The 58,253-nt window shown below is 56.5% G+C and overlaps 2 protein-coding genes across 6 annotated transcripts; one reads left to right on the top strand and one right to left on the bottom strand.

Annotated features, from left to right (window-relative positions):
- Positions 1 to 19,148: 19,148 nt before the first annotated feature.
- Positions 19,149 to 45,355, top strand: BCL9L (BCL9 like). 5 transcript variants are annotated; one of them, XM_047690633.1, is made up of 10 exons: positions 19,149 to 19,963; positions 26,356 to 26,414; positions 34,919 to 35,020; positions 36,274 to 36,659; positions 37,331 to 37,450; positions 39,910 to 40,120; positions 40,290 to 40,374; positions 40,458 to 42,750; positions 43,201 to 43,482; positions 43,921 to 45,355. In XM_047690633.1, the coding sequence occupies exons 3-10, from the start codon at positions 34,995 to 34,997 to the stop codon at positions 45,012 to 45,014; spliced, it is 4,497 nt and encodes a 1,498-aa protein (XP_047546589.1). In that variant the 5' UTR covers positions 19,149 to 19,963; positions 26,356 to 26,414; positions 34,919 to 34,994; the 3' UTR covers positions 45,015 to 45,355. The 5 variants fall into 5 exon arrangements, with proteins under 5 accessions (XP_047546589.1, XP_047546588.1, XP_047546592.1 ...); XM_047690632.1 differs by lacking the exon at positions 26,356 to 26,414; XM_047690636.1 differs by lacking the exon at positions 34,919 to 35,020 and having other exon boundaries at positions 19,150 to 19,963.
- Positions 45,356 to 47,215: 1,860 nt separating this feature from the next.
- CXCR5 (C-X-C motif chemokine receptor 5) lies at positions 47,216 to 57,837 on the bottom strand. The gene is made up of 2 exons (XM_047690637.1): positions 57,711 to 57,837; positions 47,216 to 49,956 (listed from the first exon to the last, which is right to left on the bottom strand). The coding sequence occupies exons 1-2, from the start codon at positions 57,765 to 57,767 to the stop codon at positions 48,889 to 48,891; spliced, it is 1,125 nt and encodes a 374-aa protein (XP_047546593.1). The 5' UTR covers positions 57,768 to 57,837; the 3' UTR covers positions 47,216 to 48,888.
- Between the last annotated feature and the right edge of the window lie 416 nt (positions 57,838 to 58,253).

The raw sequence follows: 58,253 nt of genomic DNA, 5'->3' as shown, positions 1-58,253 counted from the left end.
GTCAACAAACATTCATGAAGTACCCAGAGTGTGCCAGGCACCAGGAATACAAAGGCAAAATAAGTTTCTGCCTCCAGGGAGTTCTTGATCTCTCTATTTTGCCTGGACTAAAAGATCAGCTCCTAAAACTGACCTACTCTTGCTGAATTATAGTACTCTGTATCTGTTCCCAAACTGTGGTAGTTCTATAGCCAGAGGCTCGCAGATCAGAACCCAGGTCTGTCTGGTATTTCGGCGGTTCTTATTCTATAATGCAGCTTTTCTGCCTTGCCAGTCCATTAGAAACATGTCCACTGGGGCGCCTGGGTGGCTCAGTTGGCTAAGTGTCTGCCTTCGGCTCAGGTCATGATCCGGGGTCCTGGGATGGAGCTCCCCCTACCCCTGCATTGGGCTCCCTGCTAGTGGTGAACCTGCTTCTTCCTCTCCCTCTACCCCTCCCCATCACTCGTTCTCTCTCTCTCTCAAAATAAATAAATACAATCTTTAAAAAAAAAAAAAAAGAAAAGAAAAAGAACCATGCCCACTTGACTCCATGGGCCTGGGAGCCTCTGATGGGGACTATTGTCTTCCTGTTGATAAGTGGTACCATGTGACTTTAGGTGAGTCATTTTGAAACTCAGTTTTCGCACCTATAAAATGGGAAGACTTGTTCCTTTTCAGTCATCTAGCGAGATGTGACAGGTGTAAAAATGCTTTAAAACAAAGGTGTGGAAGGAATGCTGGAGATCACTGTCACAATTGGCAGGAGCAGACTGGGGGAATCCCGGGGACTTGGACCAAGAAGCAAGATGCAGTGTCGCCGAATGTTGGTCTCATGGGAAGTGGCAGAGCCTCTATCCTTGAGATCTGAGGAAAAGGCTGAAAGATAAAAATTTGTGTCATGCAGGGTTGGAAGAGACCCGGATGCTCCTTTATTTTTTCTAATGTTCCCTATGATGCAATCTCTTACCCCAGATCTTCTTCCAGCTTTGTGACCTTGGCCATGTTACCTCCTTAGGTACTCCGAGCTGCAGTTTCCTCTTCGGTAGAAAGGGTATAAAATCTGTCTCACTGAGATATTACGACCATCACTCAAGCTAATTTATTTAAGAGTACATAGCACGATATCTGGTTCAATAAATATTAATTTAAGTAATTCATCTTATCCTCTCCTTTAACCCTTACTGCAGATGAAAACTAGAGACTCAGAGGCAATAAATGAGATTCCTGAGGTCCCAGAGCTAGTAGCTAATGAGGTGGGATAGAAATTAGAATTTGGGGGCATCTAGGTATCTCAGTTAGTAGAACATACAATTCTTGATCTCAGGGTCATGAGTTTAAGCCCCATATTGTGTGTGGAGCCTTCTTAAAATAAATACAGTAATTAATTTTTTAAAAATCAGGAGTCAGGGGTTCAGTCGGTTAAGTGTCTGCCTTCGGCTCAGGTCATGATCTCAGGGTCATGGGCTCAAGCCCTGCTTTGGGCTCCCTTCTCCGCAGGAAGTCTGCTTCTCCCTCTCTGTCTGCCCCACCCCTTGTTCTCTGTCTGTCTTTCTCTCAAATACATAAATAAAATCTTTAAAAAAAAAAAAAAGAAGAAGAAGAAGAAAAGGAACCCAGACACCAGAATTTGGATTTCCAACTGTGTCATTGATACAGAGGGCAATGGTTGGGCAGGAAAGGTAGGCTGAGGAGGAAAGTGACGAGATATGGGCCAGCTGTACCTTGTACACCAAGCAAGCCCCCGGGGCCCCAGGCACACAGGAACTGCCTGCCCACTCGTGTTTCCATTCAGGAGACATTTGTTGAACAAGTCCTCTGTGGTGGGCGCCATGAGAGATGAGATACGGAGAGGATAAGGAACCACTCCTGCTCTCAAGTTGCTAAGTTTTGGAGAATGAACCAGTTGGAATAAGCAGAAGGGGATATTCCAAAAAGGGAACAGCGTATGAAAAGGCTCAGAGAAGTGAATTATCCCGACACCTTCAGGGAACTGTGAGCAAATATATCTTGGCTAGAAAGAGGGATGCAAAGATGTGCAGGACAAGACCTCCAGCCACCAGCTGGGTCACTGGAGGCTTTGTATCCTATGCTAAGGAGTTTGCTTTTTACCCTGAAGAAGACAGAGAGCCTTTAAAGAGTTTTAATTGTGGAAAGAACATTTTGGGAACAGTGTGGGAAGGGATTGTCAGCGGTAATGGATCAGCATGTTGGGTCAGGGTTAGTCTGTGTGGCCAGCAGAATCCAGCAGAAGCAATGATCACTTCTGAGGCTAGATCAGAGAAGGAATGCACCCTTCTCCTTGCTCTCTCCTGGATTACTCACTCTGGAGGACGTGGGAGCGCTGCTATGGGGAGGTCCATGTGACAAAGGATTGAGGCCTCCTGCCCACATCCAGCATGGAACTGAGGTCTCCAGACAATAGCCGTGAGGATGAGCAAGCCTAGAAGCAGACCTCCAGCCCTAGTCGAGCCTTCAGATGACTGTGGCCCAGGCTGACATCTTTTGCTGCGACTTCACAAGATACTCAGAATAATATTTTTTTACAAGCCTCCAATAGACAACTCACACAGATATCTTGGGAAATTCGATGAAAATGATATTTTCATAGTTGGGTGTATGAGTCTGGGGCACAGAACGGGGAGGGGGTGATAAAGAGAGGGAAAGTGGGCAATGGTTAAAATCATGGTGTGGGGGGGCACCTGGGTGGCTCAGTGGGTTAAGCCTCTGCCTTTGGCTCAGGCCATGATCTCAAGGTCCTGAGATCAAGCTCCGCATCGGGCTCTCTGCATAGTGGGGAGCCTGCTTTCCCCCTCTCTGCCTGCCTCTCTGCCTACTTGTGATCTCTGTCTGTCAAATAAATAAATAAAAATCTTAAAAAAAAAAAAAAGGTAAAGATGCAGAAGGGGAAGGGGTGTGACTGATGTAGAAACTTCTGGAGGAGGGAAAAAAATGGTGTTCAGATCAGAGGTGGAGGTATTAGCCTTTAGCCATAGGAATGACTCTCTCTCTCTCTCAACAGAGAGAAAAGATTGGGCAATAATGCAGAGAAATTGTGGGGGAGAGGGTGGGGGAGAAAGGGGGAGGGAAGGAGCAAATTAAGGTAGTTCCTTCCTGATGACCTCCACTCTCTCTGGGAAGTAGAAAACTCAGTTGGGAGAAGGGTTTGGGGTCTGAGGAAGGATGAGAGTTTGAGTAGCTATTTATGGGGAGAGGAGGACATGGCTACCAAGGGCCTTGAAGAAGACTGTCTGATGGTGGCGGCCCAGCTGAGCTTGGGGACCGCTCATTTTCGGGGGTGCTGGCTGCATTAGTCAGGGTTCTCTGGAGAAACAGAGCAGACAGGATGTGTACAGAGAAAGAGAGATTTATTTTAAGGAATTGGCTCATGTGATTGTGGAGGCTTGGCAAATCCACAATCTGAAGGGGGAGGCAGGCAGGCTGGAGACCCAGGAAAGAGTTGCAGTTGGAGTCCAAAGGTGGTCTGCTGGCTGAATTCCTTCTTTTTAGGGGAGGGGAGAGGAGAGGTCAGTCTTTGTTCTATTAGGGCCTTCAACTGATTGGATGAGGCTCACCATACCATGGGGTAATCTGCCTTACCCAAAGTTCACTGATAGAAATGTTCACCTCCTCTAAAAACCATCTTCACAGAGCCATCCAGAATGATGTTTGACAAAATATTCAAGCATCCTAGCCCAGTCAAATTGACAGATAATACTAATCATCACACTGACCTTGACATTTTGGGAGCTTTTCAAATTACACAACAGCTTGAGTGCAGAGATGATACAACTGTCAGGGCAGACTGACTCAGAGTTCGGGTTTCCAAGGCATAAGAGGTATAGGGTGCCGGGAAGAGTAAGAGGCTGGAGACCAAGATGCAGGCTAGTTATGAGAAGGGTCGAAGGATGGGACGGGAAGGAATGCTGAAGAGTGAGGTCAAGGTCGAATAAAGATGTGAGAAGAGAGGAGGAACAGGGGAGTGTGGCCTGCGACGGGACAGAGAGTGGCGGCCATCCCGGTGGCTGCTGGGGAAAGAAAGCCAAGGTCTTCACCGCAGCTGGATGGAGCACAAATATGTGAGGCCAACAGGATCTGCAGACCCCAGTATCTCCGGGAGCCAGGCAGAGAACAAAAGCAGTAAAACAAGGTGAGTGAAATTGGGGCCAACTGGAGAGAGTACAGGGGCAGAAGCTCTGGTTCAAGGGGAAGCGTTGCCTTGAGGAAAAGGGGGGCCTACTGCGGTTGTGCCTCCTCTTTTTTTTTTTTTTTCAAGAGAGGCCAGACATCTGAATTTGTATGTAACATGGTCTTATTTTCAAATTCTAAACAAACATTTATTATAAAATGCACTTTGTGAGCCAAATGATAAACATCTTTGAGGCCAGCTTCACCCCTGGGGGGCCCCAGATCATGTCATCTGGAACCCAGTGTTAGAACAGGAGTCGGTGGAGGCGCCTGGGTGGCTCAGTTGGTTGGGCATCTGCCTTTGGCTCAGGTCATGATCCTGGAGTCCTGTGAACCAGCCCCACCTTGGGCTCCCTGCTCAGTGGGGAGTCTGCTTCCCCCTCTGCTCCCTGCTCATGCTCTCTCTCACTATCTCTCTCTCTCTCTCAAATAAATTTTAAAAATCTTAAAAAAAAAAAGGGGCGCCTGGGTGGCTCAGTGGGTTAAGCCGCTGCCTTCGGCTCAGGTCATGATCTCAGGGTCCTGGGATCGAGTCCCGCATCGGGCTCTCTGCTCAGCGAGAAGCCTGCTTCCCTCTCTCTCTCTCTCTCTGCCTTCCTCTCCGTCTACTTGTGATCTCTCTCTGTCAAATAAATAAATAAAATCTTTAAAAAAAAAATCTTAAAAAAAAAAAAAGAACAGGAGTAGGTGTTTTGCTAAGAGAGCAAGGAGGAAGACTGAGGTTGAAGGGCTAGAGGCTGGAGGGCTGTTAAGTACCCAGGAGTTCAGTGTCACGCTTGGCCAGAGCCCCAGCAAGGAGGGCTTGTGATGGAAGGGGAGGGAGAGAAGGAACAGACAACAGGCACAGAGAAGGAACCACCTGGCCCCTCAGGTTTTCCAGAGACGGTAAAGAGCCTCTGATAGGGTTGAAGCAGGAAAGTGGCAAAATGCAGTTTGGTTGGAGAAAGATTATTGCAGGAGAAGGTGGAGGCTTGATTGTGGGGTAATTAAGCCTTAGGCCTGAAGGAGAGCTAATCCATCCAAGAAATAATGGTGGCTGAATTAACATGAATTAATTTATTCAATAAATGTTTATTAAATGCCTTTGCACCAGTCACTGCGCTAAGTACTGAGCATTCAGAGGTGAACATGATTGCTCTCCTGGAAATTATGGTATAATGGGAAATACTGGAGTCCGCTCGACTACACTGCAGCGGGAGTTTCGTAGAAAAAGTAATGCTAACAGTTACTTACCGAGTGTTTACCACATGTCAGGCACTGCACTAAGTCTTTCATTTATTTCCTTGCTTAATCCTCATGGCAACCTCTGGAAGGGGGGTGGGTGGTACTGTTACTATCCTCATTGTATTAATGATGAAACTAAGGTCAGAGACATAAAATGACCTGCCAAAGAGGCTCCTCATGGAAGGGGCAACTTCCAAGGACTTGGGCAGTCCTTAGGGCTTCCTGGAGGAAGCAGTAATTAAGTGAAGCTCTGAAAGTTGAGTAGGAGTTCCCAAGGTGAAGGTGGAGGGAGGGAAGTGGGGAGAGGAGAGGTTGTTCTAGGGTAAGGGAGCTGCAAAGTCTCAAAGGACTAAAGGTTTAGAGTATAGAATTTGGGGAAGTCATTGGAGAAGTAGCCAGGACGAGATGAAAAGCTTTGTAAGCCCCTTCAGGGAATTTTTTTTTAAAGAATTTTAATTTTTATCCTAAGGATAAAAAGAAGCTGTTGAAGGGTTTTAAACTGGAGAGTTTCATGATTAAATTTGTATCGTAAAAAGATGGTTTTTGCTGCAGTGGAGAGATGGCGTTGGACGAATAGCTGGGAGATATTTCAGATGTCTCTTGACACACTGCTGAGATAAGATTCCAAGCAAAAAATGACCAAAGAGGGAATTTTGGGGTGATGGTTTGATTGGGAGGTTCTATGGGGCAGGGTGGGGAGCAGAGTGAAGGATGCCTCCAGCCTGTGGATGATAGCACTGTCACTAGCTGGGGGGTGGGGGGCAGGATTTGTGGGGAGGGGTTGGAGAGCTGTCACTTCTGAACTCGCTGAATTGAAGTGCCTGAGGGATACCCAGGAGAGGTGTGTGGAAGGTGGTTGGACGTGTGGTTGGAGCTCAAGAAGCCTGTGGGCTCCCGTGTGGCAGCTTCAGCCTGAGAGAGGAGCGCCGGTCAGTGAGAAGACAAGAGCAAGGACAGAGCCTGGGGGCCACCATCATGGTCAAAGGGAAAGAGGAGACAGCAAGAGAGCCTTCCCTCAAAGGAAGAAGAACCAGGAGGGCGTGGTATCCCAGGTACAGAAGAAGAATGCTCCCAGGGGCCATGCTCCACAGCAAACTGGTTCACAGGAATGGGAGAGATTTGAAACGTGCTCCTTGGCTTGGGCAAGTAAGAGTCACGGAGGTTGCTTCCCTCTGGGAGTGAAGGTGTGTGAGAGAGGGTGCCTGGGCCAGGCAACAGGGTGTTGAAGGACTGACGGTCTGGGTCTGGGGTTCCAAGAAGGGCTAAGAGACCAACAGCCTAGGGAGGACAGGTGTGCAGGGGGAGGGTAGGAAGAGTCTCCTTCCCCCACTCCCTCCACCCCCACAGTTCCTTACCACTCGTACCTCAGGCTGGGTGCCCTTCCCGGTTCTCTGTGGGAACCTATGGTGGGCTCAGGGAAGGAGGGCAGGAGGGGCTTCCTGGGATATTGGTAGAGTGTGGAGAAGGGGTGAATGGAAGCAGAAGTGAGCTGGTCTGGGGCAGCCTTCCCTTCAGGCCTAAGGAGGAAGGAGCTCTATCCCCTCCTCCCCCTCTACTGGGGTGTGGGGCAGGGACCTGGGAGCTCAAGCCCAGCAAACAGGGGATCCAACAGAATCCTGCCCTGCAGGCCCTCTTGGGGTCCAGCCACTGCTGACCCCTCTCCACTTCTGGAGGTCTGTGGCTGGAGCTCGAGCCAGTCCCCAGAGAGAACAGGGAGGTGTCTCAAGGTGGTTGCTAGGAGGAAAAGCAGGGCACAGGGGAAGGTCCCTCCCCCTCCATCCTTCGGAATCCCACCCCCCCCTCTGGCAGGGAGGGGTGGTCTTGGCACAGCTACCCAAGGTCGCAGCCCCCTGAACTCTGCCTTCTCCCATCTCCTTAGGCCCTGTTTGATATGCACATCAGATCCATGTCCTTTACAAAACTGTTATTTGTACAGAAGCCCGAGGGAGGGGGAGGAAGACCGTGTCCCCCCCACAGCCACTCCCACTTGCAGGGACCTGCCCCCAGTCACACTAGCTCACCAGCTCAGAGGCTGCAAAGCCTGAGCGCTCCCCACTCGGCCTTGCTGGAAGTTTCTCCTCAGCTCAGCCGGAAACGCCTGCCTCAGAGCTTCCCCTCACCCAGACCAGCCTCTCCCCCTCAGCCCTTCCTCCTCACTCCCCTAGCCCTGAGCTCAGCGCTCCCCTGCACCTCCCACTTCGCCTAGAGCTCTGCAGGCAGCTGGGCTGTGGCGCATTTGCCTCTCGTGTCCCCAGGCCTCTATCTCCAAGAACAGATCGAGAGCCTTGAACTGGTCTCCCAGGCCCTCCCATCCTGCCCAGCCTGTCCCAAGAGTGCGGGACCGCTGGGCTGCTGGGCGTGGGAAGTGGGGCCGTGGAAGGTAGCAGGCCAGGGACAAGGAGGGCAGTAGTTGGCTTTGAAGGCCAGCTCGGGCTGCTACTTCCCAGCTTGGGTTGGGACCCTGACCTCAGTTTCCTGGCTGCCCACGGAGGCGGTACCCCACCTTGGGGGGGCTGTGGTGAGGCTGTAAGGGTCCAGGCCTGAGGGGCCCAGCACTGTGCCTGACACATAGTAGGTTCTTACCACAAGTCCCCTCCCCTCTCTTCACTGGGGTTGGGGAGGGGGCCTCTGAGGAAGAGGTTGGAGGACAGAAACTAGGCTGGACGGAGAGAGCTGTCTGGGAGCCAGTAAGGCACACTGGGGGTGGGGTACAGATCTGTTCTGTGTCAGCCCAGGGTGGAGAGGAGCGGAGAAAGTGCCAGAGCCCCAGCCCCTCCCAGGCTTCTGTTCTCTCTGCACTCCTCGGACTGGCCTTGGGGAGCCCTCTGGGAAAGGCAGTCCTCAAGACAAGGGGAGGGCTGGGGGGGTGGGCCTGGTGTGGGGACACTGCCTCTGGGTCTTGAACGACCCCCTCCCCACTCCCCCAACTCATAATCCGATTTCTATTCCTACTCCCTCCTCTGGACCCGTCACCATGGCAACCGTTTTCTCAGTTGCACTTCATCAGTTTCTCGGCAAATCTTTTTTTTCTGCCCCCTCCTTCAGTCTCTCTTTTTCTCCTCCATCAGCCTGCATTTCCACATACTCATGGTGATCACTTTGCTCTTTATGGCAGCCCCCCACTTCTCTGTTCTTCTCTGGCTCTCCATTTGTCCCCACCCGCTTCTGTCCAGATCTCTTTTTCATCTCTCCCTTTTCAAGCCCCTGATTGTAGCTACAAGCTAGAGTCCGTTGGCTAGACAGGCACTTGTGTCCTTCTGTTATCAGGCCCAGGAACAGAGAGTCCTGGAGGGGCAGGGTTTGGGTCCCAGTGGGCGCTGGGCTGAGGCCTGTGATGTCAAGGTGAACCGAAGTTCATGTTCATCTGTTCTGCTCTGACCAAGCGGCCTGGAGTGGTATGGAGGGAAAGCCCTCTTGGGCATTTTCTCTTCCAGTCCTAAGTCAAAATCAGGGTGGCTCTGGGGTATCCTGGAGGGTACTACGCTTGGTTGGCTTCCCACCTCATCCTCAGAGACCAGACCCAAGGCCTATACAGCTACCCCCACCAGGTGCTTCCCAAACACCTAACTGTCTCTCAGACTTCGGCTCCCCACAGTTCTACTCAGATCTGTCCACCTGCTCATTGCTGGGATGTCCTACTGTTCCGCCTACTTCTACCACTCTAAACATGAGCCTTCTTCCTTAATCCATCACCTCTCTGGGTGTTTTCCCGTTGCTGTCTCTTCTCTCTGTCATTCTCCACATCATCCAAGATGAATCAATTTCTCCTTCTGGAATATCGTCCACCTCTGCTTCTAGCCCTCTACCATTTTGTAGATGTTGCCCTGGACCAAGCATCCAGCAAGTCAATCTGGGCCTCACTAGAGGCTCACTTCACACTTGGGCTTTTCCTCAGGTCTCTCATAAATGTAGTCTCCCCTCAGAAACCAAACCTGTCCTAAACATGACTTTCTTCTCTTCTCCTTCCTTCTCCTGCTGTTTCTTCTTAATTTATTGAAAGCCTATTAGATATGAGGTTTTTCATATATATCATCTCATTTAATTGCCACAATAATCTATAGAGTAGATATTATCCTGTTCAACAGGAGAAGAAACTGACATCCTGAGTGGTTAAAGTAATTTTTTAAAAAAAGATTTTTTTTTTTTAATTTGATAGACAGAGATCACAAGCAGGCAGAGGGGCAGGCAGAGAGAGAGGAGGAAGCAGGCTCCCCAAGGAGCAGAGAGCCTGATGCGAGGCTCGATCCCAGGACCCTGGGATCATGACCTGAGCTGAAGGCAGAGGCTTTAACCCACTGAGCCACCCAGGCACCCCTGGTTAAAGTAATTTGCTCAAAGTTCTGTGACTAGAAGGCAACAGAGCTATGACTCAAAATTGGATCTGTAGAGTTCCAAAGTCAGTGTTTTGTTTTATTTTTTTGCTATATCAGCCTGCTTCTAGAAGACTCTTGTACTCAAAAACCTTTTGAATTTTCTTATTCTTCCTTTAGGCTTTTGAGGCTCATGATGATATGATACTACCCCACCTATAAAACCAGGTGTCTTCTTGGCTCTCAATGTATATCCACCCAGAGAAAATTTGTGTGTTTTAGGGTTTTTGCCTTCATCTCTGTCTTATTAAACATTTTTATTATTATCTTATATGAAAATACAGTATCATGTTTCACGCATATAAGCCTACAGAGATAGTAAACACTTTGAAGAACAAGAAAAGGATCCCCAAGTCATCTCCACCCATAGAATGTCAGGCCAACTTAACAAGAGGAGATGATCAGAGGTCTATGTAAGACCTCAGCAATGTATAATGGACCAGACATGGTTCAGAAGCAGTTCAGGTGGAGGGAAAAAAAAAAAAAAGGCAGTTCAGGTGGGGAAAAAAAAAAAGCAGCAGCAATTCAGGTGAAAAAGAATCACAGAATCGAGGGGTTTAGTAAGTTCAGTCTAAGTCATCAGCATAATAGGTTGCCAAAGGTAAATTCAATTTTAGGCCATATTAATAGAGATATAGTATTTGGAATAAAGGAGAGGATTGATAGTCCTGCTTTACTCTGAGTTGGAAAGTGTCAGTCATCATGGCAGTGAGTGGCTGTTTAGTGAGCTGGGAACGGTTAGGCTGGAGTGGAGGAGTCAGGACTTATTAAAGCTCAAATTGTGAAGGGGAGGAAGAATTAGACTCACATCATGTGACACACTGCTTACCAGGGGCGTTGATGGTAGGGCCTGGATGGGGATGGTAGGGAACCTGAACCAGGTAGTTGGTCTTTGTTGAGGCCCCTTCCCACCAAGATCTGTGATTCCTCTTGCTTTTGTCCTTTTTGTACCCCTCACCAAACCTTCGTGCTCCCCTGGACCTGAGGTCAGTCTCCTCTTTCTCCACAGGGCTCCCTGAGGATGCCACCTGCACTGATTACATCAAGTCCACATCTTTTCATTATTTAGCATCTTTCATTGTGTTTAACTGTCACTACCATATGAGCTCCTTGAGGGCAGTGAAGCATGATACTGTATTTTCATATAAGATAATAATAAAAATTTTTAACAAGACAAAGAGATGAAGACAAAACCCTAAAACACACAAATGTTCTGGTCAATAGGCGGGATCAAAACTTACTCATCACTGACTGTTCTCAGCCTCCCTCATCTCCCCTCCCCTCACCCCCAAGATAATTTTATCCCTCACCTGTTGTAGGAAATCTTGTCTTGGCCTGCTCAGTTCCAGAGCTTTTGTGATGCAGAACTGGGAGACTAGCAGGTGAGAGACAGGAGGCAGGAGCCAGGCAGCTTTCTTGTGGGTTAGGGAGAATCTGGGTAATGGGTGAAAGAAAAGGAAAATAATGAAGCCTGACAGGCTAAGCCAGTCCGTATGATAAGGGGATGAAAGCGGGCTAAGGGAGGCAGAGGAGCTGCGTGGACTACAGAGGACAGAACCTGGCGGAGAGTGAGTCAGCTGCCGCAAGCTGTAGCAGACAGAAGAGGGAAAGGGAATTTTAACAAGTGGAGCCATAGGTTACGAATTGGATCATCAGGAGATCCAAGTAAACTTTGGTATTCCTTTTTGAAATGATTTTTGGTGGTGGCAAATTATTTGGGTGGTGGGATCCCAGACTATATTCAGGTTTCATATTCTGCCTCTTTCCCGGGTTCCAGCATAGTGCCAGGGCATGGGCACCCCCATGACGCAGGACCCCAGTCCCAGCAGATGGAGTGGACGTGGTCCCAAGGCCATGAGATTCTGCCAAGAAGATTGGAATGTTAGGCTTCTTCTCTTACCTCGGAGGTTTGTCTTGGAAAACCATCTCCTAATCTGGGGCTTCAGGAAGTGCCAAATGCCCAGCAGTTAGAAGCGGTTATGGGTCTTGACAGAGAACATGAGCCCCAGGCAAGTCCATCGGCTTGCTCGAAGTCACAGAGCAGGTCTGAGGTCTGGCTGGGACTGGGACTACGCTGGGCCCAGGGATTTGTCCATAATCCAGGGATGGCATTGTTCAACTGGGCCAGAGAGCCACCTGCCTATGAAGAGAGTCTTGATGAGAGAGAAAAGGGGGAGCCCCAGGAGCCTAGGGCAGCTGAGCCCCCCTCCCTGTGTTCAGAGCCCTGATAAGGAGGCCAAGCCTCCCTTCCCAGATCTCGTGGCCTCGCAGGAAAATGAGCCAGACACAGGAAGAAGTCCGATGGAAAGTTGGAAGCAAGCACTGCAGTGGTGTGGTGGGGAGGGTCTGGACTGGGAACCAGGAGGCCTGTGCACCACCGCCAGCCATCACCCACCAGCCACCATCCTATCACCACACTGGGCCTCAGTTTCCTCACCTGTTAGGTCTATTTTTTTTAATTAATGAATTATTTTATTGGGGGGCAGGGGCAGAGGGAGAGGAAGAGAGCATCTTAAGCAGACTCTGCACTGAGCAGGGAGCTGACACGGGGCTCCATCTCAGGACCCTGAGATCATGCCCTGAGCCCAAAAGCAAAAGGGGGAGGCTTAACCGACTGAGTCACCTAGGTGACCTGACCTGTGAATATTCTCTTAAAAACAAAAGCTCTCGGGACGCCTGGGTGGCTCAGTTGGTTAAGCAGCTGCCTTCGGCTCAGGTCATGATCCCAGCGTCCTGGGATCGAGTCCCACATCGGGCTCCTTGTTTGGCGGGGAGCCTGCTTCTCCCTCTGCCTCTGCCTGCCATTCTGTCTGCCTGTGCTCGCTCGCTCTCCTCTCTCTCTGACAAATAAATAAAATCTTTAAAAAAAAAAAAACAAAAAACAAAAGCTCTCTAATGCCACTTATAAGAGCAAATTAATGCGGTAACTAACGTATCCTGTTGAGTGCTTCATGCTCGCCCCTCCCAGCACAATTTCAGAAAGGCCCCTGCCCCTCAGTTGATGGCAGAAATTAAAATGACCCCAGGAGGGGCACCTGGGTGGCTCAGTGGGTTAAAGCCTCTGCCTTTGGCTCAGGTCATGATCCCAGAGTCCTGGGATTGAGCCCCGCAGGCTCTCTGCTCGGCGGGGAGCCTGCTTCCTCCTCTCTCTCTGCCTGCCTCTCTGTCTACTTGTGATCTCTGTCAAATAAATAAATAAAAATAAATCTTAAAAAAAAAAAAAAAAAAAGACCCCAGGACCCAGAACTGCCAGGCAAAGTGCACAGTGAAGGGTAGGTGACATGTGACTCTGGGCCCCAGCTTCCTGGTAGTCTCTCCAGGACTTCTAAAAGCCACCCTCCTCTCCCCCTCCCCATGCCCACCAGAGCCCCGGAGTGTGTGTTTCTGATCCACTAACCAAGCCTGCTTGTTTGTTATCTTCCGGATAAAGAGCCCAGAAGATAAATTCATCCAATCCTTTTGGTTTACATTTGAAAAAAATAAGGCCCGGAGACAGGGTGTGACCTGGCCAGGGTCACACGTGACTAGGCCAAGGTCACAGACTCTTGACTCTCAGGTGGGTCCTCTTTCTTTTAGGTCTCGGGGAATTTCTTAGCAATGGATTATTGCTGTGGGTGGGGTGAGGGAGTTACCTGGCTGGCTCAGTCAGCAGAACATGCTACTCCTGATTTCGGGGTTGTGGGTTTGGGCCCCATGTTGGGTGTAGAGATTACTTAAAAAATAAAATCTTTATAAAAAGAAAGCAAAGAAATGGATTGTTTGGGAAGACAGCCTTAGAGATCCCTCCTTCCTCCCTCGTAACATCTGGTGAGATTCCTTGCTGGGATCCTGGTCTATCTTTAGGCCTCCAGGGATATGTACTGTCTGCCCAGACAGAACCTTAGGCGCACCTTAGGCAGCCATAAGTCTCAGCTCAGATGTTGCTCCCTGAGTTTGTAGGAAACTTTTCAGGCTCCCAACTCCTGGATAAGGGTCTCTCTCAAGTGCTCCCCAAGGCTTCATGACACTGAATTGAGATCACTTGTTAGCTTGTCTGTCCCCACCTAGACTGCAGGCTCTGAGGGCAAGGACCACATCTGTCTTGTTCACCGACATATACCGACTGTCTGGTCCAGTGCCCGGCGCATAGTAGGTCTTCAAAAATAGTTTTTGGGGGCACCTGGGTGGCTCAGCGGGTTGAAGCCTCTGCCTTCGGCTCAGGTCGTGATCCCAGGGTCCTGGGATCGAGCCCCACATTGGGCTCTCTGCTCAGCAGGGAGCCTGCTTCCCTTCCTCTCTCTGCCTGCCTCTCTGCCTACCTGTGATCTCTGTCTGTCAAATAACTAAATAAAATCTTAAAAAAAAAATAGTTTTTGAATGAAGAAGTAGATGGGGTTGGTCAGAGGAGGATTCCAGGGGGAAAAGGAAAATATTGAGGCAGGTGTCACAGCCTGAAAGGACAGAATTGTCCCTGTTTGGGTGAACTGGCTACGTAAGAAGGAAGCCTTAGATGCTTAACGGGAAATGGGGAGAGGGTGGGAAGTAAGGCAACTGGAAGGAAATACAAAGGAAGGAAGGAAGGAAGTCTGCAAGGGCATAGCCTTCAGTAACCTGGGAGGGCTTCTGGGTGGAGGGGAGGAAGGGTCTCAGCTCTGAGGCGGAGAAAGGGAAGTGGTTTTGATCACCTAAAATCCCTCAAGAGGAGTCCTTTTATGAGGAGAAACCCAGAGGGCAGCTCGGCTGGAGGAGAGGAAAGCTGGAGTGCAGCAGGCTAGCTGGTGGAAGCTTTGAATGCAGGTTTGAATTTGATGCTGGGGTCTGGAGGGAATAGGCGTTCTGGGAAGGCTGGGGGCACAGAAAGAAAGGGGTGAGGAGCAGCTTCCTTCGACTGACCCCCTCTGTTAGGTTGAGACCCTGGGAGGACAGGGTCATGTCTTCTGTTACCCGCCCCCCCCCTCCCCGCCGACTTCCAGGTCCCTGGGCACCTGGGACCCACAAGTAAGAGTCCCCTCAGGCAAAGATCTAGAAGTAGCTGAGACAGCCTGCTGAGTGGGGGTGTTAGAGCAGTCTTCCACCAGTCTTCCCAGAGGAGTCTCTTTACCTCCGGAAGTGCTATTCCTTCGGGAGGAGTACTCCAGCTGTCTCCCAAGTCCTCCACCCATTCCCACCTCAACAGAGCTGGAGCCGTTAACTGCTAAGCCAGTTCTAGCCACCAGGGGGCCCAAAACAGGCAGCCCTAGGTCAGTGTCCCTCCACTCCCCCAACCTACCCCCCTACACCTGAAGGCCAGGATGGGCGGTGCCTCACCTGGCTCTCTCACGGAGTCGGGTAGCCCCGTTAACCCCTTCCTGCCCAGCCTGGGTTACTTCCCTCAGGCGGAGTCATTCGGAGTACTGGAAGGCAAATCTGATGGTGGAGGGGGTGCTGCCCGAGAAAGGGGCTGGGGTGAAGGCGATATCAGCGTTTCCAGTTACTCAGGCGCTCGTCCTAGCCGGAGTTGGCGGAGGCTAGCATTCCCTGCCTCCGTTGGGGAGCTATCTCCGCAGAAAGGCGAAGGCAAAAGAGGCAAGGGTTGTGGTCACCTGCGCTGGGCCTCACAGGGGATACAGAGAATGCTGGGGCAGCCGCAGGAGCCAGACTTCCGGGTTCTTCGCCGCCTTCCGTCTGTCAGGGACCTTGGTAATGACTAGGGTTGGGGGGAGGGTGGTCAGAGACTGGAGGGAGAGACACAGAGGACTGGGGTTGGGGGAGTAAGGACAATTAAGATTTGGCGGCAGAACCGGCCAGATCACGCAGCTCTCAGGTGCCCGGTTTTGTGCGTATCGCCTCGAGTATCGGTCAGCCAGCCTTCCAGGGCTCTGATCAGCCCAAATCCCGAGACTGCATTCCGGGCCACAAGGTGTTAAACAGTGGTGGGAGTGGGGTCCGGAGTCCCTCCCTCCTTCCCTCCCTCCCAGCGTCACCACGTCGGAGTCCAACAGGCTGGCACACAAGGAGTTAAGTCTGCCCGCAATCAGCAAGACTGGAGCCGGGGAGGGGGAGGAGGGGGAGAGGAGGGGGGAGAGAGAAGAAGGGGGAAGCAGACTGCAGGGAGACAGCGCCAGGAACCCCCTCCCCAGGGACCTGGCCCCTGGGCCCCCAGCCCCAAAAGAGGCCCTGCCCTCCCCGGGGTCGCGCTCTCTTCCCCCGCCCAGCCTCCGCCCTCCAGCTTTGTGTCCCCAGGAGGGTGGGCTGCTGGATTTCCAGCCAAGCCTTGGCTGCCTGCTCAGTTTTTCCAAACCCTCCAGTCGGGGAAGGCGGGAGCCCTGTCAGGATAAGAGTCCCTCCCCCACTGCCCCTGCCGGCCCCCTCTCCCAGCCTCCTTTTTCCTGCCCCCGCACCTTTCCCAAACTTCTTTCCCTTTCCGATCCTGGCCCCTGCGCCCCCTATCCCCACCTCTATTGGCTCCCAAGTTCAAAGTTCAGGTTGGAGGGGCCAGGTGGGTCCCATATTCCTGGCGAGGCGCTGGTAGAGCCAAACTCCGCAGGCCGACACTGAGACCTGCTGGGCGCCCGCCCGACTGCCAGCTGGCGCCCGCCCCATCCCGAGACGTGGCCCCAGGTCCACCGGGGAAAGTGGCCCATGGGTCTCCCGCCCCGGAACGGAGGTGGTGCTGGGGGCGCCGGCAGAGCTGGACAGCGGACTCGGCTGCTGGTGCCAGGCCTTGGGGCACGCTTCGAGGAGGGGGCAGAGTGTTCCGAGCGTTGGCACGGTTCTGTCCAGCAGGTCTATTACATAATAATCACCATCTATCAGGAAGCCAGGCAGCTGGAGTGAGTGGGGAAGCCAGGATGCCCGGATCCGCTCCTCCTCCAGGCCTAGGAAGGTGTCTCCACCAAGATGGGGGTGTGGGCGCAGCCCAGAAGTGAAACGATGTGGGGGTCGAGGGGCAAGTGAGGGGCCCTGGGCAGTCTGAAGGCGGCCCCGAAAACCCCGCCCCAGAACTTTGACTGACAGGCTCTGAGCCAATGATTGAAGTCATTGTAGGGCTCAACGTTAACCCTTTCTTGGTTCCTTAGTTGCTTTAGGGGATTAGAGTCCCTTCCCAGGAACTGTTCCTTCAGTCCTGAATCCCTCACACCTGCGAGAGGTTAGGTGAGGAGTCCCAGCTGGAGGATCCTTGCGTCCTAATCGCCTCACGAAGTAATCTCAGATAATCGGCAGCCCTAGCGCCGCGCCCCCTACCCCCTACCCCCGCCTCCAGTCCCAAAGTTAATTGTGTTACATGATGCGGTTGTGTGTGTACGCTCCCGATTCCAGAGCCAGGCCCGCTTGGCACCGGCACACCCACACACTGAGCCACGAACAGACACCCTCACACACCTATACGCATGCCGGCATTTCCACCGTCAGTCGCTGGCACACCTGTGACACTCCTCGTGACACAGTGACACACAGATGCATGGAAACACCCGGTGATTCCTCGAGTTGGCCAGTAGAGGGAGCCGCTCGATTCCAGCAGTGGGCCGCCAGCCCCCTTCTCCTCTCCTCGCTCACACCAGGGTTCCACCCAGAACTCGTGGCTGCTCGGAGCTCAGCTCCGCATCCCAACCTGGACCCTACGCTGGGGGAATGAGTCACAGCCCCACCCAGGGGAGCGAGCCACACGGCTGCTCCACTGGACATGCCGCATGCTCTTGAACTTACTGTGTACCGCATTTTACAGACCTTTTGAAACACAACCATCACTCACTCCTGCAAACACTGTTTTCTGGACCTCCTGTGAACCGGGCATTGTGCCAAATAGATCATAACATGCCCATGTGGTTTGTCATGTATGTAATGGGAAACTGATCCACATAAATGGGGTGGACCCTTCCTCCTAACAAGCGTTCTGTTTGAGAAATAGCCCCCTTCCCTTGTGGGTTATATTATATCCACTGGACCCTGGAAAGAGGAGAAGAAATTAAACCCTTCTTCCATGGGTCAGGAACTATCCTAGGCTCTAGGATCTTTCACACCAGAGCTCAGCTTTTCTGGGCTTCAGTTTTCCGTGGGAATACCTACCTCATGAGATTGTAATGATTCAACCCCTAACCCATCTTGGTGTTTGGTTCAGCAGTTAGGAGGCATTTGAGGAAGTTTTGTTGAACAGATCAAAACATGATCTAGAGATAATGTGTATGAAGATGCTTTGTAAACTGATGCTAGATACACGGGGGGGGGGAGTACTGTGATCTTTTTTTGTGTTTGTCCCCCATCTCCACCTGTGCCTCCTCAGACTTTGCCCAGTGCCCAGCTGCTGGCACTATCAACCCATCAAGTGAGTCCCCCGCTCCCCCAGCAAGTGAATGGAAGCACTACTATGAAACAGAGTGCTTGAGTGCTGTGGGGAATACAAAGGCATAGGAAGCAGAGTTTGGACCCTAAAGGATCTTTTGGAGCAATCAAAAAAAAAAAATATATATATATATATGGAACAAAACACCCATCTCTTTTGGGTGGCATAGATGTAATAGGTAGTCAGAAGGGAGGGTGGTCTATAAGGGTTAGGGCTCTCTGGGGACCCAGGAGGGGCCTGGGAAAAGGCAGTGAAACTGAATACCAGGAGCAAACAGGCTTGTTTGTTTTCTTCATTTCTGAAGCAGTCTTGTTACTGGTTGGTATTAATTTTGGGTGGGAGCAGTAGGATATAGGGAAAGCATACTGGGATAAGGAGTCCCAAATTCTTCTCCTGGGCTTACCACTTTCTAGCTGTATAACCCCGAGGAGGTCCTTAACTACTGTAAGGCTCAGTTTCCCCATCAGTGTAATGGGGCCATAACCTCTTTCTCAAAGGTCAGTGGTAAACACTGACATAACATTTGTGAAACGCTTTTAAAAAGTGCTTTACAATTTCTTTTTCATTGCATCTACCCTCTTATAGGGTCTTGGGTGTGTGTGTGTGTGTGTGTGTGTAACTCCTTTGAGGTTAGGAGTTCTTTGGAGAAGACAAAGATTTTACTTCCACATTTTCTTAGCATCCACTTTGTGCTAAGGACTGAGATGAAAAAATTCAGTCTATGCCCTCAAGGACCTCATGGTCTACTAGGAAAGACAAATGAATAAAGAGATGCTCGGTTTATAATGAATGTGGGTGGGTACAGTGAAAAGGGATCCAGCAGTGTGTGTGTGTGTGTGTGTGTGTGTGTGTGTGTGTGTGTGTGTATTGGGGGTTGAGGGGAGTCCAGGCAACTCCCACCCCTTCCAATCAGTGTAGACTGGAGGGTAGGTTTGTGAAACCTCTCTCCAGCCTGGGATGTTGTCGGCGCGTCTCTTCCCCAGTCCTCAGGAATGGGGAGGAGAGACGGGTAGAAGCCCCCTCCCCGCCCCCGGGCCAACCTGCCTCCCGCATCCCGGCCGGGCGCCTTACCGAGTCAGACCACTGGGAGGCTGGGGGAGCCGGGTTGGGCGAGGAGGCGAGAGAGATGGGGGAGCTCTTATTTTGACAGGGGCCTCTCCGGGCTCTGGTATGAAGGCAGAAGGAGGCAGCCAGAGAGCCCCGATGCTTATTCAGGCTGGGGAGAGGAGCCGAGTGGAGGGGCGAGCGAGGCTCCGGCAGCGCAGGGGAACCCGGGGAGGCGGCGGCGCGCGGCGGAGCCAGTGGCCGGACATGCCCCGGACCCGGGGCCGCTGCACCACTGCCGCCGCCCGGAGCCAGCCGGCCGGACGCCCGCACGCCTGGGTCCCCCGGCGCCGCGCCGCCCGGGGACTGCGACCCGGACCTTCGGCGTCCGACCAACAATAAGCGCCCAGACAGCCCCCTCCCCGCCCCGCGCCCGCCGTCCCCGCGGGCCTCGGGGAAAGTGAAAGGAGGAGGCGAAGGAAGGGAGGAAGGAAGGAAGGAAGCAAGGAAGGAAGGAAGGGAGGAGGAGCAGGAGCCGGAGCCGTGAGGTTCGGGGCCGAGACCCCAGCCCCGAGCCCCGGGCCGGGCGGGTGTGCTCGCTCTCCCGCCGCTGTCCGGCGCCCACGACCATGCTCGGCGGTTGGGAGGCAGGAACCCAGGCGCCCAGCGACCCCCGGATACCCTCTCCCGGGCCGGGCTGGTATTGAGATCAAGGCGTCCAGGATCAAAAGATCACCGCCTGCCCGCCCCCCTCCGCACCTCCAACTGGCAAGCCGGAGGACCCCAATCCAGTCACCGACCCTGATCTGGTCATGGCGTCCAGCTCCGGCCTGGCGTGAGGACCCCCGACCCGCGCGAGGTGAGGGGTGGGCTGGGGCCGAGGGTGAAAGTCATGCCAGGCGGGCAGAGGCGCGAGGAGGGAGATCCAGTTTGAACTGGGGAGGGGGAACACAGTCTGATTGTCTGTTGCTCTCTGGCACGCACCCCCAGGCTGTTTAAGGGTTGGGGGACTCTCCCAGGGTTAGTGATGACTACTCTTGGGCCCCCAGTCAGGTTGGCAGCCCCAGAGCTCAGGGGGGAGGGCTTAGGGACAGCCAGGGGACCCTGCCACCCTAGCGCAGAGAACAAGGCCGGCCTTGGGCCAGCTGGAGCAGCAACCCTGCCCTGGGGGCTTCTGGGAGATGTAGTCCCCCTCCCAGGCTCCCCAACCCCTTGGGTCTCAGCACCCCAGCACTCCTCCCCTAGCTGATGGGAGACTCCAGAAGGAAGTGCATTAGGATTGGGGATTGCTGGGGTTACCCTCTGCCCCCAAGCAGTGCCTAGGAGCAATAGGGGCTGTGACTCCTGGAGTCTCCCCTGCCAAGGATTCTCAGCAGTGTGGGCTTGGCTGGGGGGTGGGGCAGTCACACAGTTCCTTGGAGGTATCCCTGCACTGCTAAGGGGAGGCTCCCCCTGCTTTGGTCCTGGGAGCTCCTGGGGGAGGAATATGAAGAAGAGAAGTGAGACTTAAGGCTTCTTGCTTGTCTGGAGTATGCCCTATCCCTGGGCTGCTGGAATTTGGTTTCTGGAGACACTGAAGTCTACTCTCCCCTTCTCCCTCTGGGTTGCTGAGAAGGAGCGTGTCCCTCACAGTCTGGGAGTCTGGAGGGTGTCTCTCTGGAGCAGTGAAGCCAGGATCTGCTTCTGTCTGTCTGTCCAGCCTCCTTCCTTCCGGGTTTTTCTGACACCCCCTCCTCCCACCTCCTTCAGTCTGTCTGCTGCTTGGGGTGTGTGTCTGTGTCTGGGGAGTGGTGGAGGGGGGCTCTGCTGCAGGGAGGAAGAGTGTTGCTTTGGGAGAGGTGAGCTGGGCATGTGACTGAGCCATGGGATAGGGGCTTGAGGCCCACTTGATCTTTGGCCTTGGTTTCCCGTTTTACCTAGGAAAGCTGTCTTTACACTGTGTCTGCTGGAACCCTACTGATGTCTCTGGGCAGCTCTCTGAGCGTGACCTCCAGGGTGGGTGGCCTTCCACTCCTCTTGTTCTCCCCACTCCTCAGCCTCTCCAGAGAGTAGACACTTCTGCTGGGCCTGGCTTTTCTGCTTCTCCCAGCACGGGTCTTGCCTTCTCTGGGTCAGGACCACGATTTCATGGCCCCAGGGGAAGGCATGATCAGGCCCTGTCTTTCTGGTGTCATCTGTGAGGCGACTGGTTTGAAGCCTCAGGATGCAGTGAGAATGGGTCAGGAAGGTGAGGGGTAAGGGAAGTCTGGTAGAAAAGGAAGGTGTTGCCTCCCCAAGGTGATCAGGCTCCTTGGCCTTGGAGAACCAGGTCTGGAAGGCCAGGGTCTAGCCACCTCTCTCTAGAGGCTCCCTGCTTACCTGTGTTGCTTCTGTTTAGGGGTGGGGCCTGGGGGAAGGGTTGATGTTTGAAAAGGGTGCTGGTTTGGGGGCCGAGTACCAATCATCTTCCATCCAGGGCAACTCTTGTGTTTGGGACAGCAGGGGCCCCATGGCTGGAGACGGGTCCTGGAGGTCCATGTGTGGGTTCAAGATGAGTCTCTAATTACCGGGCTTGAGGGTCAAGGTGAGACGACATTACAGAGTCCTGGGGAAGGTTTGGTGGTCCACAGAAACCTGGGACTAGTGCAACAGTGGCAATGTGGGGCCTCGTGAACTTACTTATCGACCCTGTGCAGGGCGCCTGTGCCTCTGTTTGCGTAGTTCCTGGCCCCCAGCTTCTGGGTACCTGGGTTAAGCAGAAGCCCTGGGCTGGAGACTCTGTTTCCCTGAACAAGCAGGACAGTAGCCTTCTGGGCAGAGGCCTAGTGGGTGGCAGTGTGGACTCAGCTGGAATGCCTGGCACCTGCTTTAGATTAAAGAAGATGCCTGCAAAGGGGGGATGCCTGCCTGTGGGGGAGTGGCTGGGATGGAGCTCCGTGTAGCCCAGGAGTGGGGTGGAGGAAGAAGAGGACCAGGGTTGCAGGTAGCAGCAGCTCTGGCAGGAGTGGAAGGAGCCGGAACTCACCCGGCTCTGCAGCCCCTCCTCCAGGGAGTATAAGACCAGAGCTGGGGGCACCCCCACACTGCCTCTGGTGCCACAGGCTGAACTTCTGCCCCAGTGCCCAGGGGATGGGGCAGCTACAGAGAGCCAGGGTGTCTGAGTGTCCGTTCTTCCCGGGATTGGGAAAAGCCTGCAAGGAAGTGGGGGGACACTTTGGGGTTCTTGCTTACTCTTCCTGGGGCTCCTTGGTTGCTGGTGGTGAGGCACCCCAAGAGCCTGGGTACCCAGGGGTGTTGGGGAAATGACATCCCTTCCTTGTGCCAGGAGCCCTGGGCACTGCCCGGGTGCTGACCTGGGGGGAGGGGGCAGAGGGGGATGGCAGCGTGGGAAAGTGGGCAGCTGTGGGAGCCAAGCGGGTGCAGGCTGGGTGCCGCAGGCAGGGAGCCTCTGCCAGGCCCGCTCTCCCTGGGGTGGGGCTGGCTGTTCCAGGGACTGGCTCAACCTGTTGAGCGCCTGGCTGCTGTAGCTTGGCATGTGTGCCCCTGCCTGCCAGCCCTGGCAGCTGCCCACCGTAGCCACACTGGAGGGGCTGCCCCCAGGGATCTGGGGAAAGGCAGCTCAGAGTGGCCAAGGGGCCGGGATGGGTCTGCTAGAGGCTCATCCAGAGAGTGCTGTTTCCCCAGGTCCAGTCCTCTAACTATGAGAGTTGGGCTGGGGCTAGTTGGAGGGCTAGGTAGCTGGAAGCCAGGAGCTGGGGGGCTAGGCGGAGAAGGCCCCCATAGCGCTCTCTCTCGAGGTGCTGCTTGTCCTTTGGATGGGCGGCCCTAAAGGCAGCCTGGAGTTACAGCCTGGAATTTCCTCTGCTGGGTGCCAGGGCCAGGCCTCCAGAGCCCCACCCCCAGCCTGGCCTGACCTGCCCTCCCTGGGAGAGAACTGCCCACTTTCCCTAGAGGCTGGGGGAGGGGCAGTAAGGGCATTCTGCTGCCCTGGGAGGGGAGGGGTGACTTCCTGGGTGTGCGGGTATGTTGCACTGCCTCAGTCTCCCCAAAAGCCCCCTCCCCATGAAGAAGAGGGAAGCCCCTGGTTCCCCAGGAACTGTCTCCCACCCTGCTCTGAGTATGGGGAGTCCTGAGTCCCACAGAGGATCTCTGAGCCCTGTGGGGCCCTTGCTGTCCCCCCACCCCCTCGGACCCCTTAGCTTTGGGCCCACTTTTGGGCTCTACTAGCTGGTAAAGGGGAGCCTGGTGTTACTCTGTAGAGGAGAAGGTGTTGACCACCGCCCATAAATGGGGGAAGCGGGCACAGGCAGCTTCCCTCTTCCTCTCACTCCTGAGGGGAAGGGCAGCCTCCCCTGCCTTCTTACTTTTTCAGTCAGTGGCCAAAGCAAAGTCCTCTCCTTCTTTGCCTCCTTTCCACCCCAGGCCCTTCCTGCTGGTGCCTAGACCACCTGACCCTCCTAACCTTGGTGTCTCTTCCAGGCCCCCCTCCCTGGGGGGCTGGGATTCCCTCTGCCCCACCCCCTCTCCAAAGGGCTGGTGGCCCTTCGCTGGCCTGCCTTCCCCTCCCCCCTACTCTCCACCCCCCAGCCTCAACTGGGAATGGCCCTGAATCCAGCATTTCCAGCATTTCGAAACCAAGATTGTTTTGAAATCCCTGAGTACTTCTCCAGCCCGCTCTGGCTCCCTCCTCCCCACTAGTCCAGAATTTAGTCCTCTAATCTGACCTCACGCTGTGCATTGCCAGGGTGTGTGTGTGTGTGTGTGTGTGTGTGTGTGTGTGTGTGAGTTCGAGTGCTAGCACTCAGCCACGTGCATACTATTGTGTGTGTGTGTGCACAGGCGCTCACGGGCACGGGTGTGTGTGTGTGTCCCAGTGTGGATATATCTTCTGTCTGTCAGCAGGTCGGTGTGACTGGCCCATGTCTTTTGTGATTCTGGCTCTCCTCATTCTCTGGGAGTATGGCAGCCTCTGTGGGTCTCGAGGCATTCTTAGGGAGTTTGGGGTTATTTTTAGGAGATAGAGATCTTGGACGTGTATCTTTGGGAGTCGTGTCTGTGTCTCAGTTGCACGTCCCAGGGAGTATCTCTGAGGAGTGTGTGTGCCTGGGGTTGTGTCTCTTTGATGAGTTTATGTGTGTGTATACATGTGTGTGTGTGTGTTCTGCTTCTGTTCTTGCTTCTCTCCTCCTCCCTTTGAACATGTCTGGTGTGTGTAGTCACAGGTCTCCCCGCAGCAACCTGGGACATGGAGTGCTCTGTCCCTTGATTGGGAGATTTCCTGGAGTGGGGCCAAGGCTTCTGGCAGGGCCAGGGTCCTTGGAGAGAAAGTGGTGGCATGGGGGGACTTTGGGATAAACTGCTCCCCTCCCCCCGACTGGGCTCTCTTCCTCTGCCCCTCAAAGACACCCAGCATCTTTGGGGTCCCAACACCCTCTTCTTGACCTCATGATACAGTGGTGGGTGATGGGTGATCATAGGGAGGCCAGTCCCTAAAGGAAGGGCTAGGAGAGGGAGTTAAGCCTCCATCCCAGTCACTTGCTTCACTGGGGTTGAGGAAGGGGCGGGCCACATCAGACCTGGGAGCTTGTTGGCTAATTTAAGATTCAGGAAAGTTGACTTCTCTAGCAAGGGGGAGACAGCAAAATAAGACAAGACATTCATATTTCCAGTCTTTACAGAAGACAGAGGAGGCTGGAATCCTAAGGGGGTGATATTCCACCCCAGAAATACAAGGCATTTGGGGTATTTGGGGTGGGGCCAGCTGCCATTGTAGCCTGGGACGTCCTTCATGTTTAAGTTCATTCTGCAATTAGACCGTGTTCTACAGTGGAGGAGGAGGCCAGGGGGGAGCTTTTTTTTTTTTTTTTTTTTTGCCAAAGCAAGGGTGGTGATAACAGAGTTATGTTAGCATGGGATTCGGGCCCTGGAACCCTTGATAATTTCCTATGACTCAGTATCCCATCCTGGGGTCTCAGGCTCTAATTGAATGCTTTCCTCTAGAAGCACTTGGGTCAGATCAGTGAGGAAGAAGAGGGCCCAGGCAGGGGCTGTTTGTAGGAGTCCAGGGCCTGTGCAGACAGTAGCAGGATGTAGGCAGAGGATAAGCTGTCCCTTCCCCCCACCCCCGTGGCCTCTGGTCCCAGGACACAGTGGGAGGAAGGGAGGCCTAGAGGCACAGGTTGGTACAGTGCTCAGTGACCCAGCAAGGGGAGGGCTTTGGCAAGGAATTTTCAGTTTGTTTCTCAATCTCTGTCTCTGAGACACGCACACACACGTCACTGCAGATACCTTCAGGAGATGAGCCTAGAAAAGTCACCTAGGGGGCGGTAGGGCAGGGTGCTACCAGATGGGGCTGTGTGGAACCAGCTTCATTCTGGCGGAAGAGGCCCCGCACCTGCCCTCTTGAACTGGAAGTTGGGCCCAGCTGGAGGTCTCCTACCCAGCTCCCCCTTCCTGGGCCTGGGAGCAACACAGGCTGGACAGGGTTAAGTCTGGTTGGCAGGGACACCCCCCTGCCCCCAGTGCAGAGAGAAAGAGAGAGAGAGGGAGGGGTGGTTCGCAGCTTGCTCTAGTTGGCGTCTCTCCCAGAATTCTTCGGAAAAGAACTCCCCTTTGACCCCCAGTACAAACTGAGCCCAGCCACCAGCCTCCCTCCCGCCTGCCTGTGGGAGCTTCACCCAGCCCCCCTCCTACGGAACTGCTAAGCCAGATCCTCTCACCCCAGGCCCTCCCAACCAGGCCGGTGGGGACTTTGCGTCTTCAGGGGACAAGGGGTATAGCCAAAGGGACCACACATGGACACGGGAGAGGCCCCATTCTTATCTCTGACATAGGATAATCCTGGGGCTGGCTGGCACCAAAAGCCAGGGTCCTCTGGTCTCCCCATCCCCATCCCTTCCCCCAGGACCTCAGGCCAGGTCATGGGAGTCATTGGCCCCGCCTCTGTCGAAGGCATCTTCCAGTGCCTTCTCCTTTCCTGCTTCCAGGATAGGGAGGGGGAGCAGTGTGGTGCAGCAGCTGGGTCAGGCCTGGCTCCCAGCCAATCCACAGAAGTCCTGGAGGGGGGGTGTGGGGGTGTGGTGGTGTCCGAGTAGCTCAGAGACTTCCTGGAGCTGCAGGCTGTGTGTGTGTGTGTGTGTGTGTGTGTGTGTGTGTGTGTGTGAACACTTTTCTGTGGTGTACATGTTGGGGGAGGGGCTGGGGTTATGGGAGGAGCAGGGCCCTAGATTGCTGGCTTGGGGCTTCTAGCTGTGAGTGACCCTCTCTCCACAGGGAGCCCCCTTCCCAGACCACACCCTTGAGCCTGAGCCCGGCACACAGTTACTCCTGAGGTGAGAGCTCTGTGTGCTTGTGCCTGCCCTCTGCAGCCTCCTTGCTGCTCTCTCGTCTGCTGGTCTCCTGCTTGGTTTTTTGTTTTGGGCGCCCTCCTCCTGGCTTTCTGCCCCCACTTCTCCTTTCATTCTCCTCCCCCCCCCCCACCCCCAGGAGGGGAGCTAGCAGCCTTACAACCTGGAACCTGGGGGGTGGGGCTGGGGCAGGGAGGGGTAAAGCCCCACCCCTGTGAAAGTCCCAGGTCTTCTCTGAGCTGGAATCTTTCCAGGCCCGGGAGGTGGGGAGCTCCTGCCCAATCACCCCTGGAGGGCAAGGTAGGGTTTCCTGGTCATCCCAAGTGCTTGCCCCGCTCCGTCCTGGCTTTGGCCTCCCCCTGCTGAGTCAAAGCCAGGGTGGCTATCAGCCACCGAAATGTGGTTTCTGCCCTGGCCTCCAGACACACACACACACACACACACACACAAACACACACACACACACACAGGCTCTCTCCCTACTGCTAACCCCCGCTCCTTCCCTCCCTCCCCTCCTTCCTTACTTAGCAACAACTCCCTGAATTCACAACAAACACGCCTGTAGGCTCCTGGGCTGACTAGGGAAGGCTGCAGAAGGCGGAGGTCTGGGAGAAGGCACGTCTCTCAGACTGTCCTCTGGAGGGAGGGGCTTCTGATCCCCCCACTCTCCTTCCTGGGGGCCCCGCTGGAGGCCACCGCCTCTCAGGGACCAGGAGGAAGTCATCCCGTTTCCAACTCAGGCAATGAAAAAAGTGGGGAGCAGTGACAGGTGTGGCTGAGCAGGTGTGGGGGCAGGGCTTGGACTCTACCCTTCACTAGTGAGTCCCACTTGACTTTTGACCCCCACCTGGAGAGTGAGAGGAGCGGCGACTCCTCTCCAGCCCACCGGTCTCTCTTAGCAGGGGCCCAGTGTTGTTGTCATGGTAACTTGCCTGGCTCCCGTCTGACTATTTGGGACCGGGATGGGCAAGGAGGACATAGCGGACTGGGGGTGGGTGGGACTGGGGGCCCCCCCAGAGAACTTTTCTCTCAGGGCACCTGTGCCGAGGGGGTGGGGAGGGGTGCCCTCTCTCTGATCTCTTCCCTGGGCAAGAGCTGTGGCCTCTAGCCAGGACCTGGGGCACATCGGGCGTGGAGGGAGTGTGTGCGGAATGGTGAGGGGCGCCCATTCTCTCGTTAGAGCACCGATACAGGGTGAACTGGTCTCGCAAAATGGTTAAGAACGCAGTTGCAGGCGTGTCTGGGTTCAAATCCCTATTCTTCTCATTCTGGACTGTGTAACTTAGGAAAGTCACCTAACTTCCTTGTGCCTTAAAGTGGGGGATCATAAAAGTACTTTGGTGTAGAGCTGTCGTGAGGATTAAATTAGATCGTGTGTATGTGTAGCGTTCAGGACGGCCTAAAATGCTCAGTATAAGGTAGTGAGCCTCCTCTTTGCTCCTCGACATTGCTTTCTACAGGAACTCCTGACCCCACCCCCGGGGGGCTTTGGCATGGAAGAACGGTTGGCCTGGCCGTTGGCAGTGGAGGACTGGGGAGTGGGGGTGGGGGAGGACAACCTTTCCAGTACTTCGGACTCCGAGATTCTAACACCCTTCCAAACTCACTTTCTCACTGCCTCAGTCTCCCCACTGTTGGAGCCAGCTCACATCTTGGGTGCAGGTTCACCAAATGGCCGTAGGCGCAGAGAAGGGCCTGGGGGACTTAGGACGCGTCCCTCCCTATCTGCCAGTGCTTCCCAGGCTGAGCTCTCCCTCCCCCAGGCTGCTGGCTCAGATCAACTTAGCACCCCTCCCACCTTCCATCCCTGCTGCTCTGTTCTTTCACCCGGCTGAACGCTGAACGCAACATTCTGTCCTGAAATGGCTTAACTGGCTGCCTCCTCTCCTTCCTGGCCTAAGGGGTCAGGGACCTTCCTTGGGGAGAACAGTGGCAGTGCAGAGCTGTGACATGCATGGTAACTGTTAGGGCTGCTCCAGGGTCCCCCGGATTCCCTGGACCCTCTGCCTGGGCATTTTCCCCGAGTGTGGCAGAGCAGCGCCCAGGCCTGTGATATGTATAGAAGCCCAGATGGGCATGCCTGGCACCTGCCACGCACAGCCGGGCAGGGAGGAGGCATCCTGCAGCTCAGAGGAGGGGTGGGGTCACATCAGCATCCACAGGGGCCAGAGGACTCTTTTCGTGGGCTGCGTGGTAAGTGTGGGCAGTGCTGGAAAGCCCTGTGTGCCCTGGGGTAGGGTGAGTGCCAAGGACCACGGGGTGAGCAGGGCTTCTGAGGGGCGTGGCATGGAGCCGAGGCTTGGGAACCTCCGGAGGAGGACCCCAGGAGTGCACAGCAGAGTGGACACACAACGTTTGGCTCTTCCGGGGAGTGAGTATCCAGATCTCAGGAGAAAGTGGATTGTAAGATGTGGCAGAAGTGCCTGCGATTCCAGGGCTCCTGGGTCTGAGACCGGGGCTTGGCTGCCAGGAACCTTCTCTGGCCTGGTACCGAGATAGGTGGGCTGGAGCCCCTGGCTCTACGCATCTTTCTGGAACCCTCAGCCCTTCTTCTGGAGCCAGAGAGGACACTTCCCTTCTATGGGCCTGAAAGTGAGGGCTCTGGGTTGGCCTGGGCCGTGCTGCACTGCTGGGCTGGCCATGCCGCCTATGCCCGGCCCCTGGGGCCTGTTCCTTGGGCAGGCTGGGGCTATTTTTGGGATCGGGCTGGGGCTCTAGGGCTGGTTTCAGATGTTCCAATGTGAACAGGAGAAAATGGGAACAGATGGCTGGAGGGTCCTGCTGGGAGCAGGTTATTTTTAGGGCCTTATTAACCCTTTGGGGGTTTGTGGAGCCACCCTGAGAGGGACAGCCCTCTCTAGTTGAGAAGAGGACAGGTCTTTTCCCTGGACCCCTGCTTTCCAGAACTTCCTGCACCAGTTGCTCCTCTGGCCCTCTCAGGCCCTTCGCTCTTTAAGGACGTGCACGCATGAGAAGAAAGTAGGCTCCAGCTTCCTCCACCCTAAGTCTTGCAGGAGAGGACCAAGTAGGCAGGGAGAAGGCTGCCTGGCTGGCGGCAGCTGGGCCACTGTTGACGGGAAACCCCCTCTGACTCTGAGGTTTTGAGACACACACCTGAAGCTAAGAGAGTGGATGACTGCTTTCTGGGTTCACACTCTGGTTTCAAGTGTATGGCGGTGAAGTCAGTGATGCCCAGGGAAGAGCTAGCTCAGGGAGCTGGCCCCTTCCAGGAGAGCAGAAGAGCCACATCTTTGTACCTGGTCCCCCTTATATGATGTCCGTGGGCCCCATTCCCTTGGATGCTCCAAGGCAAATTCCTACCTTTATTTACCAAATGCCCACATATCTGGGGGCTACGAGAGGGTAAAGAAGGGGAGGGACATCGTGGCCAGAGATGGTTTCTTTTTCTTTTTTTTTTTTTTTTTAAGATTTTATTTATTTATTGGACAGACAGAGATCACAAGTAGGCAGAGAAGCAGGCAGAGAGAGAGGAGGAAGCAGGCTCCCTTCTGAGCAGAGAGCCCGATGCGGGGCTTGATCCCAGGACCCTGGGATCATGACCTGAGCTGAAGGCAGAGGCTTTAACCTTCTGAGCCACCCAGGCGCCCCAAGAGATGGTTTCTTGAGAGCCGAGTATGTCATAGGCATTCTGTGAGATGGTTTCACTAAGAAAACCATCTCACCCTATACATGTACCCTCACTTTGAAGATGAGAATACAGGTCAGAGGGACAAGTCCTCTAGCTCAGACAGGGCGGGATGTGATTGGCACCTTGTCTCCCTGACCGTGAACGCGGCCCTCATGGCCCTCATTGCACTCCGGGCCTGGCATCCCAACCCCAGGAGGTAAGGCTGCTGGGGACAGGATCTCTTCAGGGAGCAGCTTTCTGGAATGAGTGTGGGAAAGGAGGCCTGGGGGCAGGGGACCCTGCCTGGCCCTGGTCTCACAATCCCCTAAGCCCTTCTACCCTGAGGGTGCCAGGACTGACACCAGAAACCCCGTTTGGCCTTCCTGTCTTCCCTGCGGGAGGATCACAGGCATACATCCTGTCTCTCAGGCCCCACCCCCACCCCGTCCTGGCCCACAGGCTCCCGCTTCCTGCAGGGTCACGGCCATCTGGATGTCAACGTGGGCAGAGCTGGAGGGCTCTCCAGGTGCTGCTGCGGCCAGGGGTTTGGGCCAGGCAGGCGAGGTGAGGGGGCAGGGAGGATGTGTCTGCCGCTGGCGGTACCTGGGGGAGCAAGCCTAGCGGCGGGCGCTGGGTGAGGTCCCGCCCCGTGGTGCGCTGCTGGCTGTGCCAGCAGTCTGCCCGCACTCTGGTCCTCCCACAATGGCCCCATTGTTCCCAGCCGCCAGGCAGTTTGGAGGAGGTTCCTAGGCCACCCCTACCCCCCCCCCAACAGGGGCCAAATTAACCCCTTGGAGGACAGGCCAGGTGAGGGCTACCCTGCCCGGTCCTCCCTTCTGGGCCTCCGGGCTTTGGGAAGTCACCTTTCGCCCACGTGTACCCGGCGACAGGATCACTGCAGACACCGGGGTCTCCCCCTGGGGAGGGAGGAGCACCTAGACCCTCTCCCACCCCCACCGTGGTGCAGGTGCCAGGGGCCAGGAAGTGCCAGTGGGGTGGCAGGCGGAGACCAGATATATTTGGGCCGGTGGGGCTAATTCCAGCCACCACTGCCTGCCCTACTGGCTCCTGAGCTCCTTTCCTTCCTGTGAAACCAGAGCTGGGTTGGGCCTAGCTCAGGATTTCGGTGGATTTAAAGAGGCAGCACCATCCCTGCCAGCCTGGCTTCCTCTCCCCCTCCCCAGGTAGGGTCTGGGGCAGAGAGAGGACTGAAAAGAACTTCTGGCTCTTGCCTTGCCCCGGGCTAACCCTGGGCCCTTACCCCAGTTGGGGGTACCAGGCTCTTGGCAGCTCCTCTCTCCCAGAGCTTTGGGCGGGTGGGGTGGGCGGGGGTGGGCTGTGGTTTCCTGTGTTGGCTGTTTGTGCCTGGCCCAGAGTGCCCGCCGCCTGCCTGGGCTTCCTGCCCTGTCTTGTTTCCTTGTGCCCCCCACCCTCCGTTCCCCCTCCGCCCTGAGGGAGGGAGCAGCCAGGGACTGGGCAGCTGCCTTTGGGGGCACCCCACTGCCAAGGCATGACTGTGTCCCAAGGCCTGGCCACCTTGGCAGTGGCTGAGGGAGCCAAGAAAGGTGACTTCAAGCTTGTCTAGGCAATGCCACTTGTCTTAGAGACTCCAGAAGGGACAGTGGGCACCAGAATGGGCAGAACACCCCCTTCTCCCCAGAAGCACCTTGTTCAGAGACCCCGACTAGAGTAGTCTGGGACTAGGAGATCCCATGGAACTGCAGGACTGGGGTTGCCTGGCAACATTCTGGGGCTGCAGGTGGGGCGAGGTGGTTTGTCACCCAGACAAAAATGATCGATTTGCATGGTCTCCTTTGGCAAGAGGTGGGGTTGGGGGAAGTGGGGAGAGCTGCTAGGAGCCAGGGTGAGGGGAGGCCTCTGAGGACCCACACAGAGGGTCCCAGAGCAATACCTTGGTCCTTGAGCAGATTTCCTGCTGGGCTATGAATCCTTGACCTCCCCACTTGGGCTGAGTCACCACCTCAGGAAGAGGAAGTGACCTGGGTGGTAGAGGAGAGCTTCTAGGGACCAAGGAGTCCTGAAACCCAGGAGAAAAGGGACCCAGCCCTTGTCTTGGGAGCTGCATCTCCTTGAGCCCGGGGACAATAATTCCACCCCCATGGCTCCAGGAGGGCCTGAGCAGCCCATTTCTTCTCTAGAGGAGTCTGCCCACCATGCTGGGGAGCATGAAGCCTCCAAACCATTTTCTCGTTGCCTCTCTTGGGTGGTTTTGAGCTAGGCAATGAGGCCAGTGGGCCAGCTGGCGAACCAGGCAGGGGGTCCCAGTGCTGGGGCAGCTGAAAATAGTCAGGTTGCCACTGGTGTGTGAATGCCCATTATACCTGCGCTGGTTCTGTGTTGAGCACCCATTGAAGGCATCTGTGGAAGCCTTCCTGATCTCCCTCCCCCCACCGGGGTCAGGTCCACCGGCTCCCCATAACGCCCTAGGGAAGGCCATGGGGAAGCAGCTGACCTCAGGCTCTTTGTCTCAGCAGCCTCCTGGTTTGTGCTCCTGGCCGTTTGCTCCTGCTTGTGAGCACAAGTCATCACTCCAGAGTCCCATGCCTTTCCTTTCCCTCATCCCAGGTGCTCCTGCTCCTGTGCTGGGAAGCCCCCTTCTCTCACAGCACCCACCAGGAGTTAGCCACCCCCCATCCCTAGGCCCTTCAGGTGTCTTGGGGGGAGCTGAGTGTGTAGAGGAGGAATGGTCTTTGGGAGCCCCTGCAAACTCCTGAGGGGTAGGGGGGAGGTGTGAGATGGGAAAGTCCTGACTCATCTGTGCTTGACTCAGCTCGCCCTGCGGTGGGGTGGGAGCAAGGGGGTGGAGTCGGACCGGGGAGGGCCACTCCAAGATTCTTCTGAGGACTGACTGGGGACACCGGAGAGAACTAATTTTCTAATAGCCCCTTCCCAAAATATTTCAAGTCCCAACATTTGAAGCTGTAAACACAGGAGGTAGTGCGGGTGGGCCCAGTGGCTAGAAGCCCACCTTTCTGGTGCCGGCTCAGATGAGGAGTCCTGACTTCAAGGGAGGGGGGAGGAGACACTGAAGTTGGGGTGGGGGAGCCCCAGGAATGGGGTCTTGGAGCTGCCACGTACTTGTCACATGACCCAGGGGCACTGTGGATTCCTTTTGGCACACCTCAGTTTCTTTCTGGTGAGAAGGGGATAATAATACTGTCTCTTTAGGTGATAGGTAGTTTTGAGGACTTTGGTGGGGAAGGTGAGAGCTTGAGTGAGACCCGTCGGCCACAGGCCCGTCCCTAAGCCCAGGTCCCTCTCCAGCCCTCCTCTTAACTGCTTCTGCTCTAACCTGTTGCAGGAGATGGGGGCTGGCCGAGGGAGGCTTCCCAGCCGGCCCTGGACTTTGGAACCGTCCCCTGAGGAGCCTCTCTTCCCGGAGGGAGACCTAGAAAAGGGAAGGCCAATATGCCTGGGGTTAATTTAGGGTTAGACTCCCACAGGGTTATGGGTGGGTGGGGGCCTCCGCGTCCAGCCCAGCCTCCAGCAGCCCCACTGGGAGCGGCGAGAGTGCGCACCGGTGTCACGCTGGCCGGATCACGAGGGCGAGGCTGGGCCCAAGTCTCCCCCCCTCCCCCACCCCGATCGGTGGGGCCAGGGAGCGCAGGGCAGGGGGCGGTTGGGTGAGGCTTCTGTGTTTGCGTGAGTCTGTTTGTTGGTGTATCTATGGCCCCGCGTGTATGTGTGTACGCGGGCGTGTGTTCCTTTGTCACTACCAGGCTCAACTTTCTCTGGTTCCCTTGGGGCCGGGTCTCAGTCTTTTCATCCGTTCCATGAGTCGGCGCGCTCCCTCTCTGCCGTCGGGCAGCTTGGGCGCCTGCGGGTGCCCCAGGCTGATTCTGTGCTGCTGCTTGGGCCAGCGCCTCCCTCGCCCTCCAGCACACCTCCGCGGGTCGGCGTGGGTGCGCCTCTAGTTTCCTGGGCTCCGTGCGTGTCTTTGTCTCCCCGTCCACGTGTGAGCTGTGAGTGTGTGTGAGTCAGAGTTCGGGTGCTTGCGGGTCTCGGAGCCCCTGCCAGGCGGCGCCCAGCGCTAGGCCGAACCTCGGCCCGCCGCCGCCGCCGCTCCGCCCAGCCCCTGGCCGCACTTGGCCCGGTGTCTGTCCGTGCGGCGCGTGCGGGGCCGGCGAGGCAAGCTGCAGTCCTGTCCGTCTCCCGCTCCTTCGCTCGCTCGCTCGCTGGCTCCCTCGCTCGCTCTGCCTCTCCGCTCGGGCTCTGCCGAAGGGGGCGGGGTGGGGTGCAGGGGCGGGGGGGGAGGGGAGGCTCCTGCATTCTTGCGGTCGGGGAGGAATCTGAGCCAGCGTTACTGGTCTCCAGAAGAGCCCAGCTGCAGCCCCGGGGCCCCGCCAGGCCTCTCGCTGCCCGCCCGGGCCTGCTGGAATGGGCACGGGCTAGGCCTCGAGCTGGGGGCGGGGCGGGGCATTGCCCCTACCCAGGCCACCTCGGCGCCTGGGGGCGCCCTGGGGGGCGGGGCGAGAGGAGTTCCCCACCCGGGGTGAGGGGCGTGCCTGGGAGCGGGAGTCCCCCAAGGGACCAGAGCAGACCTCACGGCCGCCCCAAGCGGGCGCCTTTGCAACCTATCCTTTCAGTGACTTCTGCCTCTGCGGCCCGGGGAAAGGGGTCCCTGCTAGAGACTGCAAGCTCCCTGAGGGTCAGGTGCGGGAGGGATGGGGATACAATCGGCCTCTAGGATAGAGACCCCAGCTAGTAGTCCTCCCTTTCCATTCCCACCTTACCCTGTCTAGTTCCCTAGTCCCAGGGCTGTTGGGTCCTCCCTTCTCCCCTCCCCTCCTACACCCCCTCCCCAAGTCACAAGTTTTCTCTTTGGGGCTTGTTGCTGCAGTCCGTGCTCCAGTACCGAGTACCTGGCTGGGCCCTGGGCACGCACAGGGGCCGTAGCCCCACTGTGTGTGGGAGCCATGAGGATCCTGGCTAACAAGACAAGGTGTGTGGGTGTCGTGGAGGGCGGGAAGTGTGTGTGTGTGTGTGGAGTGCGGGGAAGGGAAGGGCCCAGTGATCATGGGGCTGAGATGTGCTGGCTTGGACAGTGAGCCCTATGGCCACTTGGCTTCTAAGGCCACCCCGGGGGTTCAGAATGGGATGGCCTGCCCTGAGGCAGGAGCCCACAGCCTTCATGTCTGGGCCCAGGGGACAGAGGGCAGTGGCAATCAACTAGGCCTACTGCTCTAGTCCCTTTCAGACCTTGCCTCCTAAAAAACAGTTTGAGCAGACCCCCGGCCCACCCCACTGTCGGGTCCAGTGGCGCCCTCTGGCCTCAGTCTAGCTGGGGGTGGAAGCTGGAGGGAGGGGCGGTGCCTGCCTCCCTCCCCTTCCCCAGGAGAAGCCGGCAGACAGGGCCAGGCGGCAGCAGCAGGACAGCAGAGCTGAAATAAATCTGAGCTGGTGTGGAATGAGGGGGGATAAATATCCTCTCCCGTGATGTGATCTTTCCAGCGGCTATTAATAGGTCTCCGGGGAGGGGGAGGCGGTGGGGGGAACGGGCTGGAGCTTAAAGGGCCCGCAGCCTAGGCTGCAGGAATCCTTGGTTTCCAGCTTCGCTCCAGTCTGCTCCGCACACCGCTCCCCTCCCCCTTTCCTCCTGCTCCTGCCTGCCTGCCAGCCCTGCTGGTGGACCCCCTTCAGGCTTTCCCCTCCTGCTCTGAGGAGCTGTCTGGACCAGTGGGTACCACTCTGCAGTGTGCTTGTCTCCACGTCCCCAGGGGAATGGGGCTGAGGCATAAGCAGTGGCCCTCAGGTCCTGTGCCCCTCACCTGCGGGTGTGGAGCACATCAAAGTTGAGGATTAGGACCTTGGAAGTAGTCTGGAGAGAGCAAAGCCTGAAAGAGATGTTCAGGTGTTGGTCAGGTGCTAGTTGGGGGGAGTTGCTGGGAGGCTTGCTGTCCGATGGATGTTGGGGGTGGGGGTGGATTCTGCCTCCCAAGGCCCTGGTTTCTACTTGAATTGTGGGGTCTGAGAGGTGGAGAGGATTGCCCTATCTTCACTCCCCAAGGTGGAGAAAGGCATCAGCCCTTGTCTGAGGAACCACAGGAGGAGATAGGGAATAGCTGGTGGTCTTAACACGCTCCTTGGCCCCCACGTCCATTACCATTAGGTGAGGCGGGATGGGGATGGGTAAAATGCAGGCATGCTAGGCCCCTAGCAAGATTAACCTTTCGTGTTTCTCCCACCTTGTCCCAGGTTACCCCACCCCAGGAGGAGAGAAGCTCCAGGGAGCCCGCCGCTGTCCCCGCGCGGCCACTGCCCCCCAGCCCCAGCCAAGCCAATGCACCCAGAAAATAAGTTGACCAATCATGGCAAGACAGGGAATGGAGGGGCCCAATCCCAGCACCAGAATGTGAACCAAGGACCCACCTGCAACCTGGGCCCGAAGGGCGTGGGGGCGGGGAGCCATGGGGCCAAGGCCAACCAGATCTCACCCAGCAACTCAAGTCTGAAGAACCCCCAAGCAGGGGTGCCCCCTTTCAGCTCACTCAAGGGCAAGGTGAAGAGGGAGCGGAGCGTGTCTGTGGACTCTGGTGAGCAGCGAGAGGCTGGGACTCCATCCCTGGATTCAGAGGCCAAAGGTACCCCATTTCCTGATCCCTAAGACTCTAGTATGTTCCAGTCCAAGGCCCACGCTTGCTGCCCCCTTTGCCTAATCCCTTTCCCTTGCTTCTCTCCAGCATTTATGCAGGGTCACCTTTCTCTTGCTCCCGTTATACCCACTGGCTTGGCCATTCTCTCAGGAGCGGGGGTGGCCAGGGCAGGGCCTTGTCATCTTCAGGTGCCACCCACGGGAGGGGCCACACGGCGTAATGGTCAGCCTCATTCCTCTCTGGAGGGGGAGAGGGAGGTGCTCTGGGGTGAGGAGCAGACCCATACACCTCCTAAGGAACCTCCTGGTATCCCATCTGGTGGGAGTCTTTGAGCAGGCTCTGGGGCCTGCAAGGGTAGCAGTGGCTCTCCCCTCCCTCACCACCCCCCCAGCGCTAATTAGAACCAGTTGTGGTTGGGGATTATGCCGTGCTTGGTGCTGGGTGGGGGAAGGGAGACAGGCATCGGGGCTGGAGAGAGAAATCAGAAACAAATGGTGTGGTGGGGGCCAAGGGCTGGCAAAGTGCCCACCGTGGCCTGGACAGTGCCCTCTTAGGGTGGGACATTCTGGGAGAATGGGCCCATGGAGACCCTGGCTGTGGGAGGACGGGGCCTCTGGGCACTTGGTCTGACCCCTGCCCGCCTTGTCCTGCCTGGGCAGAGGTGGCACCCCGGAGTAAGCGGCGGTGTGTGCTGGAGCGGAAGCAGCCATACAGCGGGGACGAATGGTGCTCAGGACCCGACAGTGAGGAGGACGACAAGCCCATTGGGGCCACCCACAGTGAGTGCCCATTGCTGCCAGGATCTTGTGGCCCATGGTGCCCCGGGGACATGGCTGCCCTGAGGGAGCCTCCCTCTCCTCACCTTCAAAGGTCTGAGAGAGAGCAAGGGTCAGGAACCCAGACTACTTCTTTCCCATCTCACCTGTCACTCTGTCCCTCCCTGCGCTGTGACAGCTTAGCCCCTGCCTTCCAGGTGCTCAGTGAGCCCCTCTTCCTAGGGACAGAGGTAGGGTGGGGTGGCCCCTCCTGGCCCTACCACCTCCTCCTCCTCCCATGAATTCTTGGCCTCTGCTGCCACCTACTGGTCAGTAGAGGGAGGGTGGCGAGGGTCCTGCATTGCTGAGAGCCAGACAGTTGGTTCAGAAGTCTGGCTGAGCCTGGGTGGGAGCTTACCTTGGCTCTGTCTCTGGCGCCCATCCCCAGCCTCTGACTGATGGCTGGCAAAGGCCTAGCGTGCATCACCAGGACGAGGCGTGGGTGTGGGTGGATGCCCACTCCTCTCATTCTTTTATTGACCAGTGTGTATTTGGGCCTTGCTCAAGTAATGGGGAGAACCGGACACTCTCCCACCCTTAGGAAGCCCGCACACATTTATTGGGTGATTTCCCTCAAAGCTGACATCTCTTTGAGGGGAGAAACAACTTAATGCAGGTGAACTAGCCAGAGAACGTTAAATTGTGACCTGCTCGGTGGGCCGGGACCCTAACTAGAAAGAAGGAAGAAAAAAATGTGCTGGCTCCTTTGCTACTTTGTTTAATCCTTCCAATAGCCCTGGGAAGTAGGTGTGGTTACGGTTCAGATGCCTATTGCAGAGGAGGAAACAGGCCGAGCAGATGTTTTTGGAAGGAGTGGGACCATGTCGGTGGAAGTGGGGTGTACAGGCTGGAACTTTAAAGGTCCTCTGGTCCCAGGTGCCGCCCCAGGGGACTGGCCGTCCATGAGCCCCTCTGAACCTGTCAGTGACAGATGGGGGTGGTCACTGCCTCCTGGGACCCACAGCCCCCATCAGTTTGCTTTTATAACTTTAGACTGCCAGGATGTAGAAACGCTGGAAGAAACAGGGAAATACAGAGAAGGTGCTACCATCCCATCCCCAGCACTAAGACAACCACTGATCCTATTTTACTTGTAGTTGCCATGATGTTCTCAGAGAGTTCTTAGCTTGGGGGCAGCCGATGTAGTGGCTAATAGCACAGACGCTGCAGTCACACAACTTTGGTTGGTGTCTTGGATCTCCCATTTATTATTTGTGTGAATTTGGGAAAGGGTCCCAATTTCCTCATCTATAGGAATGGATCTCTTCACAGGATTGGTGTGAGGAGTAAATGACTTGCTACGCATGACACAACACTGCTCGTTTTCATTATTGTTACTGTACTAGAAAGTTCCTTATTGGAATAAAGCCTGCCTCCCTCCTGTAACTTGTACCCGGGAGTCCTAGCTCTGTGTACAGAGTATTAGGCACCTTCCTCTTCCCGGGACAGCCCTCACACACTGAGGCCAGCTCTCAGGACCCCCCACCCCCAAGCTGTTGGCTCTGTTATTCTGTGCAAAATTTGTTTATCTTGGCATGGGAGTGGGTCCATTGACTTACCTAGTCTCGTTAATGACCATACGTAGATCTTTTTGGGGCTTGGACTTCGGTCTACTTTGTGACCATGGAACAGACATCTTTTGGTGCTCAGGGTGGTCAGTCTACCCTGGGAGGGCACCCACTATGCCAGTCTTTTCTAACTCTGTTTTCTAAGTGATTTTTGTTGTTGTTGTTGTTGGCGACATATTTCTGAAGTTGCTGTAAAAATAGATTTCTTTGACCTGCCCCACTGTGCAGAGCAGGGAGTGAGTGTTCCCATTTTATAGATGAAGCAACAGAGGTTTAAAGGGATGAGCTGTCTTGTTCCTAAGGGCACAGAGTCTGTTAGTAGTGAGCTAGAATGCAAAACCAGTCATCATTTGACTCATCAATCTGTGCAGTCTCTTGGCCTTCTCCCCTCACCTGGTCAGAGCATTTGCAGGTGCACCCCCCCACACACACACAGGTTCAGATCCCGGTTCGGCACTGATGGGCTGTGTCATGTTGGGTGAGTTAATGTCATTCCTCCAGAGTTGTTTCCTCCTCTGTAAAGCAGAGCGTAGGACACCTCCCTTCCAGGGATGTTGTGGTCAGAGGGAATCACATCTGTAAGTGTCCTTTGGGATGCCACGCACAGGGGAGCCTGTCCCATTTCCCCTCCACCTCATCTCCATATGGTCCCCATGATTTCTGTCCTGGTTGAAGACGTCTAGGGCAAGTAAGCGTGGACACCAGACACATACCACCGGAGTGTGGCAACAGATCACCTAGCTGGCCTGAGCTGAAAAGCAGTGAGCCTGCCTGGGATGGGGTGGGGGGCAGTGCCAGCGGGCTCTCCTTTCTGAGTCGAGGCTGCTCACCCGGCTTCTCTCCTCTCTCGTGCAGACTGTAATGTAGCAGACCCAGCCATGACGGCCCCACAGCTGGGTCCCGGCCAAGCTGCCCAACTTCCCCTCAGCGAGAGCAGCGCTCCAGGACCCCCACATGGGCCACCGCCTGGCCTCCGGCCCGACGCCCCCGGGGGTGGGGGTGGGGGTGTTCCTGGCAAGCCTCCCTCACAGTACGTGTACGTCTTCACCACCCACCTGGCCAACACGTAAGTGCCTCGAGGCGGGCCCAGCCTGCTCTGTGCCCCCCTCAGCCTGCAGTCCTGAGTGTCCGCCTGCAGGGAGCCAGGGCTAGGCTGGGCTAGGTGGGGGAAGGGCAAGGGCTCTCCCTGGCCCACCTGCTTCCCTGACCGATTTGTGCGTGACCCTTCTGTGCAGGGCCGCCGAGGCCGTGCTGCAGGGCCGGGCTGACTCCATCCTTGCCTACCACCAGCAGAATGTGCCCCGGGCCAAGCTGGACCAGGTGAGTGGGGCGCCTCTGAGAACAGTGGGATTGGCTGGTACCTCCCTTTGCCTGGCTCATGCTCCGCCTCTGTCCTCCCACAGGCCCCAAAAGTGCCACCTACCCCAGAGCCGCTACCCTTAAGCACGCCGTCTGCTGGCACCCCGCAGTCCCAGCCCCCTCCGCTGCCGCCGCCGCCCCCATCAGCCCCCAGCAGCGCTCCGCCCACTCTGCCTTCAGATGGGCCACCTGAAGACGCCAGTCAGGACCTGACACCCAACTCGGTGGGAGCAGCCAGCACGGGAGGTGGCACCGGGGGCACCCACCCTAACACCCCTACAGCCGCCACCGCCAGCAACCCGCTGCCTCCGGGAGGAGACTCCGGTGGTGCCCCGGGCCCTGCCCTGCTCCCGGAGGCTGCCCCCACAGGAAATGGGCAACGGAGCCTGGTGGGCTCTGAGGGCCTGTCCAAGGAGCAGCTGGAGCACCGGGAACGTTCCCTCCAGACCCTGCGGGACATTGAGCGGCTGTTGCTCCGAAGCGGGGAGACGGAGCCCTTCCTCAAGGGACCCCCAGGAGGAGCCGGCGAGGGGGGACCACCAGCACAAGCCCCTCCTGCCCCCCAGCAGCCCCCCACGGCCCCTCCCAGTGGGCTGAAAAAGTATGAGGAGCCCTTGCAGTCTATGATTTCACAGACGCAGAGCCTGGGGGGACCCGCACTAGAGCACGAGGTGCCTGGGCACCCCCCAGGTGGGGACATGGGGCAGCAGATGAACATGATGATGCAGAGGCTGGGCCAGGACAGCCTGACACCAGAGCAGGTGGCCTGGCGCAAGCTACAGGAAGAGTACTACGAGGAGAAGCGGCGGAAGGAAGAGCAGATAGGGCTGCATGGGGGCCGCCCCCTGCAAGACATGATGGGCATGGGGGGCATGATGGTGAGGGGGCCACCGCCTCCCTACCACAGCAAGCCCGGGGATCAGTGGCCCCCCGGCATGGGTGCACCGCTGCGGAGCCCCATGGATGTCCAAGATCCCATGCAGCTCCGGGGCGGACCTCCCTTTCCCGGCCCCCGTTTCCCAGGCAACCAGATGCAACGGGTGCCTGGTTTTGGAGGCATGCAGGGGATGCCCATGGAGGTGCCCATGAATGCTATGCAGAGGCCTGTGAGGCCAGGTATGGGCTGGACCGAAGACTTACCCCCCATGGGGGGGCCAAGTAATTTTGCCCAGAATGCCGTGCCCTACCCTGGCGGGCAGGGTGAAGCGGAGCGATTCATGACCCCCCGGGTCCGGGAGGAGCTGCTGCGGCACCAGCTGCTAGAGAAGCGGTCGATGGGCATGCAGCGCCCCCTGGGCATGGCGGGCGGTGCCATGGGGCAGGGCATGGAGATGGAGCGGATGATGCAGGCACACCGGCAGATGGAGCCGGCCATATTTCCTGGGCAGATGGCCGGTGGCGAGGGCCTGGCAGGCACCCCCATGGGCATGGAGTTTGGCGGAGGCCGGGGCCTCCTGAGTCCCCCCATGGGGCAGTCTGGGCTGAGAGAGGTGGACCCTCCCATGGGGCCGGGCAACCTCAACATGAACATGAATGTGAACATGAACATGAACATGAACTTGAATGTCCAGATGACCCCACAGCAGCAGATGCTGATGTCACAGAAGATGCGGGGCCCCGGGGACATGATGGGGCCGCAGGGCCTCAGTCCTGAGGAGATGGCCCGGGTGCGGGCCCAGAACAGCAGCGGTGGCATGATAGGTGGCCCACAGAAGATGCTCATGCCCTCGCAGTTCCCCAACCAGGGCCAGCAGGGATTCTCTGGGGGCCAGGGGCCCTTCCAAGCCATGCCCCAGGACATGGGCAATACCCAAGACATGTTCAGTCCTGACCAGAGCTCAATGCCCATGGGTAACGTGGGCACCACCCGGCTCAGCCACATGCCCCTGCCCCCTGCGTCCAATCCTCCCGGGTCCGTGCATTCGGCCCCCAACCGGGGGCTGGGCAGACGGCCTTCAGACCTCACCATCAGTATTAATCAGATGGGCTCCCCGGGGATGGGGCACCTGAAGTCACCCACCCTTAGCCAGGTGCACTCGCCCCTGGTCACCTCGCCCTCCGCCAATCTCAAGTCACCCCAGACACCCTCACAGATGGTGCCCTTGCCTTCGGCTAACCCGCCGGGACCTCTCAAGTCGCCACAGGTCCTCAGCTCCTCCCTCAGTGTCCGTTCGCCCACTGGCTCGCCCAGCAGGCTCAAGTCTCCTTCCGTGGCGGTGCCTTCTCCCGGCTGGGTCGCCTCACCCAAGACAGCCATGCCCAGCCCTGGGGTCCCCCAGAACAAGCAGCCGCCTCTCAACATGAACTCTTCCACCACCCTGGGCAGCATGGAACAGGGTGAGTCAGTTGAGCCAGGCTGCGGGGTGGGGGGTAGGGGAGTGGGGACGGGACTCTGGCACTGGGAACCTGGGAGGGGAGGGGTGTGTTCTTACTGGGGCAGGTGAGCGCTCAAAGGCATCTGTGCCGGGTGCAGAGGTGGACACTGCTTGAGGGACACACGTCAGCAGCTGAGTGTGAGTTTCCACAAGGAGTGCCATGGGGCTCTGCCAGGCATTTGGAGGGGCTCGCTCTTGGGCTCTCTGCACTGTCTGGGGGCCCCGAGGCTGCCCGAAGACAGGTGGGCAATGGTGATAATGGGTTGAGCAGAATACTGGAGTAGAGGTGTGCCTGGAGGAGTCAGGAGATTTGGGAGCTGGCCTCTTCCTAGCCCACCATGTATGTGAGCCGCCAAATTCGTCTTCCCCTCCCTGGTTACCCTCCGCTCTTTCTGTCTCCCTGCTTCTGTAGGTGCCCTCCCACCTAGTGGCCCCCGGAGCAGCTCCTCAGCGCCTCCCGCCAACCCTCCCAGCGGCCTCATGAACCCCAGCCTGCCATTTACTTCCTCCCCAGACCCCACGCCTTCCCAGAACCCCCTGTCACTGATGATGTCCCAGATGTCCAAGTACGCCATGCCCAGCTCCACCCCACTCTACCACAACGCCATCAAGACCATCGCCACCTCCGACGATGAGCTGCTGCCTGACCGGCCCCTGCTCCCACCTCCGCCACCTCCGCAGGGCTCTGGGCCAGGTGCGAGGCCAGAAGGGGGTGCAGGGAGAAGAGGACCTGGGGGTGGGCCCCGGGCGTGGGAAGAGCTGCCACGGCCAGCTGTTGCCCCTGTGGTTATGCTGGCTCTCCTGTGCTCCCAGCGGGCCCTGGGAGTGGGAGGGTGATGTCCTGGGTCAGGTTTCCGCTTGTCATGGAGTAAAACCAAGCCCAGGGCAGCCGAGTGTCGTTTCTGACATCCAGTGAGTGACGTGTCTGCGGCAGACTGAGCCAGAACTCGGGTCTCTTGGCTTCTAACCTGAGTGCTTGAAGTCTGTGTCCCTGTGGCCAGCACAGGCCCGTGGTAGAGGCCCTCACCCCTGCTGGCATGAGCCTGGCTGGGGAGGGGGGAAGAACTGAGTCCCGCAGCCTTCCCCAGCATGGCGCACACAGCTCCTGACCCCTTCTTCTCTCTCCCCACAGGGATCAGCAATAACCAGCCCAACCAGATGCACCTGAACTCAGCTGCGGCCCAGAGCCCCATGGGCATGAACCTGCCAGGCCAGCAGCCCCTGTCCCATGAACCCCCGCCTACTATGTTGCCCTCCCCCACCCCTCTGGGGTCCAACATTCCACTGCACCCCAATGCGCAGGGGACAGGAGGGCCCCCTCAAAACTCGATGATGCTGCCTCCAGGGGGCCCAGACTCCCTGAGTGCTCCCTGTGGCCCAGTGCCCAGCTCCTCCCAGATGATGCCCTTCCCCCCTCGGCTGCAGCAGCCCCATGGTGCCATGGCCCCCAGCGGGGGTGGGGGCGGGGGGCCCGGCCTGCAGCAGCACTACCCTTCCAGCATGCCCCTGCCCCCAGAGGACCTGCCTAGCCAGCCGCCCGGCCCCATACCCCCTCAGCAGCACCTGATGGGCAAAGGCATGGCTGGGCGCATGGGGGACGCCTACCCTCCAGGCGTGCTCCCTGGGGTGGCATCAGTGCTGAGCGACCCCGAGCTGAGCGAGGTGATCCGGCCCACCCCGACGGGGATCCCTGAGTTCGACTTATCGAGGATCATCCCCTCTGAGAAGCCAAGCAGCACCCTCCAATACTTTCCCAAGAGTGAGAACCAGCCCCCCAAGGCCCAGCCCCCCAATCTGCATCTCATGAACCTGCAGAACATGATGGCGGAGCAGACCCCCTCACGGCCCCCCAACCTCCCGGGCCAGCAAGGCGTCCAGCGGGGTCTCAACATGTCCATGTGCCACCCTGGACAGATGTCCTTGCTGGGCAGGACAGGTGTGCCCCCCCAGCAGGGCGTGGTGCCCCACGGCCTGCACCAGGGAGTCATGTCCCCACCACAAGGCCTCATGACCCAGCAGAATTTCATGCTGATGAAGCAGCGGGGGGTGGGGGGGGAGGTCTACAGCCAGCCCCCCCACATGCTCTCCCCGCAGGGCTCCCTCATGGGCCCCCCGCCCCAGCAGAACCTCATGGTGTCACACCCGCTGCGGCAGCGCAGTGTGTCTCTGGACAGTCAGATGGGCTACCTCCCAGCGCCGGGCAGCATGGCCAACCTGCCCTTCTAGCAGTCCCCTGGGGGGTGGGGGCTGGCTGGAGCTGGGGCGGTCCCGCAAATATGATACCCTTAAAGAAGTTCCTTCCCCTCCAGTGTTGGGATGGCCTGGGTCAAGGGGTGGGGTGGATGGGGTGGGAGGGGCTTGTGTGGGGAGTGGCATTTGTGGAAACCAGATGTGCCAGCAGCTTGGGGGAGGTGGCAGAGCGGGGTGGGGGGTTTTGGGTTGGGGTTCCATTTCGGCCACCAGGACTGCCCCTTCCCCACCCTTTCCCAGTCGATGGAGCCTCTCTCTTCCCTCATTCTCTGCACCCCTCCCCTTCTTTAGCTGTGCTTTCAGAGTCCTATTATGGAATCCTGGGGGGGGAGCAGAGAATCCTGGGTGGGGGAAGCCGGAGTAGAGGAGAGGTCTCCTCCACTGTCTGCTTTCTGCGGCTTGTTTCCTAGGCTCTGTGTGCTCCTGGAGCTTCATTCTTCTCTCGGTTTCTCTGCTCCCACCGGTTTTTCCTTCTGTCTCTTCCTGCCTCGTTTCCTCTCCCTGCTGCTGTGGCTGAGCCCCTCTCCCACTCCTCCCTGCAGGCGGCTGGCCCGGTGGGCAGTGCCAGTCGCAGCTGTAAATAGAGCGCTGCGCTTTTGTGCTGGTTTGTGTGTGCTGTATTTCTGTGTTTTGATAGAAGTCACAAAAAAGAGAAAAGGTTAAAAGCAACCCTTCCCTCCCCTCCTTCTTCAAATTGTTGCCCCTTTCCATTCCCCTGGACTCCGGACCACGCAGTCCAACACACTCTCCCACTGTTTGCGGGTCTCTGGGTCCATAAGGATATCATTCCGGTCCCTTCCTCAAATGGTGAAACGACAGATACCCCACACCTAAGCTGAGGTCAGACCACCTGGGCTTCCACCTGGAGAGCCCCTTCTGGGCTGAGATCCGCCCTCCACTTTCCACCCCCAGAGTGGCAGCCTATCTGCTGCTGAATGAATTCAGGAGAACGTGCGCTCAGCCTGGCATGTTCCCCCGACACAGGAGACCCGGGGCCCTGGCTTCCCAGCTATGGATGTCTGGCGTCCCCTGCTGCTACACCTTAGTCAGAACTTGAAGTCCTTCGTCCCCAGTGTGGGATGAGGGAAAGGAGGAAGAGGTGGAGGCTGTGTGGCCCCTTGCGCAGAGCCAGGGAGGCACAGCAAGGCGGCCCAGATGGCTTTGTGCCTCCTGCAGCTGCCCCCAGCCCGGGGAACCCCCAGGCCCTGACTTTTCCGGGAGCTGCCACCCACTTCTCACCAAAGGTGGAAAGAAAAGGGGTTGGCTGAGTAAATCTGTGTCCCTCCAGCCTCCCCCCTTTGAGGATGGATTAGAGAAAGTGGTGGAGAAGCAGGGGGTGTCCTACCTGCCCACTCACCGGCAAGGTCCCTCTGCCCGGGGCTCCGGGCTCTGTGCCCAGGCCCAGCCACTGCCTCCCCCTTGCTCCCCTGCTCTTTCCCAAAACTCCCCACCTGCCTCTGGTCAGAGCTGAAGCCATACAGACTGTGTTTTGCCCCCTTGGCCCCAGGAGTAAAACACTTCTCCTTTTCTCACTTCCTTTCCTGCCTTGTGAGGTGGCAGGGCAGTTCCCTGGCCTCCATGCCCTGCCTCCAGGGCCAAGGGCCATTTCTAGACAAGGTGTCTTCTGCCATGGCCCCATCCCTAGCCTTCCTGATCTGCAGGGTCTGGCCTTGCATTGGCAGCTGTGATACAAAGGGAATTTGCCCCACTTTTCCCAGTCTGGTGCTGTCCTCAGTCCACCGTCAGCCAGGTCAAGCGCTTCCTCTGGGGCTGGCTGGCTGCAGGCTCCTGCCTCCCCCAGCACCTCCCTGGGGCCCTGGGGCCAGGGCCCTGGCACCTGTGTTTGGGGGCCACCTGCCTTCCATCCTGCCAGGCGCTTTGCCCACCCTGCCTCAACCTGGGCCCTGGGCCTGCCAGCCGCCCCCCCCCCGCCCCCGCCTACCCAAGACTCCCCAAACTGACTCTTAAGTGTTTCCTGCCCAGAGGAGAGGGGTCAGACCGCAAAGGGCCCAGTGTCCTCCCCATTCTCCTCTTGCCCCATCTCTGCCACCAGACTAGCTTTCCAAGGTGAACTCCACAGGCCAGCCTATGTCCCTCCATCCATGGCCATACCCCCAGCCATTTTGTACCATTATATAAATATATATATATAAATATAAATATATAAATACAATATGTGAAGACATCTTCTTGGTTTTTATTTTGAAACAATTTTTAGGCTTGTTCCGGGGGTCTCTGTGCTGCCTGTACTGTATTGACCTGTTTTATAGGTGCCTTTTTATTAAAAAGAGAAAATTAAAAATGCAACCTCTTGCCTTTTTTGCTTCTGTGTCTGGCAACTCCGACACCCAGCTTACTGTTGGATGCTGGGAGGAAAAAGGGGGGCCCTGGGGCTTTCCCAGTGTTCCACGGTGAAGAGACAGTCTCTCCCTCCTCCCCTGGGTCACAGCTCTGATTGCCAACATGGGGTCCCCCAAGGGGGCTTGGTTGGCTGCCCTCCCCCAGACGTGCCCTCAGCAAGGGCAGGGGTCCCCGACATCCCACCCTAGCCAGAGCAGGGGCTGTGGAGGAGAGTGGGAGAGCCCTCCCCGGAGAACGCGGGTGGGCAGGCAGGCACGGAGCGGTTTCCTCTGGTTCCATCTGAGTAGTATCCTCTCAGGGGCAGGGCTCGGCTTCCTGGGGCTTGGGGACTTCCCTGCTTCTCACCCTGCCTGGCCTGAGGGGATGCCTTGTGGCTCTTGCGAGGCCCAGAGAGATGGCAAACTCTGGGTCTGGCCCGCAGGTAGGGGGCTGGATGAGATGACCCCCAGAGGCCCTTTTCAGTCTGTCATTCTTCTCCGGGGGGTCTGCATCTCTGTTCTGACCCTCCGTGAAGTGCTCCCTCTGTGTGATTGAGACCCCTCTGCTGCCCCAGTTTCTCCTGGTTGTCTGGCCTGTGGAGAGCCGGGGCAGGAAGGAGCAGTCTGCCTCCTTCCTTCTCAGTGGCCAGACCTACCAGGGCTCCAGACCTGACTGCCCCTGGCCCATAATGGGACCTCTCCACCCTGGGCAGAGAAGACAGCTGGCTTTGGTCTCTACTTGTCCCTCCTTGAGGCTGAGGAAGGAGAATCTTTTCTTCCAATGGCTTCTCTCTGCTGACTTGGCCTCAGTTCTTCCCTAGGATGCCGGCTGATGTCTGAGGGTGCCTGGAGTCTGCCCTGAGTCTGCAGTCCTCCCCGGCCCGGTGACATGGGGCTGGCCCGGTGCCACTTGGGTCAGAGGCGGGAGCAGCTTCCTGGATTGGGTCAGTCGGCGTTTCCTGCTCGGTCCAGATGCAGGGCTGGTGGCCGGGCAGGGTGTCTGTGTCAGTTAGGGCCCGAGATGGTAAGGCCACATCCTTTTGCCAGCGGGCCTTCCCTCAGCCTCGCCCTCCATCTCTCCATCTCTCCCCTGCTCTGCTTCGAGCTTCTTTCGGCCGGAGGGCTGAGAGGAGAGGCGGGTCGTTGTGGAGACCCGTGGTCCCTACGATGGCGATGGCGATGGCGGAGTGCGTTCTGGGACCGACTGACCTTCCCAACTGGCAGGGCGGGAGCAAAAGTTGTTTCTTGAGCTTCCAATAGTTAAGATGAAAGAAGGGGAGACCGACGGGCACAGGTTTCCTCCGCTTTGCCTCGCGGCTGCTTCCGCTCCCGGGACCGCCGCGGGGCCGCGGGCGGAAGCGCGGGCAGGGACGTCCCGGAAGGAGGGCGTGGCTCTAGCTGCCCCGGATGAGGACACCTGGGGTCCCATCTCCTAGGGTCCCAGCTCCTGCTGGAAGGGGTTCCGGCAACACTGCGTCCCCACGGAAGGCAGGACCGAGGGGGGCCAGGACCTAGAAGGTGGTGAGGGAGGTGGCATTCTCGGACTCCGAGAGGCTGCTCTTGCGCCACGTGGGGAGTAACTGGCAAAGGGACGCGGGGCCGGCACAGCCCAGCTTGGTCAGAAGGCGCGACAGGTCGCTGCGGAACTTCACGCCCGCGAAAGTGTAGAGCATGGGATTGAGACAGCAGTGGGCCAGGCCCAGGAACTCGCTCATGGTGATGGCCACCGAGAGGTAGCCGTTGAGCTCACAGCTGTAGCCCACGGTCTTCAGCCTCGCCAGGGTGTCCAGGAAGATGACAATGTGGTAGGGTGACCAGCAGAGAAAGAAGACGCTCGTCACCAGGATGGCCACCCTGACTGCCTTCTGCCTCTGAGGGCGCCGCTGGGCCTGGCACAGCCTGTGCACCACCCCGACGTAGCACCAGCCCATCACCAGCATGGGCAGCAGGAACCCTCCGACGTGGTAGAGGAAGCGGGAGGTGAACCAGGCGTTGGTTTCAGCCCGGTTCTCCTGGGAGAAGGTGCAGCGGGGCAGGGAGTTGTTGTGGTGGGGTTGGCTGACTTTGGCGAAGAGGATCTCCGGCAAGGCGAAGAAGCAGCCCGCCCCCCAGATGGTGGCACAGGTGATGTGGATGGAGAGGAGGCGGCGGTGGCGGTAGGCGTGGACGGCGTGGACGATGGCTAGGTAGCGGTCCACGGCGATGCAGGCCAGGAGCAGGCTGCTGCAGTAGAAGTTGATCTTGTGCAGGGCGATCACAGTCTTGCAGAGGGCAGTGCCCAGGCGCCAGCCCACAGAGCCCTCTACCACTGCAAAAGGCAGGATGAAGACCAGCAGGAGGTCGGCCACCGCCAGGTGGAACAGGAAGGTCTCGGTGGAGCTGCGTGTGTGCCGGTGCCGCTCCAGAATCACCAACACCAGGATGTTGCCCATCATACCCAGGAGGAAGATAAAGCCATAGGCCACTGGCATGAACACAGCCTTGAAGGAGGTCAGGAGGGGCCCCTCGATGGTGGAGCAGAGGTGATTTTCCACTGTGGGACTCTCAGTGCTGTCGCTGTAGTTGCCTAGTTCTCTGTACTGCAGGGGCGGGGAGACAGCAGGGCGGGAGGCTGAGGACCCGTCTCTCTCCACCACGCAGGGACCCGGACTCCCCTGTGGATTTCTCCTGTCCCTCCACAACGCCCCCCAATGCCGTTTTTGTCCCTGTACTCCCAATATGTCCCACCGACCAATTCCCAGTCTCCCCTTGTGTGTCCACGAACCAATCACTTTGCCTTTTCCAACTTCAGTTTTCCCCTGTAAAAGGGACTAATGCCCTGCAAGGTCCTGACAAAGATGGAAGGAGATACATGGTGTATGTGGTGGGGAGAGGCTTCCCTGAAGGGCACCTGTAAGTTATTTTGTGTTTATGTGTCCTCAGATATGGAAGGCTGCGGGCTCCCGGGCTGGAATCTGGGGAATGGATCTGGTTGAGGCAAGGAGCCATCTGGTCCAGTTCTGAACAGAGCAGTGGGCACTGGAGCCTAAGATCCTGCTGAGGGGGTAGTCACTGCGGTGGGCTCCTGGCTTCCTCTTGGGATGTCTCCCTATTCCTGAATGTCTTCATTATCACCGAAATGGTAGTATTAACCTCCTGTTTTGTTTAATCTGCGCAACGAGCTAGGGTATGTGATATTCCTATCTTACCCATGTGTCTTGCTAACGGTCGGGTGAGAGGTTGGGTGTGTTTGAACCCACGCTGATCCACCTCCAGACCCCATTCTTTGACCCCTACGCAGTTTTGTCTGGGATTCCCTCAGGGCTACTTTCCGTCACCGGTCGCCTCTCTCCTCTGCTTCCCTCTGCCTCAGAAGCAAGTGAGGAAGGGGAGATGCTCTTCCAAGAGACGGTGCTAGGCCCACTTTGTCTCCGGAAGCTCCTCCTCCCCAGCCTCCCCCTCCTCCCTCCTCCCTCCTCCTCCTCCCCGCCCTGCCCCTGGCCACCAGCGCTCAGGTTGTTTACCCAGCTAACCGCAAAGGAAGACTGGTATCTGTTTTCATACCTTTCACTCACAGCTGTCCCTCTGCACCTGCTCCTCCTCACTTCCCAGCCCCATTCTCCCCCCTCCACCAGACCCCTCCCCATGGTTTCAAAACCAATTATAACCAACTTCTGTGGGTTGAAAAAGACACTTCTATAAATGATGAGCCCAGGGAGGGAGAGGATGGGAAAGGATACTCTGTACAGACCCTCTAGCTGGTCTCACGTTGCCTTTCTTCCAGGAGAGCAAAGGGCTTGCTTTCATTTGAAAACCATGGACTGGCAGGATGAGGTCTGCCTTTCCCTACAGGGGTCTTGAAATGTCTGTGAGATAGCCCCCTGACTTTTCAAAACTCATCTTCTCCTTCATCGCTTTAGGCACTGCGTCCTCCATGTTCCTCATCCTACTGGCTGCCTGCCCCCAACACCCCAGTGCCCCCCTGTCTCCGAATCTTTGCTCCAACTCTGCCTTGTGCAGAGCACTCCTTTCTCTCTGCGGTTGCCTGGCGAATGCCTAGGCTTCCTTCAAGGTCCCGCTCAGTCCCACCTCCCTACCTCCCTCCTAGCTTGGGAGGAGATTCTCTTCTTACGGTCTGTGTCTGCTTTTTTTATTATGGCAGTGGGCATTGCCATGTGCATTTCCTCACTAGATGTCGAGCTCCTGAAGCTGGCCCTCTGTGTCCCCCTGGCAAGGCCATGTGTTTCACATATGACAGACATGCAACAGATGTGTGCTGAAAGGCTCTGAGGGCAGGTTCCCTGAGACAGCCAGGCACCCTTCTGTTCTGACCCCTTAGGCAAGTCCGGCTCTGGGCCACCATGGAGACTCAGACACTCCTTTTCCCCTTCCTCGGTTCCTGCCTCCTCCCAATGTCCTTGACAGCCTGGAGCCTGTCTTGGGTTCTCTTGCCACATTGGGAGCTATGTCTAATATTGTCATTGACTACAACCATTTGGCTCATATTGGAATTCAGCAGGAGGCAAATGGGGAAATAGTGAGATGAGTGGTTTCTATGAAGAGCAAAGCAGTTCAGACCCAGGGTGAAGAGATGCGGGGACCTGGGGCTGTCCATGGGGCTGGACTCTCTACTTGCCTTTGGGAGGGCTTAGGTACAGTCCGCCTGTCCGGACCGGAAAGCCCTTTATGAGAGCTACTCAAGTCCTAACCCTCCAAACCATCCAGGCTGATTGGTTTATGCTCATTTAAAGTCAGGACAGTGGGCTATGTCCCCAGGACCCCTGAAGCCCCATCTCCTGAGAACCCAGGTTTAGAAGACCGTTGAGAGGAAACTATCTTTCCCTCCTTACCAAGAGCTATTTGTTTGGCAAAGTGCTCAGGCAGGGAGGACATGGAAGGAACATGGGAGGAAACTGGTTTCAGGGGTGCTGGGAGTTGTTAGTACATCTCAGCGGGAGGTGTCAAACAGACATTTTGGGGGCTTGGGGGTGGAACATGTCAAAGCCACTTCCCATACCTAGGGCATCAGTCACCTCCACCCCTTCCCAAACCGTGGAGGGAGGTAGTGAAGCAAGGTTGGCTCTGGTCTGGTGGGAAGTGGAGGGGTCATGAATCCTATATGGTGTGGGGAGTGGGGCACAAAAGGGACACCTCCAAGACGCCTACCCAGAGGGAGCTTGGTGTAGACAGTCTGGCCAAGTGCTTACTCATTCCTTGACATCAAAAGCCACAGGGGCGCAAGGCCCTCACACACACACACACACATGCTCTGACGGCATCCGGTTTAGACACAGCCACGTGCCCAGGTCGGGCCACGACAGCCTGTGGCCTAGGCAGGTACCCAGCAGACAAAAGCGTGCTTAGAAGCCAGGGACTCATACCCCAAAGACGGCAACCCAACACGAGGAGTGGGATGTAGCTGAGCGCCGAGCCAGGAATCTAGGTGGAAAATTGCTGTGAGCACTGGGGATAGGGCAGGAGAAGGAGCTAGCGCATTCCAGGTCCCAGTATTGAGGAGGAGAGAGGATGAACGGGGGGAGGAGGGAGGTGCAGGGAGAGCAGTGCCTTAGGGCCCTGCACTGGCCAGGGAGAAGACCAGCGAACACTTGCTGACTGGATTCTATTTGAACAGGTGGGACAGGGGCTGACAGGGGCGTTCCTCGGGAGTCTGTCCTGGACCGCCTTCTCTCTGAGCCTCTCTCCAGAGCCTGGAGAGGCCCAAAAATGACCAGATGGAATTGGTAAGGAACAACAGAGAGACCGAGACCCGTGTTTAAAAGTTCAACCGTCCTGGGGCGCCTGGGTGGCTCAGTGGGTTAAAGCCTCTGCCTTCGGCTCGGGTCATGGTCTCGGGGTCCTGGGATAGAGCCCCACATCAGGCTCTCTGCTTGGCGGGGAGCCTGCTTCCCTTCCTCTCTCTGCCTGCTTGTGATCTGTCTGTCAAATAAATAAATAAAGCCTTTAATTTAAAAAAAAAAAAAGTTCAACCGTCCGGGGACAAGTTAGGGAAGACCTGGCTTACCGACAGTTGATGAGAAAAAGACCTGAGAATGTGTTGATTGCCAGCTTCAGATGAGTCACAGGGTGACGTGGCTCCCAGAAGGGTTACTGTCACCTTACCCGAGGTGAACAGAAACCTGTAGGTGGGCAGCTGACACCACCCCGGTTTGTTTGGTCTGGACAAGGGTGACCAGTTTGCTGAGGGGTCTGGAAGTCCCCACCCTGGAAGGAAGTGTTCAGGTCCCTGCACTCGGATCTAGGCAGAAGAAGAGCTGCCTTCTTTGAGGACTAGAAGAGCTGCCTTGGGCAGGATGGGCTTATCATGGGAAGCTCTAGAGGGCAGAGCGGGAGGAATGGGCAGAGGCTGGGGTCGGGGGTGTTCTGTCAAAGGAGAAAGAACCTTCTCCCAGGCAGAACTCTCCAACACGGGTTTGGGCGGTGCCTCGGAGGACGAGGAATGTCTGAGCTCAGGAGCGTGGGGAGGGATTCCTGCCCTGGACAGGAGACTGGGCCTTGCCCTCAAATGCCTCTCACGCACAGCTCCCAGACGCTCGGGTCCTCCTGCTGTCATGCTCTGCGCAGGGCTGAGTGGGCTCTCAGCATGACCTTCCTCGAGCTCAGTACCTGCATGGGAGCTTTGTTTCCCTAGCTCATCTGTCCTAGAGCCAGAGAATACCCCAGACGGACCTTGCCGCTCAGCCCCCAGGAGAAGGGAGGGCTGCCGAGTGTGGGGCTCATCTGGGCAGAGGATTGAGACTGGGGTCTGTGTCCTAACCCCACTCTTCCTTTTGAGGGTCCACACTCCCAAAAGACCATCGGAGACTCTGGCTTATCACTTGTCACATCACCCCCTTGCTCCCTCTCCCCCTTCAGGAGCAAACTTGTCAGGCCCCTCTTTCCTCTCTACCTATAGCCTGATTAGGAACATGGTACTGCTTCAGTGTGGTTCTGGGGGAAGACTTTAAGCTATTCCTACCTTTGCACTGAGTCTTCAGTGCAAAGGTTTAAGGGGGTCCTCTCCTGGCACCCCAAAGTCAGTTCACGCTTTGGGGACAGTCACACAGTCTGAGGAGGACATGTATCCTAGGTGTGTAGAGCAAACCCTTGAAGCCGTCTCCTAGGTCAGCACCCCCTTGAAATATTTTGTCCTGTCCTTCCTGAAAGACGATTCTCAGCGCCTAATTCATGGCCACTTTTTATGACATTCTGCCAGAGGGATGGGATCTGTGTCCTTAAGAAAAGCAAGAATTCCTGAGGGACACTGTGGTCTGAATGCCTGAGCCCAGATTCACCTCAGCACTGACCTCTCCCCAGACTGGCCCTGGGTCTCTCCCTCATCCCTCACCCCTCAGACAACCCCCCCCCCCATGTTGGGGCCTCCTCCCCTGGGATTCCTCTGGGACTTTTGACCTATTTTGAGGGAGTGCTCCTTCCCTCCCCCAGGCATAGCCCAGAAAGAGCGTGGTTTTGGTTCCTCTTCCTTACACCTTCTTGATTAAAAGAGATGGTACATGTGGACAGGCTTTGTAGCCTGTGATGCTCTGATCACAGTGAAATGGTTTTGGAGGATCATCACTGAGGAGTTAGGGGGAGGCAGGCCCTGGGACTGGACCAGATTGGCCCTCCTCTCTAGCAGCTTCCTCTCCTGGCTTGTGTATGGGGTAGGGCTGGAGGTGCAGTTTCTGCCCAACCCCCATAGGTACCCCAGTCCAGGCCCCAGTGCTGTCAAGAGGGGGTCTGCACTCCATGATCAAGGTTCCTGCAGACAGAGACTTCTCTTGGTCTGCCTAGATCTGCCTTCCTAGCAGGATGGGTCCCTGGTATGCCCACCGCAGGGACCTGGGTCCTTATTCCTTGTGCTCAGCCATCTAGATTTTTTGTTTGGGTCCTCCATTCATGGGAATAACCACTTATCTTTGAGAAATGGACATTTTAACTGGCTAGAGTTGATCTTAGAATTCAGGGGGTAGAAGGGAAGACAGGATGACCAAAACTTGGTAATGGCCAAGGGCCCTCAGTTTTTAACCTAACATTAGAGTATAGAATGCTGTCTTCTAGGAAAGTGAACCAATACTTGGTTTGGACAAGGACAGGAAAGGGAATTGGAAGTAAAGAGCACAGAAGCGAGACTAACTTCAGAGAGAAATGACAGGCAAGGACTTCTAATACATCACAGGCCAATAAATACATATTGAGAAGCTACTATGGCCAAGACCGTTCTGCTGCTCTCTCTGCCATCCCGGGGCCTCTGTGCCATGAGACACTGTCAGGCATTATCAAAACTGCGTGGAGCTGCAGTGAGGGGGTGGGGTGGGGTGGCGGGAGAGGGTCTGTGCTCCTGAGGGGAAGCAGTCCGGAGAGAGATCGTGTCCAGGGAGTAAGGGAGGGCAGGATGAGGCCCCGGGAGCTGGTGGAAGAACTCCAGAGCCTGGATCGTCCCAGGACTTCTGGGTTCCTGACTAGACTCTGATTGAGGGAGGTTGGGCGTGCTGGGATGCCTGGCCCAAGACCACTCAGGTGGGTTGCGACGCGCAGCAAGTAGCCAGGTCTGTCTCCCTGGGCTGTCGGTTTTCTTTCTTTTATGGGACATGCCCCATTGTCCCCTGCCCCTGCCACCACCTGTCGCTAGTAGGTCACGCAGTGGAGTGAGGCCTGCAGTAAGGGGAAACTCTTGAGGTTTCTCAGAAGCCCAGACCGGTCAGGTCTGGGTTGGTTATGATGTTATCCAACTGGGTCAGGGTTCGTGGTCAGCTCGAAGCTGTGGGCAGAGGAAAACACCCACTAACCTAATCAGGTGAGGCCAGGGGCCAGGACGGGGAGCCAGGCTGGGAGCGAGGTGCCTTGTCAGGGCGGTGCAGTTTAAGTCTGGTCTAGGGTATTGCCCAGTCTCTGTGATGATTCTCAGGGTCAACTTCATGGGCATGTGATCCTACACTTAGAAGAGTTCCATGCTTGGTTTAGTGCTCTGCTGTTGCTATCTTGAAATTCTTAATAATTTTTGAATGAGGGGCCCTGCGTTTTCATTTTGCGTTGGGTCCCACAAGTGAGGCAGCAGGTCTGATTAGACTCATGGTTCTGGCTCTGCTCTTACCTGGGGATTGGATCTGAGAGGCTGGACTTTGGGTAATTAGCTCTTCTCCCCACCTTTTCCCCTTGTTCTACTTAGAGTTCTGAGCTCTGGGATCTGGGCAGGTGAGAGGCAGACTTTTCCAAGCAAGTCTGGGAACATGGTGGGTAGAGTTCTAGTGGCGACTCTAGCCAGTGGAACTAGAGGGTGTTGGAGAATATCTCAGGGTGAGTGTAGGGTCAGGGTATAGGAGAAAGGGTTTGGATCCTTTATGATCCAGCCCAGAGCACAGCTCAGAGAAGTTCTTTCCTCTGAAGTGCCATCGGCCATGGGGGAAAAGGAGGAAAGGAAGAAAGGAGTTCCCAAAAGATCCTCATAAACAGCCCCCACCTGCCTGTATGCCAGAGCCCCAGGGCCTCCGTTGAGCTGTTCCCTACACATATCCTTTGAGAGCCTGGTCAATGGAACCACTCTGGTTCACAGGAGGGACTTGGGTGGGTCGAGTATGACATAGGGAACCATTTTCTTAGCCCATCCAAGAATACCTCATCTCTAGAGATCCCAGTTTTTTTTGAAGGGGCTCACAACATGCTCTTTAAAACATTTCTAGAATTAGCACAAGAATTCTCCCACCAACTTGGCATCCCTGTGCCGCTGGACTCGACCCAGTGTGTGGTCCTCTCCCTTGCTAACCACCTGGTCTCACGTTTCCTTGGTTCAGCACATCATTATTATCTAAAGCTTCCAGTGAGTGGATTTTTTTTTTCTTCTGTGGATAGACTGTAAGCTATTTAAGGATGAGGACCAAATCCTCAACTTCTCCATCCAACACAGAATGTAGTACCCTAATGATAGGATTGTAGAGCAGGAGATGAATAAATATACTGGAGTGATGCCAGGTTCCCGAGAGTAAGAAAACCTCCCAAGTACTTTCCCATCTGGGCCCTTATTCTACCCCCGAGAGATAAGGAGAGGATCTTCTTTTGAAGAATGGAGAGGCAAAGCGACTTGTTCCAGGTCACACAGCATGTCAGGGAGGACGCAGGCACCAGAACCCATACTTCCAGTCCTCCTGAAAGAATGTCTATTTCAAGCAACAGCTCTACGGATCAGCATCCTCCAGGGAATGGGAAATTAAAGTCTTAAAGGCAAGAACCATGGGGCCTGCCTCGATTCTGCCGACCCACAGCGGGAGGGGACTCCACAGCTAGCCCCACTTCCCCGGTCCCGGGCACGAAATATCTAGAATTCCAGGGAGGGCCTGGGCAACCAGCTGTCTCTACTCACCACGTCCTCCAGGTTGTAGTTCATAAGGTCCATGTCCAGGGTTAGGGGGTAGTTCATGTTTGTTGCCGTATGTCAACCAGGCTGGTCACTGACTGATGCTGAGAGGCTCTCTGGTGCCTATAGAGAGGTGGCAGCCGTCAGCTGCAAATTTAAGCAAATGAGCAGCACACTGTCTCCTCGGGCTGCGTAGGACCCGCTGTCTGCCTCACAGCTCATCACTTTTTTTTCCACTGGGTCTTTTCTGTTGTGTGTGTGTGTGTGTGTTTTTTTTTTTAAAAAGGGAAAATCCCCAGAACATCAGTGCTAGTCAAGCATTTCAGCCTCTTTCCTGGCAATGGTTGTCTCAATGGGGCTTGTGACTAGTGTGAAGGCTGGCCCTGGCTTCTCATCCCCATACCTCCCCATAAGGGAGTTGTACCTTGTAATGAAAACCACCACACCAGTCTATGGGGCAACAAGGGGAACTCCACATAGAAAGGGAACAGAAGGACAGCCTTCCAGGATCTCTTCTCCAAGCCACCTTCAAATCTTCACCTTTCTCGC

Source organism: Lutra lutra, chromosome 10 (genome assembly GCF_902655055.1).
Source record: "Lutra lutra chromosome 10, mLutLut1.2, whole genome shotgun sequence".
NCBI lineage: Eukaryota > Metazoa > Chordata > Mammalia > Carnivora > Mustelidae > Lutra > Lutra lutra.
Note: the sequence above shows the minus strand (reverse complement) of the source record. Positions and strands in the feature narration are given on the sequence as shown.

Coding starts and splice junctions, on each gene's coding strand:
- BCL9L (XM_047690632.1), top strand. CDS start 34,995: ATGAGGATCCTGGCTAACAAGACAAG. Junction 35,021..36,273: donor ATCCTGGCTAACAAGACAAG/GTGTGTGGGTGT, acceptor ACCTTGTCCCAG/GTTACCCCACCCCAGGAGGA. Junction 40,121..40,289: donor ACCACCCACCTGGCCAACAC/GTAAGTGCCTCG, acceptor CCTTCTGTGCAG/GGCCGCCGAGGCCGTGCTGC.
- CXCR5 (XM_047690637.1), bottom strand. CDS start 57,767: ATGAACTACCCCCTAACCCTGGACATGGACCTTATGAACTACAACCTG. Junction 49,957..57,710: donor ACTACAACCTGGAGGACGTG/GTGAGTAGAGAC, acceptor CCGCCCCTGCAG/TACAGAGAACTAGGCAACTA.